Source organism: Eumetopias jubatus, unplaced genomic scaffold, assembly GCF_037043125.1.
Source record: "Eumetopias jubatus isolate StellerSeaLion01/CBP00866 unplaced genomic scaffold, mEumJub1_p1.0 scaffold_3, whole genome shotgun sequence".
In the NCBI taxonomy this organism is placed as follows: domain Eukaryota; kingdom Metazoa; phylum Chordata; class Mammalia; order Carnivora; family Otariidae; genus Eumetopias; species Eumetopias jubatus.
Window position 1 is genome coordinate 29,359,115 of NW_028274809.1, and position 66,930 is coordinate 29,426,044.

At 41.6% G+C, this 66,930-nt stretch overlaps 1 long non-coding RNA gene across 1 annotated transcript; it reads left to right on the top strand.

The window, feature by feature from the left end:
• The first annotated feature begins 12,007 nt into the window (after positions 1-12,007).
• LOC114216018 (uncharacterized) lies at positions 12,008-60,512 on the top strand. Its single transcript, XR_003610667.2, has 5 exons — positions 12,008-12,615; positions 12,716-12,918; positions 13,053-13,505; positions 57,263-57,387; positions 59,729-60,512. It is a non-coding gene; the product is annotated as an uncharacterized LOC114216018 (long non-coding RNA).
• Positions 60,513-66,930: the final 6,418 nt, after the last annotated feature.

Consider the following 66,930-nt stretch of genomic DNA (forward strand, 5'->3'; position numbering starts at 1 on the left):
TGGAATCATTTAAAGGTGAGAAAGGGTAGCCTTTTGCTCAGGTCCCCTAAGGTTGACTTTTCAGTGCTCTACCTCCTAACACCTGACCGTCCTGGAAAACAGACTTGAACTCAGATTAGCAGGTGATTTGTTCTAGGTGCATTTGGAATGGTGACCGAATGCCCTCCTCTGAGAGAGGGTTCAAATGACTTACTGGAAACACAAACTTTAATATTGATTCACACACAAGCAGGGTCAGAATTGCAGGGTACAAGTCATATCTTTTAAGGATCAAAAAGTCACATGCATGCTCCCAGATATCAGTGTTAGGTATTATAACCTTGACTTTTTGACACAGACAACATCTTGGGCCAAGCTGACATAGATTCATCTTAGCATCCAGCCATCCAGACCTTGCATACGTGTGAATCGAATACAAAGCAGCTGAAAAATTCCACAACAAGAAACACTTACAAAATCTTAAATGTAAGGTCCTGGGAGATGGGACTGTTAAACATAGTTTAAGGGTATGACTTGTCCCAGCTATGGGGATGGGGAGGCCACCAGGAAGGTCTTGTCAGCCAATGAGAAGTCCACATCAGAGAAGTAGTACTAGGAACCTAGCCTTCCAGCAGCACTCTATCCTAGAAAGACTGAAGAGCAAGGCAGGATCCTCACCCTGAGAAACCTCATTTTGGACAATGTTGAGAAAATGCCTCACATCTGTCCACAGAGAGATAGGTGGTAGCAGAAGAACCTACGTATATTACCGGTGATAGGAGGTCAAATGGGATTTAACATTCCTTCATGTACTTAACATTTGTAAGAATTTATTTGTGGGTAGGTTCTGGAGGGGGTGCTGGGATACGGTGTACATAAGATGGATGCCATCTTTGTTTTCATGGAACTTGGAGTTTTCAGAGACTCCATATGGATTCACCTGAGGTGTCATTATATTTCTGGGCCTGTGGAGAATTGTGGAATTTGAGGAATAACTGAACCTACGAGAACAGGGATTCAGCGAGGTGGGGACAGCTTGTATTAAGTCATCCAACTACCCAGTGCCAGAAGCCTGCTTGAACAGAGAGCCTAGAAAATAATTTTACAATCCATTTTATGTTTTGTAAACATATGGGTATATTATTGTCCTGAAGAGGGCACAGGGCGTTTGAATGTTTGCCAACTTCAATGGTTGTGGGAAGGTTCCTGTCCTCTATATCAGTTAGGAGCATTCAACACTCGACTAGAACCTCCTTTCTGTCTATTCTGCCCTCTTGATTTTGGTGACACCATATGTCCCTCCTTATTCTCCTCTTCCTTTGCTGGCTGTTTATTCTCAGTCTGTTCTGCTGGCACCTTCTCAGCTGCCCAGCCCATAAATGTGGGTATTTCCCAGGGCTCTATCCTTGGGCACACTTCTTTTCTAATCACTGTCCTCAGGTGACTTTGTCTGGTCCAAGACTTGTGGCATCTGCGTGCCAATGACCCCCAACCTACTCCTCCAGTGCTAACCCCTCCCCAGGACTTCAGGCCCATGTGGCCCTCCACACATGGGCCTCTCCCTGTCCTAATGGACAGATGTCCTAGACTCGAGTGGCTGAGACCTCAGTCCTGCCCCTCCCCCGCTGTCTTCCATCTTGGTTTATTCAGTGACTGAACAAAGACCTAGACATTACCCTAGATTCCTCTCTCTCTTTTAACTTCTGCATCCAACTCATCCCAAGTCCCGTTACTTCCTCCCCTAAACCCTATTTCTCTTAATCTCCATTACTATAACCCTGGCCAAGCTAAATTATTGCAGGAGCTTCTTAACTGTTTCTCTTCTTCCACTTTTGGCCCTTAATAACTATGTCTGTCAGCCAGAAGGGTTCATTTAAACATTGATCAGATTATGTTACTCTCTTGTTTTAAAAAGTGATGATAGCTTGCTTAGTGCATTTGGCATAAAATCCAAGTTCTTTTCCTGGCTTAAAAGCCCTACATGCCCTGTACCCCCTCCCCCCATGCTAAATGCTTCTTCAATAAGGAAGGCTTCCCTGGCCACGAAGCTAAAGTAACACCTGGTTACTCTATCGTATGCCCTTCTAGACAGCCTGCATATTACTTACTACTACCTGATGTTTTTATTATTTATTTATGCATTTACTTATTCGTGGTTTATCTTCACCCATTGGAATGCAAACTCTAAGAGAGTAGGAACATTGCATCCCCAGGACCTGGAACAATACCGTTCTATGGCAGAAGTTCAACCAATATCTGTGGAATAAATGAGTATGAATGCCTGAAGGGTCCTATTATACCATCTTGTCATGCTGTGGCCTCTGCCTGAATTGAGTAAGTGTATCAGTTGGCTCTTGCTGTGTTACAAGTCATCCCAAAAGTTAATGACTTACCACACAAGCAATTACTACTGCTTGCAAGCCTACAGGTCAGCTGGGCAGTGGTGCTAAGTAGGGCCGGGTTTGGTTGATCTTGATTCAGCTCATGCATATCTGCGGTCACTGGCAGGTTGGCTCAGGGCTGCTTGGTCAAGGAAGGCCTCACTCAGAAGTCTGGCAGTTGCTTGGCTGTCAGCGAGAGTGACAGGGGACCGGGCCATACGTCTCGTTCATCCGGGAGCGTGGCTTGTTCATGTGATAATCATGGGTCCAAGAGAAAGAGCAGAAGGGCTCAGGGCCTCTTGAGGCCGAGGCTTAGCACTGGCACACCATCACTTACACCAGATTCTGGGGTCAAAGTGAGTCACAAGGCTGGCCCGGATTTAGAGGGTGGGGAGATTAACTCCACTTATTGCTGGGAGGAAATGCAAAGTTACGTTGCAAAGGCATGGCTTCAGGGGAGGGTAAAGCATTGGGGGCATTTTTGCAATCAATCTACCACATTAAGGATGACAACAAAAGTGGCCACGGTAGAGCGCCACATTCGCCTTTCCAGACAAGTGCAGAAAGAGCACGTATAAGGCCCAGAAGCGCCTCTCCATCAGTCCATGGGCGGGGGGGGGGGGGGGGTCACGAGATCCTGCGTGTCCTCGGTTGCATAGCTGTGGTCACCGGAGTGGCAGGATTGGCCCCTGGGTGTGCCGCTGTCCACACAAATGTGCAGACTCCTCTGTCACCAATGGGAACTGCAGGACTCTGGTCCTTCCCGATTTTCCTTTACTGTCACGGGGCCAGCACCTAATTCCATACTGCGTGTGGGGCAGGGCCTAGGAAGGTGCTGATGCAGGAGGGCAACAAGCTCCTGGGCTACATATAGTACCAGATGGCTCCCAATTTGCACACATCTGGTGAAAAACAGTGTTAAATTGAAAAGTGCTTTTTTTTTTTTTTTTGGATAAGACTCAAATGACTCAGAATGAAAGAGCCTTGACACAGGCATCTTAAGGGAACTCCTTAAAAAGAGGAAACCAGTACGCTCAGTTTTGTCCATGCCTTCCGAGCATAGTATTATGTCTGCATCCTGAGACATTCAAGGATAAAGCAAAAAGAGAAAGTGTTTGTTCCAACAGATAAGTTCTTTCCCAAAAAACACACACGCTGTCCTGAGTATCGAAGTTATTCATGACACCTAGATGATCTGGAGCTTGCCACTGAATCCCAGAATTCAGAAGCTAACTCTAGGGGATTACAAACTTGTCCCAGGTCCCTTGCTTAGTGGACAAAAGCTCCCCTGTCCTGGCTCCCAGTCTGATTCTTCTCTTACCTTCCCAGCTGCCAGCTCAGGTTTAAGTTCTTTCTCTCCACTCAGATGCAGATGATTGTGTTTGATTTGAACATATTGATTCTGAGCAGGTGAGAGTGGACGTAGCCATTCAGCTGGACAAATATTTAGATCAGTGAAATGTCCTTTGGAATCACCAGAGCCAAATGTTTCCTTTTCCCAACCATTTCACTTGGCTACATACCTCCCCAGCATAAAAGATTCAAATTCTTTCTAAATTTCACCTATTAAGAAAATACTTCTAGGCTATAGCGACCTGATATCTCCACTGGGAGCCTTGTTCCTCTCCATACTCTGAACAAATCGAATATGAAACATATTGAAATGACTCAGCAGCAGGACTTGGGTCTCTGTGTCTACTTACTTGTTCAGTCCACCAATCTTCAGGGCCCTCTTGCAATCCGGCATACAAAAGAAAGAAAGAAAAAAAAAGTCAATGACTACCTTCTACTGTATTTGGAACTCTTCTTGCTTCCCACAGACACATTCCTAAAGGCACCAGTCATAGATGAAGAACTCCAAAGGGGTCAGAGTTGGATCCCACTAAGCTGTTTGGGACATGTGGGTGAAGCAGCAGAAACGCAGTGTTCTCAGAGCCTCTCCTTCGTGATTCATGGCTCTCCACCCTAAGCCGCGGGACATGCCCAAATTTACCACAGAAGGAAACAGACTGTGAGCTTGGGGGGGCAGGGAGGAAACCAGAGGCATGTCTGGGATGATTAGGGACATGAAAAGAACACTATGGGAAGCTTTGCTTGTCCTCCTCTCTGGCTAGAGGTGCATAAAGTACAATAGACGATATTGGAATGTGGCAGATGACAAGGCTCACGTTGGATGCAAGTGTCGAGTAAAGGCTTCCTGTCATTTTCACTGGAGGAGGGGAAGCTTTGGATGACAGAAGTGGCTTCCATAATGGAATAAAGGGGCCAGTGTGGGCATAGTGGTTATGAACCCCTTCCTATTTCTCTGTATGGAGAGAGCCCACTTCTCTGGAACAATGGAGGCAAGCACCATCAGGTGCTTGATGGTGCCCACGTTACTGACCTCTGATCACTAGGACAGAAACAGCAGGACTGGTTCTGGTAGATCAGATATCTCCTGACACCCTTAAAAAGGGACTAGAATATTTGGTACACTGGCATAATGAAAAGATCCCCAAGTTTACCAGCCAAAAAGCAAAAATAAGGTCCCATTATGTTTGGTATTCACATCTCCACCAAGTCCGTATTACAAGTTTGCAAAGCTTTCCTCCATCCTCTGCACCCTTTCACCAAAGTGTATTTCTACCAGTGCGTAGGGAGCATCTTCATGGGCCCACACATCAGCCCGAGCCTCTGAGCTGTGGTGTTGAGCAGAGCTACCACTCTCTCCCAGCCTTGATGACCTGGTTGGCCTCTACCCCCGCTCCCACCGCTACTCAACGGCACAGGGCTTGACACCTTGGCAGGCTTTGGCAACAAAGAAGAGAGCCCTTCTCCTCTCATGATATGTCCAGCAGCAGGGGATCCTACAGCAGGGTTGCTTTGGCCCCAGTCTATGATAGGGTTTAATAAGACCAGCCCTGTACTTCACATATTTACTCCTTTCTCTCCCTGGCATATGCGTGTGGGGCAGCTGGGATGGGAGCACCCAAATCCCTGCCACCAACCTGAGTCAGAACCATGACTTCCCTCAGGTTTTTAGGACATGCTGCTGAGTCTAGTTGACACTCCAGGTTCTTCCCATCATGGTGTGGCGTTTCTCAGGTGCCCTACCTTCCCTCCATGCAAACTGACTCAGGCTGCCTTCCCTACCCCTCTCCTTCCCACTCCATTTATATTTGGATCCCAATGGTACACAGAAATCACATGCTCCCTCCAGGTCCCCTCAGGCCCAGGGTAAATCAGTTGAAGTAAATAGCAGCAGGGATGAGGGTTTTGCCCAGCCTCCTCTGCCAGTCACAAGCAGACCTTGTTCCAGTGCAGTGGAGACTTTTGTCATTGCTGCCATTTCTTCCTGCTGCTTTGTCTGTGGCTTCCTGGTGTCTGAGTCATTGCACTCCCAGGGCCACCACACTTGGCTCAGTCAGGATACCAGCCACAAGGCACGTCCCATGGGGCAAGAGCTGTGTTGCCTATGGGATGCAACACAGGGGTCAGAAAGCCAGAGGAGGGGCAGCCAAGGGTCAAGCACTGGTGAGACCTTGTTCAAACAAGAATTAAAGAGGATGGCCTCAAAAGGGCTGCAGATCCAGGGGTCTAGAAGTGGTGTGGTGATCAAGCAAATGGTATTTGAGGGTGATTGTCCTAAACACCTACAATTGTCTACTACTTACCTGTGCAGGCCAGATTATGCTTGCTCTGCCGATGGGCCAGGCTGACTTTGAGGACCAGTCAGGCATCGCATGCCCCAGACAGGTATTAAGCAGTAGCTGAACCCCCTCCTTGGGTGTGGGGGATTGTTTATAAGCATAAAGAGAACCAAAGACTATAATTCCTTTGTAGTGTTGGGCTTAACATTGCAACTAACAATATTCTAATTGGATTGGAAATTGGGAATTTTCTATGCAGTTTGGGTTCTTTTGAATTTCAGCTGCATACGGTAGGGTAGAGCCCCCACCCCCCAGTAAGTGGGAGTATACGACAGGCTGGGTATTCTGTTATTGAAGCAAAAATGAGTTTACTCCAGTCTCATCCTCATTTTCACAGAGACAATTGCTTTATATTCTGCTTTCTTTTTCCAGTGTTACCCAGGGAGGTCTCTGATACCTCCTTAGAGTCACCCTCAACTTTTCTCGCACCTGTTGTGTGTGACATATAGTTGCTTAGAGGAATGTGATGGGGGTAATTCTTGTGTTTCAGGAGATGAGGAGTGGCTTGGGTGGCCTATGAATAATGAGCTGAAGGTCATTATCTCTGTTGCTAACTCTACAGCTGAGTAGCAGCATCACAACTAACCAAACAATCAATCATTCATTTACTCATTTAATTAGAACCTACTGTGTGACCATCATTTTCCTTGGCCTTGTGGACCATTAGACATGGTGCCTGTCCTTGAATTGCTTACACACCAGTTGGAGGCACAAAAGTCACACCCGTGAAACAATTAGCAGTCCCCTAATTGCTCAACCACTCAACAACCCTGAACAGAGAAAAGGGAGAGCTCAGGGTGGTTGGGAATGAGAGAGCATCTTCAGGAAGGAGATGGCAGGAGAGGTAGAAAGAACCTGAGTCTCAACAGTTCTTGTGTCTCTACGTCCAACAGGGAGAAGCTGAGATGCTACTGCACTTATTACAGGCCAGTGTTGGGTACCAGCGACACTGATGTGGTCACTAAGGGGTCCTGGGTGCCAACGCTGGGATTAGGAAGGGAAATCAAGGTGTCTAGGTACTTGTATGATTTTGAGAGTGAGCATCTCCTTAAATTTGGTACTCTAGGTGCCTCTAACTTCTCAACCCAGTCCTATCATTCGATGGGTCCTATCACTCAGATGCACATGCTCTCTCTCTGTTTTATTCCCTAGGCCCACCTTCTCTGTGTTTCTCTTTTTATTAGTGTTATCCTTCTCCCTCCTGGCTGTTTCTCTCCATCTTGTCTCTTCTATTCTTTTCCTTTCCCTTTCTGCTAGTCTGTCTCTAGTAGCCTTCCAGTGCCCTTCGGTGATGGGCTCCAAACATTTCCAGATTCTAAAGTAGGCTGGTATTCAGAGGTCATGGAGTGGGTGCAAGCAATGGCTGTGACCTGCATTAGCATTCTTATTTTTAATACTGTGATAACAATAATACTGTTACATATCAGAGCCCGTAAGTCTTTGGATCTGATTTCTAAGGAATCCTAACTTCTTTCTCTGTAAGAAAAACAGTGGTAGCACCAGGTGATTGCTTGAGACAATCTTGGAAGATCCCCATCTTTTAGTGTCCTGTAAAGGAGTAAGATGATTTAAGTTTCATGGAAAAATTAACTTTAATGAAAAGAGATTAATAAATTTGATATTTTTAGCCAACTAATGCTTCTAAACATCTTCCCTTTGGAACATAAGCTCTTTGTTTATTTACCTGTCTACTGACCCCTGTCTACTTTATCTCCAGCACCTAGAATAGGGCTTGGTACACATTAGATGCATGATGCATATTTGTCAAATAAATGAGTGTAGAGTTTTAGGAGTTGAAGATAGGTTGTAAAATGAGGGACAAGCTGAGGCAGAAATAATCTCAGGAATAAGGCAAAATTATTTTAAAAATTGGAGATGAGGTTTGAAATAGAAGTCATGCTATATAGCTCAATTTCTTAGACCTCTGAAGTAATAATTGGCCTATAAACTTGGTCTCATCACGTAACCACTGGAGGCCTTGTTGCCTTCCTCTGTAGAGGGAATGAGAAACAAAGTAGAAGATCTATCTTCTTAAAAAAAAAAAAAATCCTCCATTTCCTTTCCAATGTGTGGTCCCATTGGAAATGGCTCCATTTGGTTTTGATTTTGAATTTTTTGCCTTTTCTCCCAATTCTATCTCCATTTGGTGCCTGGACAACCCTTTGATCAGAGCCTCAGAGAAACACTGAATGGACAGCATCAGCCAAGGAAAGCGTTGCTTATGAACTTTGGGAATAGAAGTAAGTTTCTCATGCACATTTTCACAGTTTAAGCTTGTGTTTTCTCAGTTTTAATCTGTATTGCCATCGGTGACAAACACTGAATGCACAGGTTGTTCCTTTGGTTCCTGCATTCCTGCTTTCATGGGCATCATGCCTTGTTAAATAATGTCAACCCGCTGAGCAGGTACAGAGTAGGTGGCCTGAGAATCAAAGTCTGTATGGGCTACGAGGAAGAAGGTAGATTACAGCCCCAGCCCCACCCCCACCCTTCATTCTCTGGGCCCCTCTGGGTAAAGTGCCGGACATTTGCTTTGCATAGTCCAGGTATTCAATAGATGTTCATGCTTTTCTTTTCTTCAAGAAGGAGGAAGCTATCTTTAGATGCTAAAATCTGCTTTTGTATAAAGAGCTAGAATATCACATCTTAACAATCTTGAAGGTCTTTACTCTGCCCTTCTTGTTTTGCTCACTGTTATCCAACATTTTTCTTTTTCCACTTGGTCAGTTCCTTCCTCTCAATTTGGCAGTTGCATTGACTTACTTTTCTGAGCCAGAAGTGATGAGAGGGATGGTGGCAGTGAAGACACAGAGAGGGGTAGGTGGGAGGCTATTGTCTGACATGGAATAAAAATGAATGCAGCTGTGAGACTGCTTCTGTTGTGAGTGTGAACAGTGGTAGCACCAGGTGATTGCTTGAGACAATCTTGGAAGAGCCCCATCTTTTAGAATGGGGGTTGCAAATTGGCTGCCTGAGAGCCAAATGCAGCCACAAACATAATAGTTTGGCTAGCAGAGCATTTAGAGATGTTTTTGCTAGGTAAATCTTAGGAGATGACCCACTTCCTAATATCTTGTCCTGGATAAGTAACATGTTTATGCAAATTGCCTGTCCCCTATCTAGAGTTGACTTTAACAATCCATACTCTGATGTCAGTTGAAGCTCCTTTACGGAGGTTCTTCCACCAAAAGAAGACCTACACCAACTCATCACCAGCTCCCTTGTTCTTCATCTTGGCATTGCCCAGAGTCGTTTAAGCCATCATCACAAAGTTTGGTGACTATGTCCTCAGACAGTCACTGCAAAAATTAGCATCTTGATTGACTACTAGAAATTGTCTGACTCCATGTTTCAGAATCTCTTCTTCCACTTTTCCCTGCCATGCTAGATATGTGACAAGCCAAACTCTTTGTGTCAGTCTTCACTGCGTTGAGCTCTGTTGGAAGCCTTTGGGAGCTCGGTGTACAAAGGAGATAAGCCAGGGGCATGATGCTTGTTTAATGGTTCTCTCTGTAGTATCCTTGTATTCTTAGCTCCTTTTTTCTTGCCCATTTCCTTGGTCTTTTATCATAAATTCCCTGTGTTGTTTCTCTACCACTCTTGGCAGGATGGCCCACTGTATTCCTTTAATAGCTCAACTTTGTAAGAAAAAGGATGCCAGGGTATCATTTGATGGTTTTTCTCTGCTAGCTTTTGGACACTCACATTTACTGGATCATCACATTTTAATACCTTTGCATCTCATTCTTTCACCCCTCCCAGAAGCTGTTCTTTTTTTCTGGTCGTTAGTTCATTCCATTACAATGTTCCATATCTACTCTGGTGTCAGGGATGGGCCTCCCCAATATCACACAACCTCCTTTTAATTCCTGTGTGAGAATGTGGAACCCCAACCACTGGGAAGTTTTCTTGGAAAGCCATTTGATTCTCTCTTAAAGATATCACGAAGGGGATTTCTATGGTCACTGAGTAGGAGGGTAGGTTTCAAGACCACTTCAGTCTATTCCAGCTTTCAAAAATTTTTTATTTTAATGCAATAATTTTATTTGGGTAATATTCTTGGGACCTACATTGTCGAGGGAATAATAGAACAGGATTGAGCAGAGGGGGATGTTGAACTCCAATGCTGTTACAGCATTTTTCTGCCATTTTTTAAATAGGGCACTCTGAAGCTGGAACATATTTTCAGAGCTGTCTCAAATCAGGCAAGGGAGCCAGGTTTTTATCTCCCACATGGACCAGTAAATTGATGTAGGATGGCCTCAGGAAGGGGGCATGACCTTGGCCCTGTTCCAGCCTTTAGATTCCGAAAATGTGTTCAAGGATGTGTTTGGTCATTTGTACAAAGGGGTCTGCATGCATATATTCCCAAAGTGCACACCCAAAGCCCTCAGGATCTGGTGCCTCACTAAAGTTTTCTGTGATTATTGCCTTGAAAATATTGTCTGTTGATGACACTGTAAGCACACTTGTTAGTAATGGGGTATTTCTCTCAGCTAGAAGTGAGGGGACAAAGAGAAACACAGCATGCCAGCAGGTAAGACTGGACTCCAGAGAGGATGACAGGGGCTGGGGGTGGGGTATGAAGAAGGAGGCCTCACCTTACATACACCTCTCAGAATGGAACCTGCTCAATTTTTAATTTTCTGCCTTGGGCATGAAACATGCTTTGTTTTATCTCTAGCTTCTGCTAGAGGGGGTCTGAGTATTTTCTCAGCTTACCTTTTCCAGTGTCTCAGGCTGTTCACTCTGGGGTGCCTTGCTTGTGGTTTTAACCTTTTATCTTTCTTTGTGATGGTTGTTTTGAGTTTACAACTAATCAAATATTCCATGGGCACCCTGGGGTTTGACCGGTCAGTGAGGAGCCAGAGACAATTCAAAGCCGATTTCCCACTTTCCAGACTCACTGAGCGATTTTAGGAAAGGAGGGAGCTCCTAACACATGGAGTGTGAATTGTGTGCATACGCAACTTGAAACCCAGGCAACCTTCAGCTCAGGATTTCCTGTTAATCAGCTGGGTTTTCTGGCATAGCGATGAGCAAATGGCATTAATGAGGTAGGCACAGATGATGGCACAGGGGCTCGTACAGTTAGTAGGAGATAGGCCTAGCAATGGTAGAGAAACAATAAATGAGGGGGGTTATTTTATCCTCTCTCTTTCTTTTTTTTTTCTTCTTCTTCTTCTTTTTTTTTTTTTACAGTAGCAACTTTTTGGCTGATTAAAGTATTTTTCCTGCTTCCAAGAGGGAAGTGTCTTTTGTACTACACACTAGAATGTCAGTTCTCATTACTAAGCCCTAGCTGTTCAAATGCTGTCTGAATCTCCCCAAGGCCTCCTTGGGGAGGCTGTAGGCAGAAATTTCAAGGAGCTTATGCCAATTATTTTCTTTCTATCTACATATTGATGGCTGACCCATGGTAATCATGTGAGTCAGGTGTTATGAACACTGTTTCCTTTATTTCATTCATGGCTTTTAAGACAGATAAGATTTTTTTTCTTTTAAAGACTCTTTTCCCCTTAGCTTCTTGCAACTGCCATTTTGTTTTCTACAGCAAACCAGAGAGAGAGTGACCTGTGATTTTTTTTTTTTCCAATTATTTGGGCCCTTTTCACACTGATTACCAGAGTTAGTAAAGGATGTATAACATAAACATATTCTGAGGCCTCAGTGGTGAGAGCAGGTGTAGAGCTCTGGGCTTCATTGTTTAAAAAGTCTATAATTTAGGGTCCTTTTACTGTGAAGTTGCAGATATTAACCTGGCAACTCACAGGGGGAAGAAAAGCAATTAATTGAAGGATATGTAGTAGTCATTTATTAAGAGCCAAAGCTGAAGACCAAGTATCAGAAAGTATAGGCACCTGAGAATTTAGGTAGCAGAAAGTAAGGGACACTCTCTTTAGGGAAGTGCCTGTGTTTTGGGGTCACCTTGAGTTTGTGTCCTTGTTCTGTTCAAGATTAAAATTTCCAGAACAATCTGGGTTGACCCAGCTTGGGCCCATGCCAACCTCTTGGCTGGATAAGGGTGAAGGACCTTAACTGATAGTCCTTCTGAAATTGCTCACAACAAGGGAAATGTGCAGAGTGTAGCATGTTTGGACAGGCTAAATCAGCAGATGACCATCCCAAGCTGAGAGGTCCCAGATTGCCCTAGAAAGGGATGTCCAATGCCCCAGTCTTACACTGACTCTTGTCATTATTACAAAGCAGTAGGAGAGTCGGCTATGGTCTGAATGTTTGTGTCTATGCCCAAATTCATATGTTGAAACCCTAATACCCAAGGGGATGGGGTAAGCCCTTGGGGAAGTAATTAGGAGTAAATGAGGTCATGAGGATAGGGCCCTCATGATGGGATTAATGCCCTTATAAAATGAAGGTCAGAAATGAGCTCTCTCTCTCTCTCTCCCTTCACTGTATACACATCAAGGAAAGGCCATGGAGGACATAATGAGAAGGTGGCCATCTGAAAACCAGGAAGAGGGCTCTCAATGGACATTGAATCTGCTAGTGCCTTCATCTTGGATTCCCCAGCCTGCTTGGAAGAGTCCTTGAACTCTCCTAGAACTGTAAGATAAAGATATTTGTTGTTTAAGCCACCAGTCTATGGTATTTTGTTATAGCAGGCCAAACTAACTATGACAGAACCTCTTTCTCCTTTTCTCAAAGCAGCCAGATGGACTCCATGTTGCCTCCTCTGAAAGGAAGATGAACCACAGTCACCTTTCTGAATGGTAAACTGATCACTAAGAGCAATCAGGTTCAGCAGGTTCCATCCCAGCTGAGAGGAGAAGCTAGGGTACATGGTTGGCTCAGACCCTATCTTCCTGGGCTCTGAAGATTTTTCTTGAGTATCTGGAAATGCCAGAAGGGTGAGTGATGACTCTGCCAAACTCCTGCCTCCCAGTCATCCTCTTTAGCTGATCAGACAGGCTTCTATCAAGTCTTAGTAGGCCTCATGTGTATTATTTATTTGATTAAAAAAATTGTGTCATTTGCTTTTAAGGAGCCTCTGGGAACGAGCATAATTAAGCATAGATTAAAATGTCTGAAAGATTGAAAACCACCATAATGATATAGTGAAACGAATGCAAGAAGCTTAAAAACATCCCCACATTGTCATTCCATCAAAGCATCCCCATTTACAATGATACCCTAGAAACCCAGCCTCACTGGAAATGATCAAACTGGGATTTCAGCTCTTGAACACGGACAGTGATTCTAATAATTTGGGAAGATTAATTTGTAAAAGAGCTCATCTGTACCATCGATGGAAGCTAAAGGGCATCAGTTGGATTCAAAGGAGAAGGAAGAGAAGAAAGAAGAAAAGGAGGGGAAAAAAGCAGAAGGAGGAGGGGGAGAAGGACCCTTTCAGACACCATAACAAACACAGCAGGGGAGAAGCCGGGGATTGCACACCAATGTCCGAACACTTGCTATGACCCAGGCGATGTTTTAGGTGAGTAAGATGGGCACACTGTGGAATGCAGGGAGGTTTTTCTTTTTTTTAAAGATTTATCTATTTACTTGAGAGAGTGAGAATGAGAGAGAGAGAACATGAGGGGGAGCCTGATGCGGGACTCGACCCCGGGACCCCGGGACCACGACCTGAGCTGAAGGCAGCCGCCCAACCAACTGAGCCACCCAGGTGCCCATGCAGGGAGATTTGAAACAATTTAGATACTTACACAGCCTGAGACCTTCTAGGAAGTTATTGGGTGGCTGGCAGGGCTTTTCTTTGTCAAGGTGATTTTGAGTTGGGTGAAGAGAAGAAAGCAGCCCTGTGAATATCTGGGGAGGGGTATTCCCTGCAGAAGGAGGAGAGATCGCCAAGGCCAGGAACTCAGGCAGGAGGAGGGCCAGGTTATCCTTCCTGGAGCCTCTCGGGGAGGGGAGCAGGTGCGGTGCACGTCGGGATAGGGCAAGACTGACATGGAGAACAAGGAGGCACTCAGCATCCTTTCTGGAGGGCCGCTCTTACGTGCCTCTAACAGTCAGTAGCTTTGGGCTGTAGGTAATAGAAGACCTAACTAGGGGTAGATGAATTATATAAATTTAGAAGTTTTTTGCTTTTTTTTTTTTTAAATCAAACGATCGATCTGAAAATTGGCAGCTCCAGGGTCAGTACCCTGCAACTCAATGATTTCAACAAGTTCCTGGGACTTTCCTTTCCATGTTTTTTCCTTAGGATGTCAGGGGCAAATTTTCTCACAGCTGCAGGGTAGATCCTACAGCTGTAAGCAATGTGTCTTCACATAGCAGCAGACTACACAGGAAAGGGAATGTATCCTCTGACACCTGCCTAAACAGGGCTGATAAGATGTGCTCCCCTAGACTAGGAGGGACCAGAGGATGTGAGCTCAGGCATGGCTGTATCTGTGCCCAGCACAGAAGCTGTCCCCAAGGTGGCATTTGCAATAGGTTTGCCCAGATCGTCTTAGGAGAGAAAAAGCATGGAATAACTGAGGTAGGGAGGGTGTCCCAGGGGAGCCTGTTGTTGCAAGCTCATGTGGAGGAACGGGGCCACAGTGGTCTTGACTGGGCTTTGATGGGGCAGGAGGAGAGGGTTGCTGCAGTGCTGGAAAGGACATAGCAGTGTCTCCATCTCGGACTGGAAGATAGAGAGTGGGGGAGAGCTAGCAGAAGACGGTAGCGTTAGCAGGGTTGGAGGTGCAGAGTCAAGCTGGAGGTAACAGGTGCAGGCTTTGAGCAGACTCTGTGGGCGCGTATCCTAGCCTCTGCCCTGTACCTCACCATCTATGAAATAGGGGTGATAGTAGTGCATGTCTCGTAGGGTCTTAGGACAAGTAGGCATTTAGTACATAGGAAAGCACACAGAACAATCTTGGCATACAGCAATCGGTAAACAAAGGATGGCTATGATTTTATCGTTATTCTCTGCCACTCACCTCTTCCTGTGTCAGATTATCCTACGTTTACTTGCAGATGAGATTTGCTTTACAGATCACAAAGAATCTTCACATGTGCTACCTCCTCGATCACGCTACTCTCTCTATAGCACCTTGTGGCCATAAGCCTGAAAAGTCTTGTGGTGGGGTCAGAGCCACAGACAGTCCTCAAGAGCCTTTGAGAGAGGCTGCCCCTGCTCCTCGCAGGAGCCGTTCACCCAAGGGGGAGTTCTCTGGGCATGTGGAGGAGAGCAGTCGGGGACCCTGCCTCGGTTAGAGCCAGGAAATGCAGCAGCAGCTGTTTTTTTGCTGTTCATGAGGTCAGGAGTGTTCTTGGCATCACCTCAGCGGCATCTCGGTGTGCCTGGGAGGTGAGGGTGGGGGGTAGGGAGTGCAGGGGAGAGGTGTGAATGGAGAAGCATGACCTTTTGATTTCTTTCCTTACCCACAGGAGCATTTACTCCCTCCTGAATCTGGGCGTCTGTGGGAGAGCTGAACTCTGTTTTATGAGAGGATTTTTTTTCCTTCTTCTTTTTTTCTTTTCCCATCAACACTTGTCAGGGATTCAAGGCAAAAAGCCTGGCAGAGGCCTGGGTTTCTGCACCAGCTCAGGCAAAAGATGGGTCTAAACAGGGAACAGAGAGAGGCATTGTTCCAAACACTGCAGAGTGGGAAAAGTAGGTCAGGGAAGAAAATGCAGGTTTGACAGAGCTGGGAATTGAACTTGTCACCTCAGAGCTCATTGGTGTAGAAAATGAGCAGCCAGCAAGGGACCGGGGCGGGGGGGGGCGGGGAGGTAACTGCAGTCTGCTGCCAGGCTAGGGGCAGACACATGCTGTGAACAGCCACCTGCGTGATGGTCATCACCTCCTTCCAGGGCCAACGCCACCGTCCTCCCTCCTGCCCCACCCTCAAAACCCCTACCCTGGGAAACGCCCCCAAGTGATGATTCTAGATGGGAAGAGCAGCTGAGACTCTCTCTGCAGAGAGTGCCAGCCGGCAGCTTCCCAGCCACCAGCTGCATCTGCAGGACTGGGAATTGAGAAAACCTCCCCCCCACCCCCCCAGATGAGGCTCTAATTACAATCAGCATCACCTTCTAGGAAACTTCTGGGTGGATGGCTACCAGCAGAGAAAAGCTTTCTCCTCACTACCCTCTGGTTGGTACTGGACCCAGGGGTTCTGGCTGTAGCCTGGGAAGAGAAAAAGTACCTCAGTCAACTTGCCCAAATCTTGGTAATTCTCCTACTTTCTCCCAGAGTCAAGGTGTGGAGCTATTCCGGATGAAGGGTGCTTTCTCTCTGACTCTTACACCATTGCATTTGGAAACGTCTTGATTTCTTGCTCTGGACAGACCTTCTTCTTCTTCTTCTTCTTCTTCTTCTTTTTTTTTTCGAGAGAGCACACAACAAGAAGTGAGGTTGAAGAGGGGCAGAGGCAGAGGGAGAAGCAGACTCCCCGCTGAGCAGGGAACCCGATGTGGGGCTTGATCCCAGGACCTGAAGATTATGACCTGATCCAAAGGCAGACATTCAACCAACTGAGCCACTCAGGTGTCCCTAGACATAGCTTTTGCCTCATAAACACCTCCTCCTCCCTGCGGGTCTCAAACATCTTTCAGAAGCAGTAAGAGTGACTTTGAACCAGTCATTTCAGATCTGCCTGCCACACCGTTGGCACCAAGAAGTACAAGTTCCCTGGATATGCCAACATGCACTTCGATCTGAAGGAAACTTGTAGCTACAGATCACAAACATCTGTGGCCACCACTCATTCCCACAGCCTTTCTTTTGTAATTAATGACTTGTTTTCCACCTCTGTGAAATGGGGAGAGCAGTGGGAATCACACCACTTATTTAAAATGGGAAGACTATTAGGCAGGATCCAAAGACTCAGATTCCATTTCCGCCAGCTATTCATCTAGTGACTTTAGGCCATTTATTGAAATTCATCCCCTCGAATTTCTCAGGTATAGAATGGGAACAATAGAATTTATAACAGAGTTGTGAGGTTTCAACCAAACACAAATGAGGTTCACGTGTGAAAGCACCTTTCCCAGTCCTGGTGCCTAGAGGACACTTAATCCAATGTTTGTTTCCTTCTTTCCCCATTGTTGATAACACCGACAGAGTTTCTGGAGGATGTGTTTGAAGTTAGATATACTTAAGACTGGTTTAAAAAAATGAAACAGAGAATAGGATATGTCTTGCCATCCAGTCCTGTGCTGTCCAATAGAGTAGCCACTAGCCACATGTGTCCATTTAAATTTAAAATAATTAAATGAAAATGAAAAAACACAGGGTCCTCAGTCATGCTAGCCACAGTTCAAGTGTTCAACAGTCACATGGGGCTAGTGGCTATCATATTGGACAATGCAAATAAAGAACATTTCCATCATTGCAGAAAGTTCTGTTGGACAGTGTTGAAAGAATTCTTACAGAAATTACTTTATCATAATGGTTTTTACCCAAAGTACAAGCTTCTTAAGGCAAAACCCAGATGTATTTTTGTCTGAGAGTATACAATCTTCTTTCAGTGCCATATCCTCTAAGACACACAGTATTTATTTAAAAAAAATTTTTTTGGTCATGGTAAGGGTATTCTTTAATGCCCATCCCCTATTTCCCCCACTCCCCGACCCACCTCCCTTCTGGTAACCATCAGTCTGTTGTCTATAGTAAAGAGTCTGTTTCTTGCTGTTTCGTTCTCTTTCTTTTTTCCTTTGCTTATTTGTTTTGTTTCTTAAATTCCACATATGAGTGAAAGCATATGGTATTTGTCTTTCTCTGACTGACTTATTTTGCTTGGTAGCTCCATCCATGTTGTTGCAAATAGCAAGATTTCATTCTTTTTATGGCTGAATAATATTCCATTGTGTGTGTGTGTATATATATGTATATATATAACCTCTTCTTTATCCATTCATCAATCTATGGACACTCGGGCTGCTTCCATAGTTTGGCTGTTGTAAATTATGCTGCAATAAACATCAGGGTGCATGTATCCTTTTGAATTAGTGTTTTTGTGTTTTGGGGAACATATCCAGTAGTGCAATTACTGGACCGTAAGGTAGTTCTAGCTGGAACTTTCTGAGGAAACTCCAAGCTGTTTTCCAGAATGGCTGCACCAGCTTGCGTTCCCACCAACAGTCACGAGGGCTCCCTTCTCTCCACAACTTCACCAGCACCTGTGGTTTCTTGCGTTGTTGATTTTAGCCCTTCTGACAGGTGTGAGGTGACACCTCACCTTCGGTTTTGATTTGCATTTCCCTCTGATGAGTGCTGTTGAGCATTTTTTCACATGTCTGTTGGTCCTCTCCTCCCGCCAAGCTCATCAGAGGGAAAGGCCTATGAGGATGATTTAGGTCAAAGTGAAGCTTTCAGAGTGTCCTCCCCTGTGTGGCTTCCCCATATGGGAAGTGAGGGAGAAGAGACCGCCACATTTGTAATTGTACTGTGGGACAGAAGAGGAGACTTTAAAGCAGGTAAGAATCCCTCCTTCTTCGGCCTTCCAAGAGTTGAGTCAGGCAGGAGGGTTTTGGGGTCTGGGGAGAAAGAGGTTGTTGTTGCTGATGGTGGTAATGTGAGTAAGGAAGATGGAAAAAAACAATCTTAAAAAGAATAAGTGTTTGTGAAACTAGGAAGAGGGACATTTTCTAAAGCCCAAGATGCTTTGGCTTCTGGCTATCAGTGTTAGTGAAAAGCCTTTTTGGTGGTCATCTTCCACCCCAAGGACCCAAGTGCCCCAAGGACCTGTCACTTTAGGCTTCCATATGACATCCGTTCCTCAGGGCGCCGAGCACCGGTTATCCAACTGTTCTCACTTTCTGTGATCCAAATAGAGCAGAAGAAGTTTCCTGGAGGGACTAAAATGCACACCTGAGTGACTCTAGCCAGCTCCAGCCTGGAGAGAAGCAGAAGTTGGGGTGATGGGGTCAGGGAAGCATGAAATGAGTCAAGGTTAATTCAGCATGTGAGGGAAGTTTGAATTATTCATTTTCTGACCCAGTACCAGGTACTTTCTACTGCAGTTAAAGTCTCTTTTGGGGCACTCTAGTCACACAGGTTTCTCAGCCACCTTTTACAACCATGCCTTGTCCTCTAGTGTTCAGCAAAGGGATTGCCAACATAGGGTTCTGGTGCCAGTCGCAGTCTGGAAGCTGCCTTTCAGGGGCACAGAGATGTCGTCCGGCTAGAAGGAGGGGGGGCAGCCACTTAGCACTTCATTCCCATTTGGGCTAAGTGGTTGCGAAGGACAAGAAGGGAGATTAAAAGCAAGAAGTGAGAAAAGCATCTGAGGGCTCGGAGGAGGGTGGGAAGGAGGAGGAAGTTTCTTAGAAGATGTGTGATTTGGTTTCCTTACGTCATCGAAGCCCTTTTGTCTTTAAACATTTCCAGTGGGAAGTTGAGCTGAACAAGAAACACAGTCTAGACAAAGCTCTACTGACTTAAGCAAGCGGGGAACATCATGGAAAGAGGCAAGTGCTTATGCGGAGAAATCTGCGCCGCGGGCCTTGGCTAGCCAGTTCCTGCTCGGCAGGGGCTAGTTCTCACATCTCGCTGCTCTGTGAAGTACGCGTCACAGAATATGCCAAGCACTTTCTGGATCTCTGAGATGCTTTGGCTGGCATTTTATTTAACTTGTGACATTTTTGACTGTGCTTCTTCTGGTGGGCGTCAATACTGCCCCAGTCTGCGGTTGTCGCTGAATTTAAAATCCCGTTCAGTTATCCCTTTGTTCTAATGGTCACTTCAGGGCCACCCTTCCTGACCGGGCGGAAGGAGCTGAGTGTGGACAAGGCTAGCCCATGCAAGGCTAGAGGCCAACCTTTCAGGAGCAAACTGCACTGAGGAACTCCAGATTCTAACCTTTTATTTCTGGTTGAGCCTAACTCAGAAGCCATTTAAAGTAGATGTCACAGGCTCAAACGCCTACGGGGTCCATGGAGAAGGAAAGGAGTCAAAGAAATGAGTGAAGCGGGTCAGGAGGACAGTGGTGGGGAGTGGTGAGGCCCGTGGTCCCGTGCAGAGCACAAGGTGGGTATAGGAGGAAAGCCTGCCCTCAGCTTGAGCAGCTTGGTGTCAGACAGGAAGGCCAGCCCAGCATTTTTCAGACTTGCCAGTGTTTCGCGAAGTCTCCAGATTTTTAAATATTGGCCCAAAGTCAGGTCAGGCAAAAAACACTCCTGGGCCAGATTCTACCCAGTGGGCCACCAGGTTGCAAACCATGATTTGGACTCATCTGTGACAAGGCTGCTTCAAGTACACTGATTTGCACAAGTTTTGTGTTGCATGGCTCCCATGATCCTGAAATCCCCCCCTAAATGGCACTAGTATCAAATAAGGCCAAGGGATGGACACCACATTCCTTTTCATGTGAAGCTGTTTTGCTAAGTGGTTCTTTCCAGCCCTCAGCTGTAGAGCTCCTCACCCTGTTCCAAGCCTGGCCTGGTCTTTCTTGGGGATTGGAAATTATACTCTCGCTCCTCTTCCAGCTAATTGCTTTAATGCATCCTGAATGTATCTAGGCTGCCGCCCCTAACCACTGGGTCATCACTTATTCACAGGCCTGAAGTCCCTTCAGTGGCCTCCTGCTGGCCCTCACGCGGCAGGGGATTAATGTAGTCTGGTTGGTGAGTCAAAAAGAAAGATGACATCATTTTCATGTCAGGAATGAGGATGTGTGTCTGTGGATGTAAGGGTTATAGAGTGCAAAGAGAGGAAAACCAAGGCTACTTCTCTTATAAACTGGCACAGTGCTCCCCCCGCCCCCTTCTTTTGCTTTCAATCCAATCTGGCTTCTCCCAAGTGAGTTATTAATATGGGACACAGCCTGGCTTCCTCCCTTCTGTCTCCTCATATAAATCCAACTAATTAATTTACTTTAACAAGAGGAATCTTTCTCTATCTCTTCCAATCTTTGTTGTTCAGCTTAGATTCTCTTAATTCAAGGACAAGACACACAACTTTAATAATCACACATAGAACCTTATCTGTATCATCACATCCGCTGTCATAAACCAGGGGAAAAGGAATCTTAAATAAAGGGACTATCGAATGAGAAGACGGGTCAGCTCTCAGGTAAAGGCTGGAATTCACATTCGGTCTGGCCCAGTTAATGAAAGGAAAATGGAAAGAATCATGCATGTGCCGGAAATCTGACAATGTGAAGAGATGTATGAATGGTTTTGGAAAGCTCCGCTCCATTGAGTTCATTCAATACCATAGAACGGTGGCATAGGAAGGTCTCCTCCTGAACAATGAGTTAGATCTTGTGTCCCTTTCTGTGCATGAATGTAAAACCCCACCCAAATATGCTCTTTATTGCCAGTTTAGAAAATTACCTCCTCACCGCCCCCCCCCCCAAGCCCCTTAAACAACCAGGGCTGTGTTGGCTCCTGCATTGCCCCATTTTCTGTAACAGTGGCAGCACCCACAAGCCGAATAAGGTTGATTTCGCAGGGGAGATCCAGGTCAGAGGACAGAGGTAAGGACCAAGAGTAAACGGGAGCTCTCCTGTTCTCATCTGAGGCAGGAATGTGTGGGACCCATTTCCCATGTGAATGAGGACTGGTGGAACTTCCCAGATCGTTCCTTAGAGCTCCTTTAATTCTTTCCTTGGTGCTGCAAGTGATTTTCTTCCTTTGTGGGAAGTGTCAATGCTTGTTTTTCAAAAGCCAAAAAAAAAGTAAAAAAGAGGATTTGCAAAAACAAGCACCATGCTGCCCATTTGCACACTGGTGCAGAGAGAAGAGTCAGGAACTGCTAATGAATGTACCAGCTGTGTGTGGAAAATCAGCCAAGCTTGGGCTTTGGGTTTTCATTTCTCTGCGGAGATCCTTATTCTAGACTGCCCGTGAGAAACATGAGGATGGCTTCAACCACGACATGAATAAAGAACAAAGGTAACAAAGGTGAGGCTATCCTGGAATATTAGTTGAAAATGAACCCTTGTCTTGAGGAAAAGCAGCTATTATTCTGTTACCACTTTCTGATTTGGTAGCAATTTAAATACAGCAAAAACCCTTCTCCTCTTCTTAGGACCTGAGACTTTTTAATTCCACTTTCTTAGATTTGAGGACTGGAAAGTTTGGTTACTTTTCTAAAGGTATGTTTCCTGTTTTTCTCTCTTTCTCTGTCTCTCTCTTCTCTCTGTGTCTCTCTCTCTGTCTCTGTCTCTTTTCCTCCCTCTTTTCCCCATTCCCTATCCTCCCTCCCTAAGCCCTCCCTGCCTTCTTATCTCTCCTTCTCTTTTTTCTCTTCCTCCTTTTTTTCTCTATACTTATTGAGGTATAATTGACTAAATTATAATATATTTAAGGTGTACAACATGATGATTGGCTATACATAGACATTGTGAAGTGATTCCCACCATCAAGTTAATTAACACATCCATCACTTAACATATTTACCTTTCTTTTGCAGAGCACCCTTAAATTCTACTCTCTTAGCAATTTTCAATTATATGATAGTCTTATCAACTGTAGTCATCATGTTATACATTAGATCTTCAGACCTTATTCATCCTATAACTGAAAGTTGTGCCCTTTTACCAGCCTCTCCTTAGTTAGTTCCTTGCACCATACCAGCCCCCACCAGACCCTAGCAACCACAATTCTACTCTCCCTGTTTCTATGAGTTCAATTTTTATTATTATTTTTTATGTTCCACAGCTAAGTGATACCATGCAGTATTTGTTTTTCTCTGTCTGGCTTATTTCACTGAGCTTAATGCCCTCCAGTTTTATCCATGGCACAAATGGCAAAATTTCTTTTTTTTTAACTGCTGAAAAATATTCAACTATATATATATATATATATGTATGTCACATATTCTTTATCCATTCATAGGTCGGCTGACCCTTGGGCTGTTTCCCCACCTTGGCGATTGTGAATAATGCTGCAGCTGACATGGGAGCACAGAGATCTCTTTGAGACAGTGATTTTGTTTCCTTTGGAGATATACCCAGACATGAAATTGCTGGATCCTATGGTAGTTCTATTTTTAGTTTCTTGAGGAACGCCATACTGTTTTCCATTGTGGCCGCAGCAGTTTGCGTTCCCACCAGCAGTGTGCAAGCATTCTCTTTTCTCTGTGTTCTCGATTTGCCTTTCCCTGATGATGATAGTGATGTTACCCACATTTTCATGTACCTGTTGGCCATTTGCATGCCTTCTTTGGAAAAACATCTTTTCAGGTCCTTTGCCCATTTTTTAACTGGATTGTTAGTGGTTTTTGTTTTGTTCTGTTTTGCCATTGAATTATATGAGTTTCTTATATATTTTGGGTATTAACCCCTTATTGGATATGTGGTTTGCAAATATTTCCTCTCATTCCCTAGCTTACCTTTCCTTTTGTTGATGGCTTCTTTTGATGCGTGGAAGCTTTTTAGTTTGATATAGTCCCACATGTTTATTTTTGCTTTGGTTGCCTTTGTTTTGGTTTCAACCCCCCCAAAAATATTGCCAAGATCAATGTCATGGAGTTTACCAATTGTTTTCTTCTAGGAGTTCTATGGTTTAAGGTCCTACATTCAAGTCTTGAATCCATTTTGAGTTTATTTTTGTGTATGGTATAAGATAGGGGTTTAGTTTCATTTCTTCTTCCCTTTTTTTTTTAAAAGATTTTATTTATTTGTTTGAGAGAGAGAGAGAGAGTGCACGAGAGTGCAAAAGCTGGGGGAGAGGCAGATGGAGAGGGAAAGGCAGACTCCCTGCTGAGCAGGGAGCCCGATGTAGGGCTTGATCTCAGGAACCTGGGATCATGACCTGAGCTGAAAGCAGGTGCTTAACCAGCTAAGCCACCCAGGGGCCCCTTCTTCTTCCTTTTTAATGCTGCAAATGGCACTGGAATGGATCAAAATTGTACTATGTATGAACTTAGGGATGACTGCATTCTTGAGTATGTCCATAGTCATGTGCATAAGTGAAGTGAAAAATATGATTCATCCTTTATTCAGCTCTCCCGCACATTCAGTTCTGTAATAATGCTAGCCACTGTTTATTGAGCACTTAGTATGCACAAAGCACCATACTAAGAACTTTGCATATACTTTCTCATTTAGTGCAATTGTTACAACTGGGGAGAAGCGGAACATCTCTTTTGTGCATTCCAGTAATTCTTTATTAATGGATTTCTTCATAGATAGGATTATGCCACAGTGCCTAGCCTAAACCTACATGGTGACTGTTGCCAAGGACAAAGTTGTTTCAGTGCATAAATATTATTCTTATTCTAGAGGAGAGAGAGAAAATATATTTTTCAGAATAGTGAGTCCATGTCCATTTTGGGGAAGTTTGCTCACAAGGGACTTGGATGCCTCAAAGTATATGAACTTATATGCTCCCAAAGTTTTAGTCTTGGGCAAGGTACTCGGTCCATTGTGCTCTAATTTCCTCATTTGTAAAATGAGATTTAACAGGTATAGGTGAGGGGCTTAGAATAGTGCGTGGCATATTGTAAACATTCAATGAGTGTTAGCTATTATCATTGTTGTCATTATTAGTCACAGCAACATGCTGATGGAGATATTTTTATCTCCATTTTACAGATGGGGAAACTAAGGCAAAAGGATTTAACAACTCACCCAAGGTGATACAGCCAGTCAGTGTTTGGAGACAAGAATTCTCACCCTACGTCACTCTCATTGCAGAGCTTACAACTTGAATTTGATGTTGCCACTCATGATAGAAAGTAAGGTCTGGTCCTGGTGGTATAGAATATAGTTCCTTTCTCCTATAGGAAACATGAGCTGTGAAACAAGCACAAAATGTCCTCAAGAGTGGACACACGTCATACGAGAAGCATTTTAGGTCCCTCTGGTAGAGAGGGAGTGCTTAATTACCATGTGCCACTGCTGTTAACCTCTGCAAATAAGTCTAATTATCACAGATTAATGAACAGAGCTTAGGCACATCTAAAGGGGCTTTGCTGAGGGGTTTTCATTTCTGCATTTCATTATCTCCATAAACGCTGTTGTTCCCCATGCACATGGTTATGGAACTTTTATTATTTTTTTAGCTGCGCTCTGTGGAATATCAACAACAGTGCCTGAGAAATAGCTCGGGGCAGGGATTGCTTTCCAGGAAATCTTCAGGAAGCCTGCAAGTTGGGTGACTGCTGCTTGGCTGTTTACCGATGCATCATGCCACATTGGTTCATAGGGAATAAGGCTTAGACGGTTGCCAAGGAAACAGGCTGAGATTTTTGAAATATCTGAAACCACAGTGAAATTTCCAGGAAAAATCAATGTCTTAGTCAAGAGTCAGGTTAAGCCTTCTCTGCATCAGGGTGAGTAGCAACAATGCAAATACAGCTTGAAAGATTCGTTCCCGTCAGCACCATGACTTAAAGTCGCGCACCATGACTTAAAGTCGCACACCCGTGTTGTGATCCTCAGAGAATGTTTTTCTATGAATAGAAGTAACCATGTTGGCTCTACTCATGCTGTGAAGTGGCCATCCTGCTGGTCCTTAGAGCAGGGCTGAGCCTGGAAGCCATCTTTGAATGTCCCTGTGAGCTCAGAGAGTCCCTGGCGAGGACCTTGGAAATCCCAATGTCATATCGCGGCAAGAGAGCAAGCTGGCAGTTAGCCAAGGGCTTCAGCCCTGCAGAGGCTGAGACCTAAGGAAGATCTTGGGCACAATCCACCAGACACGTTTCATTAATAAATGATTAGATTTGCAAATCTTGTCAGTAGAGATTGCTATCACAGAATTAATGAAATAAATAATGAAACATTTCCAGTGTTTCTGGCTGGCTTTCAGAGCAGAGTAGATCTCTGCCTTTGTTGCAATTTATGGCTGCCTCTTTGATCAACTCCTGGGGAGTTCAAGGAATGATTTTCCTGCTTCCAACACCCGCTTTCGGCTTTTAGGTTTGCCTTTTTTTTTTTTTTTAACTTGACTTTTCATATCATTTTGTACTTCAAACACAAAGGTTCCCCAGGATAATTTCAGATAAAGAAACCCAACAGGGTGAATAATCTGCAGCGAAGAAAATCTGAATCGTACTTGAAGAAACAACCCATTTGACACTGGGTTAGGAAAGGGGTAGGGGAGGGATTTTGCTTACAAATGAACACAAAAAAGTTCACAGTTTTATTTGAATGTCTCCATTTTGCACAGTCTAAAGCCAAGAGCATTTCCTGATCCAGAAGCAAACTAAGATGCCACCCAGTATGGATTACCCAGCAGGCATACAAAGCATATGTTCGGGACATTAGCACTGCCAGGGTAGCTCACATTTCTTTTGTTAAAAAAACAAAACAAAACAGATTTTTCATATCCCCCCGAAAAAGTACCAAAATAGTCATGGAGAAATCAGATCCTTATTGGGTTTCTTTATGCTTGTTTTCTGACTTAGTGTCATTTTGATGTGAATTCCCATTCAGGATTAGGAGGAGATGGAGCCCCAACACCTATTCACTGTATGGGACCTTTAAAGGGTTTCCTGGGATGGGATTTCATCCTTGACTCACACAAGTCATAAAATGATACAGCCATTATGTCTACCTGTGACACTTTGGGTAATCTTTTCGAGGTTGATACTATATTATACTATTATTGATACTATAAATAGATTTTCAGTTCTCTTCCTCTGCAAACCCACCCAGCACACTGAAGGGCACATACACTCACTGCTCCTTGGAAATCACAGTGAGTCCAAAGGTTGGGGTCCTGATGGATTGCTTGCTCTTGGACTTATCTTCTTGAGAGCTGCCATTGTGCTCCTTTTTAGTTTACAAAGTTACAAAGGAACGAAGTTCAGATCCATCCTATTTTTAAAGATCCAACTTAAAATGTGCCTTTGAGTATCTTTATTTTTTCTAGTTTCATCCCATGGCATGGCAATTCCATAGGCAAAACCCACTGGACGTTTCCTGTCTATGTGGCTTAGATCATTTCTTCTGTAACCAGATACTTCTCTGTAGAGAAAACTTTGAAAAATTAGTGAGTTGTTCAGTTGAGGAAACAAAATTAATACTAAAATTATGAGGATCAGAACTAAACAAGCAATAAAAACTTCCCTTTGGGCTCATAGAGGGGGGTAAGGACCTGTCTATAGGGGCACAATTATTCTTATGCTATAGTTTTATGATACATCTTTTGACATATCTCCCACAGTTGGCCAGTTGTTTCATGGGACTATAAACACAGAGTTGGTCCCACTCTCCAAGATGAGAATTAGATTTTATTGTGATCAAATTATTTCTGCATTTCTTTGATTCTAAGATCACCATTTTTTCATAATTTCACATGATTTCTGAAATCAGGAGGCATATCAAAATCATCATCAGCCTGGCCACAGCTGTGATGTGGCTGTCACTACTAATAGGTGCCTGGGCATTAATATTTTCAGAATGGGTGCCAGCTATTGCAAAGGCAGGCCTGGAGATAATAAGAAGCATTGCATCACAGACACTCTTCAAGGCACAGAGCATGATGTTGGGCGGAAAAACATGGATGTTGATGACAGTGGGTCAGAAACAAAATAGAAACCACAGCTTGCAAAACTGTGGTGTGACTGGCCAAGCAGACAAATTATGCAAACCATGAGATGCACGGCAAACCAAGTTGGAAGTGTTTTAACGCCAGCTTGTTCTGACCCATTTGTGCCAGGATAAGATCACTGGCTTCCAGCACCTCACCTCATTACAAACTCTGACCTATTCCCTCTCACTACCTTCTCTCCCAAAGCACCCTACAACTATTGAGGACTTCCCTGACTCCCCTTTTGAAACCACTGCTGAGACTCTATCAAGGTGGTGCTTTCTCTTGCTCAGCAAGTTTAATAAACCCAGTTTTGTGTGATCAGCAGTGTTCCACGGTGGTCTTGGTACAGAGCTCTGATAATTCAAAAAAAGAGATTCAGTGGAATCAGGCTCTAAGGCTGAAAAGTTTTAGGAATCCATTTAAGTATTTATTTAACTTACATTTCCCTTTTAATGTATGTACAAGAGGGATATATGATAAAATACATATCTAATAAGTTTCAAAGAAGTTTTGAAATGGTATAAAATGAAAAACTGCAAGAAAGTATTGTAATTTATTGGCATCAAATTTTCTTTCTCAGTGGCACATAAAATAATGGTGTATTGTACAATGGATGGCATTTTGCATTTGATAAAATATGGTAATAATAGCTAGCTAACTTTTACTGGACATTTCTCATAAGCCATGCACTGTGCTAAGTGCTCTACCGGCACGAACTCATTTAATTCCCACAGTATTGCTAGCAAGTAGGTCATATGACTACCTTCATTTTCTAGATATATAAACTGAGGTATGGAGATGGTCCATGGCTGCCTTGAAATAGATAACTAATTGGTGGAGGAGTTAGGGCTCAGATCCAGGTAACGTGCCTCGGCTGAGCTAGGATAAGAGGGGAGAAATGGGGCACGCAGCACTATTTTCTTAAAAGTGGCAGAAAGCATTAATTAGAATGATAGTACTTGCACAAGGCATGTACTAAATTTTGGGATTTGGGCTTTTAACCGTAATACATTAACCAGTTCTTTGGTGCTTCTGGAAGCAAAATTGTTTCCCTTGGGTATTTCAGAAAAGGTGCATTCAGAACCTAAAATATTTGCCGGTTTATTTCTTCCAAAAAAGAGAGTTCCTTGGTGTTCAGAGCTATATATCAGGGTTAAAAAACAAGCAACCAAATAAAAACAAACCCAGCACTAGGGTCATCCATTTAAGTCACTACTTGACAGCTGTTCTGGGAATGGCTGTTGCCACGGGTTACTGCAGAGGACTCAGCATCTCAGCCTTGCCCATCACTTCCAGGCTGGGCTCCTGTCTCTCCGGAGAGATGCCCCTTCCCTCCTTTCCCCACCCCACCCCCACCAGTTCATAATAAAGATTGTTTTTTTCCTTTGAAAGAGAAATGAAATAATAATATGCTGAAAATTCCCTAGATGTTGCCTAGGGTATTCTCTGTCTTTGATGCTTTTGTTGCCCTGTTTTTCCTTGTAAATCACAGCATCAGCACTGTTTTTTCTATAAACCTCAACACAGGGTTCCAACCTGCTGCCTTCTGCAGGTGGAACCACAATCAGGCATTGTCCATCAGTGAATGTACAACCTAGATGTCACTCAATTACTATGTTCTTAATTGGATTCTTCAGATAGTTGGTCATGACAGTGTATTTTCAGGACTTTTGTTGTCTTTGTTCTTGTTTTGTTTTGTTTTTTTCTCTTTCAGACCCTCCCCTCTTATCCTGTCAATGCATTCACATATCCTTTGGACCAAGAGATTTGACCAAGATGCACTGATTTTTCCTTCTACCTCCTACTTCTTATTCCTTACACACTGAAGGGTTCAGAAATCCATCAAAATACCATTTCATCTCTATTTAGGAAGGGGGGAATTAAGGCAGCACATCTTACTTAGGTAGTGCTATTTACTGGAAATATGTTTGCAAAATACCAGTATTACATAGCATCTACTAGGCTAATTATATTCCATGTTAATGGTCACTAACGCCTTCAAAATCATGAAACATATTTGTCCTCTGTGACACTTAACAAAAAAAGATAATTTGTGGGAAGTACTTTGAGATTCTTGTAAGAGATTTGGGATATTAACATTCCTTTGTTTCAGGTATTGGATGATGTTTAAGAACCGTAGCTTCCACTGATGCTTTGAGTCAAATCAAGGCTCATTAAATATGCTGTTGGCTTCTCTGGCATTTTATAAAAAGGAATTTGCTACCCATTACACTTTTTTTCCTTTGCCTTTTCTTCCCATCACCTGCTCCCCAACCATTACTTTCTAGTCAACACATGCCTCTTTTCTATGGTTTGCTTATAGATTATTAAGAAAAAAGATGTAAACTCACAGGGAGGATTAAGGTAGACACAGCTGGTGTCAACGAAAACAGAGAGAGATGAAAGAGTATTGAGCCGGTCTGAATGGACAGCCCATGGGGCTTTCTTGTGACTCATCCTTGACCTTTACCCTCCCAAATCATGCCTGAGGCAAGTAAACAGCTTTTCAAAGCAGACTACCTTCTGGGACACTTCGTACATTTTCATTTTAATCTCTTTGCAAAGTGGGCAAAAATAAATGTCCCTATGAAGAGAAATACTACTGACAAAAGTTGAATTTGAAATGACATGGAATCACTCTGTTACCTATCACACAGAGGGTCCTAAACTGCTTGGTGGTTTATTCCAAATGAAAAGGAAAGGAAACAGTCTTCAATGAGTGTTTTAAACATCTCCGTATGATTCAAAATGGTTACAGGGGACTTTGAAAATATTGCCTGGAGGCATTATGGGTGATTTAAGTTTTTCTTTGTATTTTGCAGATTATCTATAATGAGTAGGCATTACTTCTGTAATCCACAAAAAGTCTTTCAACAGAAATGGAATTACAGTATAGATTTTTAAAATAAGAAAATACCACCCAGTGACTTATTTTTATAAATGACTGGAATAAAGAAAACTAATAATGTAGATAAAGTATCATATGCTGAAGATATATTTTCTGATATAAAAGGCAAGTTAAAGGTGGACTGAACTGTTTCTTAAGAACCAGGTAAATATTATCTCCCAGACCAAACAGCTACTCCCCCCTTGTGTATCACTCAGCAAAAAGAGAAAAGTGGAAATGTTTCTACCTATCATTGTCATTTGACACACTTAACTATGTGAAAGGAAACACAAGACCCCCAAATCATTTAACTTATGAGATCTCAGTCACTGCCTGATGCATGGTAATAAATGGGGCTTCTGGAACAGGGCATACCGGAGTGATGTGTGGACTGAGGTCTGCAATCATTGTTCCATCTCACTTCCAGTGATTTTTTTTTTTTTTTTTTGGTCTGACAGTACCACTTTCTTGAGGTCCCGATGCAAAAATTGAAAATGGGCAGAAGGTAGCTAGCTGATTCTCAGGGTCAATACACAGAGACGAGGAAATTGTCCTGTTCTGTTTTGGGAGAATGACTTCAAACAATCATGTATCCAGTGAAGTACATATTGGAAGGGAAAACATACCCAAACAAAACAATAAAACTCAACTTCAGGTAAAACAAACTGTTGAGACATCTAATAGAGAAATGTGTTCCAAGTGCTAGTTACACTAAATCCTAAACATCCAGCTTTTTACAGACTCACAAATCTAATTGCTTTATGGTTAGAGGAGCATTTAATACAGTGTGACCAGTTTAAAGTTAACATTTTGTATTCAGGATGATTAATGACACCATATTGTATTTCAATTACTACAAGATACTTCTCTGTAATAAACGATGGCAATAATATTCACATTAAGTCAATAAAAAGCATCTCCAAAGTGTGATGTATAAGTGCCATTATTATAGTATAAGTTGATCACATCATACAATGAATTATCAACAGTGTAACAGGAAATCTCTATACCAAAGCATATATTTTCATCTCAGTGCACAGGGATTTTGGCAGAGCACCCTTGTTAGTATTAATAGTAGTCAAATGAAAGTATTCACGCACAATAGCAAGGGAACTACTCCTTCTCCCCCCAGCTTTCTTATACTCCTTTCTCTACGAACTGCATTTTTGTGGGTTCAAGGATGAGAAACCAACTTCTCAGAGCATTCAAGTCCAAAGGGAAAAGATGTGGCAAGTGACTTCATGATTTCTGTTCTAGAAAGCCAATAGTTGGGGAAAACAAGTCCCGAACAACAGGTGTTTCTTTCCTAAAGGGTCTGTCCACTTCAGGAGAGAGTTTGGGCACCAGAAAACTTGGAGAAGCTTCTGAATGATAAATCATCTCGGGGGTCATGGGTTTTTAAATTGTTCTGAATGGTGCCTGGTTACAGAAGTGAGGTCACCGATGAGATGGCCTAGGGAGCTCAGGAAAGCAGGCACAGGAGAGAGGGTAAGGGAGGTGGGTGTTTTCTGACCTTTCTGTCTGCCCTCCTGTCCCTCCCCACATGGTTTCAGCCAGGTCGGTCATCAGGAATGACTGATGGGAGGTAACCTTAGGGTGGTGCGGGGAAGGGGCCAAGGCCACTGATCTGACTCCACAGCACCTCTAATTTGAAGCTGCGCCCTGTCTGGAAAGATGGCTGCAGGAGGGAGTGAGAATCAGATGAAGGAACAAGGCGCCAATGTGCGGGGATAGTGATGTTTGTTGGTAAAGCTGTCTCCTGCATGCTTGGATAGACCTGTAATTGTCTGGTTGCACTTCCATAATAGTCATGCACAAATACGATCTGCATACTAAAGAGAGGACAGCATGATCTCCTTGTCTTCTTGGACCATTTAAAAAAATTAGTTTTTTAGACAAAATTCTCTCTTGCAGACCTCATAATACCATAGATCTAGGTAATTGATATGGTGGCATTGAACAACTTTTTATTTTTATTTTTTATTTTTTTTAAAGATTCTATTTATTTATTTGTCAGAGACAGAGAGCACAAGCAGGGTGAGTGGCAGGCAGAGGGAGAAGCAGACTACCCACTGAACAAGGAGGCCGATGAGGGACTTGGATCCCAGGACTGTGGGATCATGACCTGAGCCGAAGGCAGATGCTCAACCTACTGAGCCACCCAGGCGCCCCTCAAACGACGTTTTAAGTAACTTTAGATATAGTCCCTAAAATTAGTCATTAGAAAAAAATGGAGTAACTGGTATGAATGGTTGGCATCAGAATAAGAGGCCCTGTTTACTCAAATATAACTCAAAGTCATCAAGGAAGAATTCCAAAATAGACACCATTGAGAGCAATGGCAATGCCCATAAAGCAGCAATATGAGATGAATACAGACTCCAGAATATAGTTAAATTAGATCTACATCAAATAAAAAATTTTCTTAGAAACCTGGGTTCACCGCATACAAATGGCTTTGCCATATGACTCCCTGTATAGTCAGAAAAAGCAGGAGTCCTATATTTAATCCTGTACCTACCTATAGCTGTGGTTTGCAAGTTGTAAGCAAGTTACAAGATAACTATAAGAATATCATTAACTTCTTGGGGCCTCAGATTCCTCATTTTGCAGGAGAGTTATTGCCCATTGTCCAAGATTCAATCTTCCAGGTATGTGGAGGTCCTCACATACTTTCTAATTTCACACTTTCTAAGTGTTCTCTTTGTCCATTGTCTCTTTTGTAATTCTGAAACCTCCCAAATTTGAAGAAACAAAATGTTTTATTTGTTTACAAATTGGTGTCAAAATTCATATGGTGGCAAAGCCAGACCTGAACTGACATGGGGTTATTTACTGGCTCCATTTAATCCCGTTTAGTGTGATCTGCTACAGAAATATTAATGTATTACAATTAATTTAATTGGCATATCTAAAATAAAAAATTCTGAGTTCCAGAATGCATTAGAGCTAAAGGGTTCAGACAGGGGACTCTAGGTTTGTATAATGATGATGAAGATGATAGTCCTAACAGTTTTGTTTCTCGTTAGCTAGCTTCTTTCTCCTGGTTATGATAATTGGTTCTTGATTTTTAGCATTTTTATCTCCCAAATACTTGGCTGTATTGTCCCTTTGCTGCCACTGTGACACAGTTTCTGAGAAGAACCTATCACCACTTTCTCTTGGTTCCTGGTACTGCTCTGTACATTCCTGGTTTTGATTTTGCTCACCCTCTGGTGCTCTGGGCCAACTGTCAGTGCCTTCTGGGAATGAGAAATTTGGCTTTATACTTGTCAAATGGATTAGGACAAAGATTTTGTTGTTCAATTTGGCTGGGAAAAACAGATGGCTTGCTCAGTAAGGATGGAAGAAGGACATGGAGGGTGAGGACAATTCATCTCCTTATAAAATAGAATCCATTCACACACTGGTACCTTATTTATTTCTTATTTGTTATGATTCATTGTATACAAAAAAGGCTCCATTCAAACAATATGCTTTGTGGTATGAATTCCATTATCAAGAACAGGAGTACTATGGGAGGCCCATGGATGTTGTCTAGAATGGGGTTCCCTCCTTCTGGTCCCTCAACATGTGAGGTGGGCTATGGTTCCTTGCTCTTTGTTCCATGAGATGAAGATTCTACATCTATTCATTGACATATGGTCATAGACCAAGAAACATTTTCTCTGTCTCCAGGGACCTGCCTTGGGCATCTGGAGGAAAAACCTTCCTCTGTCTTGAAGAAGGGCCTCTTCCTGAAATATTCACTGTTGGCTTCATCTCAGCTACTACCAAGCAAACATCGAGGATACTGAAATCTTCTCAGTCCTTTCTGGGTCCAAGTTTAAATGTTTAAAGGCATTTTCTTTCAAACTTTATCACCTTATATCCCATGTAAGTTGTATATATTTTGGATTGCTTTCAAAAGAAATTAGTTACTAAAAAGTCAAAAGGCTTTGTTCTAAGGCCAATTTCACCTGTAAGGTGGTCCCTCAATTTGGAACTGAAAGACATTCTCATTTAATTACACAAATAGGACAGAAATACACAAAAGAAGGAGTTCAAATTTGGCAATATATATTTTACAACATAAATGACATGGGAAATAGGTGTCAACTCTAGGGTTTGGTGGAGAAAGGAGACTTGTTTAGGTTGAAGTATCAAGAGACATTTATGAAGAATGCTGGAGTTAAAGTAGACCTTAACATTTGTGTACTTTGGGATGATGGAGATGGAATGGAGATAAAGGGGGAAAAGAATGATAGGATCTGTGAGCAGTAATGAAATGTATCAGAAGGTAACTCAAGGTCTGGTTGTAAAAGGCCCTGAACGAGAGAGTATTTGTCTTATATGCTGGGGATCTTGCTTCCATTTGGGAACAGAAGATGCTCCTGTTGCTGCTTTATTTTAGTAAGAGCAACTTGAATAGATGTATAGAGTGAAATAAAGAGGGAAGAAATTGGTTATGCAAAACAGTTAAAAAATAACATAAGCACTTGGCACGCATTATCTTGATCATTATAGCAACTCTGGAGGTAGTTACTTATTGTTATCTCTACTTTTCAGAGGAGGCTTGGAAATGTTAAGTAACTCGTCCAAGGTCACACAGCTAGCAAGTGGCTGGTCCAGAATTTGAACTTAGATTTGTTTGCCTCCAGAGGTGAATTCTTATCTACTTTCCCATAAACCAATGAGTGTGATAATTCAGTTGTTAAGTTATAATGACCTCTATTGAAGTGATAGCAGTGGGGATGGAAGTGAAGGTTGGAGGTGAGAGATAATGTAAAAGAAGTATCCACAGACCTAGTGACTATGGGTGAGTGACAAAGTGAGGATAGGCAGATATTTGGTTTCGTTGCTCTAAGCATGGATATTTAAGAAAATTATGGTAATATTGTTGGAGAAAGGAAGTTAGGAGGAAGCCTTGGCTGGGAGAGACAGATTATGAATTATTAACAAAGCTGCATTCAACACTGGCCTCCAGTTCTTTCTTTTCCTATCTTTCCCTCTATCTTATCCTCACGATCTCTCCTCTTTATTACCAGCATCAATGGAAGGCAGTAGGATGCTTGCTTTAGTCTTCTGCAGAGTCCTATAAGACAAGACTTATATAATACGTGAGAGGGTAGGGTGAGGGCAGGGGGAGGGGGAGGAATTAGTATTTAATGAGGATCCTCAACAGAATTTATTCTCATTCCTCAGGATTTATTGTAAGGAGATTTCACTGTAAAAATACTATTATACTTACTTTGCACTATTCTCTCAGTAATGGCACTAGGCCCACAGTGCAGTTATAGGACCAAATCACAGTAGGCATTTAAAATTCATGATCTTGCTGCTGCATGGCAGAACAATATAAATTGAAAGGCACAGCCTGGATACCATCTTGTGGTCTTTATAAGGGGAAAATTAGTGGCACTTTGATTCACGAAAGGCTTATGACAGGCCTGGGCCTGTGGTGGCGCTAATATAGCCATCACTGGAATGCCAAGAGGTGGCCTGCTGTGTTAACAGCTGTCATTTTGTGCCAAACTCACATAACTAAAGGGTTATGGGCCAATAAAAAAAAAAAAAAAAGATGCTGCTCTTCTCCTTTGGTTATTAAATGCAAGAATAAGCACTTTGGAAAGCAAGTTACCTCGTTTCCTGCTAAAATATGCCTGTCAAAGTGGCCAGTGTCTATGGTGAAAGACATTCTGTAAACGTGTCCCTGTCAGAGTTTCTTTGTCTAGCTGGTGAGCCTTGCTGAACTGTTTTGTCCTCAGAGCTGAGTCCTGGGCCCCTGGGGGGGAAACTGACTTAGGATAGAGTTACTTTAACATTTCAGTCAGGACGGTGGCTTGTATGGGGGCCAAAGTGACTCTGGGAGTCAGAGTACAGCAGGACCCCTGAGCTCTGGGGTCAGAGAGACCTGGTTCTGCCACTTGGCAACTCTTTCATTTGGTGCGAGTCACGTGGCTGGTTGCCCATATCTGTAGAACGAAGTTACCATCTATTTTGAAGTGTTGTTTGAAAGGTCAGAAATAACATATACTAGGTGCTTTAAAATAATAACAAACTTGACTTCTTACTCTGCCAGGCTCCATGCTAGGCAGTTCAATATGCATTATATCATTTGATTCTCAGAATTGCCCAAGGAGGTAAATCATAGTTTTATTTCTTATTTGACAGATAAGGAAACTGAGTCTTAGAGAAATAATTTGCTGAAGCGATTTCCCCAGCTAGTAAGTGGGAAAATAAGGATTTAAATCCTAATCTGTTGGCCTAAGGTTCTGTATTACTAAAGACTAAGTTGTAAGGGTTAGTCAATTGGCAGTCATGTTTGTGATTTAGATTCTGCCTCATGTTGTGTCATTCTACCATAAGGAATTATAGATGAGTATATCTCATCTGTTACCTGTTTTCCTATAGGTTTAATTGAATTTTTGTCACACTCTGAAATTGTAGCTCCATGAGCCTGAATATTTATTTATTTGTATAGTCATAGTTATTGGGAAGAGAAAGCGGTTGTGGGACTGGGTATCATGATTCCTCTTTCTTTTTGCCTTTCACTGACAAAAGTTTATTATGTGTCTTATCTCAACCATTAGAACTTCTGTATTGGGATTAGCCATCAGGAAAATGCAAATAATGGCCTCACCTAGGAAATGTTTCAAGGAATCAATTAAACCACAAAATAGTCCTGTTAATCTCCCTTCTGGGGCTATACTGGTGCCAACACAATGATCCTGAGGTGTTGAAGATCATTATACAACCAATGGTACACAAAACACAAGGCATCTTTAATATCCAACATGCCTTCATCAGAGAGAAAACTTAATTTTCCTTCTGTGTAAATAGTTCTAGGATGTTTTGCACTTTTCCCACCTTTGTTCCTAGTGATTATAGTGTTTGTAGAATGCATGGGTGACCTCTAAGAATTTACCTCTCCATGAAAATGCACGTCAGTGTTTTAATGCCTATAGTTCTGAATTAGCCTAACTTAGACTCTAGAGGTTTCTTCAAAGTAGGTGATCAGATGGCTGAAGTCAAGATGGCGTTCTATATCTATGAATACTTTCCAACATCCAAAGTGGTAGGATATTATAAAGGAATTTGGGTACTTATTCTGACTCCCATTGTAACACTCAATTTTGTCCTATGCCTTATGAGAGCTCTGTGGGGCAGACACTGTATTTCCCTATGTTATAGATGAGGAAACTGAATTTCAGAGAAATTGAGATCACCAATTTGACAGGCATGTGTCAAAACTGGACTTCAAATATAGTCTTGAAATTCCAAAGCACAAGCTACTGAATCTTATAACCTCTTCTGAAGGTTTTCATTTCAGCCTTGACTAAGTATTGGCTCTACTCACAGGCAGTGGGATGCTTCCTGGGAACAGGGTGTGATAATTATTGAGCAAAGTACTGAGGCTGAGAAGGGGCTCTGACTGCTTTGACTTAAGACTTGATTTTGCTGTATAGCTATGTAAACTTGGGCAAGTTACTTATTTTCATTGTGCTTCATTCTTATGAAGAAATAGCTCATAGGATTGGTGTAAAGATTAAATAAATTAATACTTAAATCATATATAAGGACAAAAGACACACTCTTTAGAAGTTAGTCATTATTATTCTACCAAAAGGTATTATCAATGTTTTGTTCCTTGCTATAACTATAGCATCTAGAGAAGCATCTGGCACATAGTAGATATTCAAGATCTTTAAATCATTATAAATGATTAAGTTAGTGAATGCATAAGGGAATTATAAGAGATTATATCCAGTCCTGGGAGCCAAGTAAGATATAGATGTTATTAGCTTAGTCCTCTAATCTGCATCATTTGGCAACAAAAATACAAAGAATAGGAGTGCCATGGTATTTAGGAGGTAGGAGTGACCAGTTATATCATCTACTCCACCTCACCGGAAATGAGGAACCTGAGGTTCCCAGAAGTGAGGTGACATTGTGTGAGGTTATTCAGTGAACTGACAAGGCTAGTATGAGAGTCTAGGTTATTTAAATTCTCAAGGACTTCAAGAGCCTGGTGGAACTATACCAGAGGTGCCCTGAACTCAGTTTTAAAAAAAAAAACCAAATATTTTTTTTTAAATTACCTTTTCATAGTTTTCCATGGAAGGAGGGAAACACAGTGGAGAAAGAAGAACCATCTCCTGTTTGAAGCTATCAGTTAATATGGAAGGGAATCTCCATAATGTTTGTGATATAAATCTGCATTCCAGCTCTGGCTCCTAGCTTTGGATTTGGGCATGGGTTGGTATCTCAACTCTGTAATTTGTAATCTTTGTGACCTTGGACAAGTCACTTAACCTCTATGAGCCTGAGCATACCTCATCTATGAGGTTAGTTATCATACAGACTTAAAAAGTTGTCATGAGAAGGATTAACTATGATGATGTGACTAGAGCACTTGGTACAGGGCCTGGCACAGAATAAGTTCTAATTAAGCGGTAGCCATAATTGTGGATCATGTTGATTTTTTTCTATGGAACATCTCACTTAACTATTTCTTGTGGGGTTACTACCCTAGTGTAGTTCCTGGATCGACTACTGGTCTAATACCTTTTTTTGTTTGTTTCCTCTTCATGCCCTACTGCATATAGCTCCTAGCTTTTTTAAATACGCTCCCAAACTGTCCTTTGGTCCTGATGTTTTATTTCTACATAAACTCTAGACCTTCTGATTTGCTTTTAAAAATCCTCATCATAAAGCCTCCCTTTGCCTCTCTTACCTCTTTTTACTACTTCTTTTTAAGTGTGCTTTTCCACTGGACAATCTCTGCTCTGTCCGTGGTCCTGACTTCTGAGGTTCCCCTTATTGGCTTCCCCCCTCTTTTAGGCTATCCAGGGCCTCCTTATGTTTCAAGGAAGGACTGCAGTGCCAGCTCTTCCAAGAAACCTTCTTTGATTATTCCAGTCTGCACTGTGTTACTATTCTGAGTTCTGACAGTGCTTTTGAAACCTATTACGATAGTGCCTGATTTTCACTGCAATGGGTGCCCATCAACTGTAACTGAAAGTAAATTGCTGTAAAGTTGTAAGTGCAATGTTATATTTGATGGTTGTATGTGATCAAGAAGCACACCAAATATATTATTTTAATACCAACCTGTCATATTGACATAATAATATGTCAATTATACAGAACCATAGTAAATATCTGCATGAATTTCTGTAAAGTAGTACAGATGAACACTTGATGTTAATTTGTTAAAAGGAGACCAAAGTATTTAAAAGGGTCCATTTTTCTTAATAAAATATTCATGTAAGGGGGCAAAAATGCACAAAAATGTTTTTGGTAGCATTGTTTAAGATATCAAAACATTGAAAACACTCTAAATATATGTCAGTAAGCCTTGATCCATCTATAGGCAGAATACCATGCACTTATTGAAAAGAACAAAATAGATACATTGACAAGGAATGATATCCTTGGCACATTAATTACAAACAGCAAGCTGTAGACTAGCACATATGACTAAATTTTGGTAAAATAATCACATATTTCAAATGTATTTTATCTTCCTCTATGGATAAAAAAATATCTAGATACACAAAATACCGTTAGAGGTGCTTATCTTTGAGAAGTTGGATATTGGAAATGGATTGGGGAGCTGGAAGAATAGTTACTATGTTTTTTAAGTATCCATACAAGAAATAAAAATCTAAGGTTTTTATGTCATAAGTTTAGACCAAAGCACAAACCAATTATAATAGGTATTAATATCTTATATAAAACGTTGCATTTGTTTTCTAATAATTCTAAGGGCATTTAAAAATATATAAAGTATATGATTAAAAGAATTGATTTTTTTCTCAGTATAAATCATCTCTGAGCAATAGGTGTTACTCATGTCACCTTCTTTTAACCTTGGAGCTGCCTTCAAAGTTGATATCACTCTTCTCAAAAACCAATATTCAGTGTCCTCAAATTTCAGGGACCCATTAAGTAGTTAGGGGAGATGATATCTTAAAAATATGTCACGTCCTCAGGGACCTTTGAACTGACCAATTAGGAAGGATGCTGGCTGCTATGCAGGACTGGGGCATCCTCGCAGAACACCAGCCCTGGCCATAGCTTTGTGAATTGGCAGAAGGTAGTCTCTTGGATCTTTTTTTCACTTTTGCCTTCTTGTGTTTGACCTCTCCTTTTTCCCACCCAACCCAGAATCAGGGGCCATTTTGAAGAAGATTATTCACAGGTAAGGTGGAAGTGACAGTGGTTATAGGCATGGTTTGGTCAAGATGATAGAAGGTATGGAGAGAAGTAGCAAGATGGAGGAGGTGTGGGAGACCTAAATTTCGTCTGGTCCCAGGAATTCAGCTAGATAGGGATCAAACCATTCTGAACATCTATGAACTCAACAGAAGATCAAAGAAAAGAATAGCAGCAACTCTATGAACAGAAAAGCGACCACTTTTCTGGAAGGTAGGACATGGGGAGAAGTGAATCCGAGGCGATATTCGGGAGGATAGACAGTGGGGGAGGGGGCCTCCGTCAGCTGCTACTGGCAAGTGCTAGAGCCGCGGAGCACAAAATCAGAACTTTTAGAAGTTGGCTCTGCTGAGGGACTAGCTCCAGTGGCTAAGCAGGGTGTGGAACCCTCGCGGGACAGTGTGGTCTCAGGATCCTCGGGGTCACAGAAAGACTGGGGGTGCCTGAGTGCGGCAGAGCTCCTAGGTTATCAGAGCAGGGAAGCTGGCTGCAGAGACGGAGCCGAGGAGTGGGCTCTCAGCTTGGGGGTGCCATAAACCCTGATCTGAGGAACAGTCGGACCACTGCTCTTCCAGCAGGGACCCAACAAGCAGCAGATCCGGGGAGACTCCCCTTCCTCCCCCAGGAGGAGCGGCGCGGGAGCGCACCGCAGGGATCTGCTGGGTTTGGAGACTCCACACGGATGGTGTGCCAGAGATAGAAACACTCGGTCGAGGCCAGGTGAGCACGGAGTGCGGCCGGAGACCAGGGAGACCGGAGTGATCGACTGATTTTCTCTGGGGGCTAACTGAGGAGTGGGGGTCCCGAGGTCTTGGCTCCTCTGGGGCGGAGATTGGGAGGCCGCCATTTTCACTCTCGTCCTCCAAAGCTGTACAGAAAGACTGCAGGGAACAAAAGCTCCGGAGAGCAAACCTGAGCAGATTACTTAGCCCAGACCTGGCAAGGGCGGGGCAATTCTGCCTCTGGCAAAGACATCTGAGAACCACGGCAACAGGCCCCTCCCCCAGAAGATCAGCAAGAACAGTCAGCCAAGACCAAGTTTACTGATCAATGAGAATGGCAGAACTTCAGCGCTAGGGGAATACAGCTCACAGAATTCATGGCTTTTTTACCATGATTCTTTAGTCTTCAAAGTTAATTTTTTTAACTTCTTATTTCTTTCTTTTTTTTTTTTGAATTTTTCTTTTTCCCTTTTCAACCAACATCTTATCAATCCTTTTTAAAAAAATACTTTTTATTTTTCATTTTTAGAGTCATATTCTATCCCTTCATAGTAGTTACCCTTATTTTTGGTATATATATATATATATATATATATATATATATATATATATATATAGTTGTTCTCTCTTTAAAATTTTGGGATACAGTTTCTTCTAAAAGACCAAAATATACCCTAAATCTCTATTGTATGACGTTTTTCCTAGACTCCTGCCTGATCACATTTTTTCCCTTTTTTTTTAAATCCTTGTCTTTCTTTTTTCAACTAACTTCTTATCTTATCAATTCCTTTTATAAAGTCTTTTATAATTTTCATCTTTACATCATATTTACCCTTATTTTTGTACATATATAAGTTTTTCTGTCTTTAAAATTTTGGGAGACACTTTCTTCTAACAGACCAAAGTACGCCCAAAATCTAGTGTATGGCACTGATCTATTCACCAGCCTGATAATATTTGATCATATTCTGTTTTTTTTTGTTTCTTTGTTTTATCTTTTTCTTTTTTTTTCTTCTTTTTTCTTTCTTTCCCTTTCTTTCCCCCTGCTTTCAGGTCTCAACTGATTTGTTTAGTATATATTTTTCTGGGGTCGTTGTTACCCCGTTAGCATTTTGTTCTCTCATTCATTTATTCTCCTCTGGACAAAATGACAAGATGGAATAAATCACATCAAAAAAAGAATAAGAGGCAGTACTGACTGTCAGGGACCTAATCAATAAAGACATTAGTAAGATGTCAGAACTGGAGTTCAGAATGACAATTTTAAAGATACTAGCTGGGCTTGAAAAGAGCATGGAAGATATTAGAGAAACCATTTCTGGAGAAACAAAAGAACTAAAATCTAACCAAGTCAAAATCAAAAGGGCTATTAATGAGGTGCAATCAAAAATGGAGGCTCTAACTGCTAGGATAAATGAGGCAGAAGAGAGAGTTAGTGATATAGAAGACCAAATGATGGAAAATAAAGAAGCTGAGAAAAAGAGAGATAAACAACTACTGGATCACAAGGGCAGAATTTGAGAGATAAATGATACCATAAGATGAAATAATATGAGAACTGGGATCCCAGAAGAAGAAGAAAGAGAGAGGGGCAGAAGGTATATTGGAGCAAATTATAGCAGAGAACTTCCCTAATTTGGGGAGGGAAACAGGCATCAAAATCCAGGAGGTGCAGAGAACCCCCCCAAAATCAATAAAAATAGGTCAACACCCCAACATCTAATAGTAAAACTTATGAGTCTCAGAGACAAGGAGAAAATCCTGAAAGCATCTCGGGATAAGAGATCTGTAACCTACAATGGTAGAAACATTAGATTGGCAACAGACCTATCTACAGAGACCTGGCAGGCCAGAAAGGACTGGCATGATATATTCAGAGCACTAAATGAGAAAAATATGCAGCCAAGAATACTATATTCAGCTAGGCTGTCATTGAAAATAGAAGGAGACATAAAAAGCTTCCAGGACAAACAAAAACCAAAGGAATTTGCAAACACAAAACCAGCCCTATAAGAAATATTGAAAGGGGTCCTCTAAGCAAAGAGAGAGCCTAAAAGTAACATAGACCAGAAAGGAATAGAGACAATATACAGTAACAGTCACCTTACAGGCAATACAATGGCACTAAATTTATATCTTTCAATAGTTACCCTGAATGTAAATTGGCTAAAGGCCCCAATCAAAAGACACAGGCTATCAGATTGGATAAAAAAAAACAAGATCCATCAATATGCTGTCTGCAAGAGACTCATTTTAGACCCAAAGACACCTCCAGATTGAAAGTGAGGGGGTGGAAAACAATTTACCATGCAAATGGATACCAAAAGAAAGCTGGGGTGGCAATCCTTATATCAGACAAATTAGATTTTAAACCAGACTATAGTAAGAGATGAGGAAGGACACTCTATCCTACTTAAAGGGTCTATCCACCAAGAAGATCTAACAATTGTAAATATCTATGCCTTTAACATGGGAGCAGCCGATTATATAAGGCAATTAATAACAAAAGCAAAGAAACACATTGACAACAATACAATCATAGTGGGGGACTTTAACACCTCCCTCACTGAAATGGACAGATCATCTAAGCAAAAGATCAACAAGGAAATAAAGACTCTAAATGACACATTGGACCAAATGGACTTCACAGATATATACAGAACATTCCATCCCAAAGCAACAGAATACACATTCTCCTCTAGTGCCCACAGAACATTCTCCAGAATAGATCACATCCTAGGTCACAAATCAGGTCTCAACCAGTACCAAAAGATTGGGATCATTCCCTGCATATTTTCAGACCACAATGCTTTGAAACTAGAACTCAATCACAAGAGGAAAGTCAGAAAGAACTCAACTACATGGAGGCTAAAGAGCATCCTACTAAAGAATGAATGGATCAACCAGGAAATTAAAGAAGAATTAAAAATATTCATGGAAACAATGAAAATGAAAACACAGCTGTTCAAAATCTTTGAGATGCAGCAAAGGCAGTCCTAAGATGAAAGTATATAGCAATACAAGACTTTCTCAAGAAACAAGAAAGGTCTCAAATACACAACCTAACCCTACACCTAAAGGAGCTGGAGAAAGAACAGCAAATAAAGCCTAAACCCAGCAGGAGAAGAGAAATAATAAAGATCAGAGCAGAAATCAATGAACTAGAAACCAAAAGAACAGTAGAACAGATCAACGAAACTAGGAGCTGGTTCTTTGAAAGAATTAACAAGATTGATAACCCCCTGGCCAGACTTATCAAAAAGAAAAGAGAAAGGACCCAAATAAATAAAATCATGAATGAAAGAGGAGAGTTCACAACCAACACCAAAGAAATACAAACAACTATAAGAACATATTATGAGCAACTATATGCCAGCAAATTAGATAATCTGGAAGAAATGGATGCATTCCTAGAGATGTATAAACTACCAAAACTGAACCAGGAAGAAATAGAAAACATGAACAGACCCATAACCACTAAGGAAATTGAAGCAGTAATCAAAAAATGTCCCAACAAACAAGAACCCAGGGCCAGATGGCTTCCCCGGGGAATTCTACCTAACATTTAAAGAAGAATTAATACCTATTCTTCTGAAACTGTTCCAAAAAATAGAAATGGAAGGAAAACTTCCAAACTCGTTTTATGAGGTCACCATTACCTTGATCCCCAAACCAGACAAAGACCCCATCAAAAAGGAGAATTACAGACCAATACCCTTGATGGACATGGATGCAAAAATTCTCACCAAAATACTAGCCAATAGGATCCAACAGTACATTAAAATGATTATTCACCACGACCAAGTGGGATTTATCCCTGGGCTGCAAGCTTGGCTCAACATTTGTAAATCAATCAATGTGATACAATACATTAATAAAAGAAAGAACAAGAACCATATGATCCTCTCAATAGATACAGAAAAAGCATTTGACAAAGTACAGCATCCTTTCTTGATCAAAACTCTTCAGAGTATAGGGATAGAGGGTACATACCTCAATATTATAAAAGCCATCTATGAAAAACCCACAGCGAATATCATTCTCAATGGGGAAAAACTGAGAGCTTTCCCCCTAAGGTCAGGGACACAGCAGGGGTGTCCACTATCACCACTGTTTTTCAACATAGTACTAGAAGTCCTAGCCTCAGCAATCAGACAACAAAAAGAAATAAAAGGCATTCGAATCGTCAAAGAAGTCAAACTCCCACTCTTTGCAGATGATATGATACTGTATGTGGAAAACCCAAAAGACTCCACCCAAAACTGCTAGAACTCATACAGGAATTCAGTCAAGTGGCAGGATATAAAATCAATGCACAGAAATCAGTGGCATTCCTATACACCAACAACAAGACAGAAGAGAGAGAAATTAAAGAGTCGATCCCATTTACAATTGCACCCAAAACCGTAAGATTCCTAGGAATAAATCTAACGAAAGAGGCAAAGGATCTGTACTCAGAAAACTATAAAATACTCATGAAAGAAATTGAGGAAGACACAAAGAAATGGAAAAATGTTCCATGCTCATGGATTGGAAGAACAAATATTGCGAGGATGTCAATGCTACCTAGAGCAATCTACACATTCAATGCAATCCCTATCAAAATACCATCCACTTTTTTCAAAGAAATGGAACAAATAATCCTGAAATTTGTATGGAACCAGAAAAGACCCTAAATAGCCAGAGGAATGTTGAAAAAGAAAAGGAAAGCTGGTGGCATCACAATTCCAGACTTCAAGCTCTACTACAAAGCTGTCATCATCAAGACAGTATGGTCCTGGCACAAAAACAGACACATAGATCAATGGAACAGAATAGAGAGCCCAGAAATGGGCCCTCAACTCTATGGTCAACTGATCTTCGACAGAACAGGAAAGAATGTCCAATGGAAAAAAGACAGTCTCCAACAAATGGTGTTGGGAAAATTGGACAGCCACATGCACAAAAATGAAAGTGGACCATTTCCTTACACCACACACAGAAATAGACACAAAATGGTTGAAAGACCTAAATGTGAGACAGGAGTCCATCCAAATCCTAAAGGAGAACACAGGCAGCAACCTCTTCGACCTTGGCCGCAGCAACTTCTTCCTAGAAACATCGCCAAAGGCAAGGGAAGCAAAGGCAAAAATGAACTATTGGGACTTCATCAAGATAAAAAGCTTTTGCACAGCAAAAGAAACAGTCCACAAAAGCAAAAGACAACCAACAGAATGGGAGAAAATATTTGCAAATGCCATATCAGATAAAGGGCTAGTATCCAAAATCTATAAAGAACTTCTTAAACTCAACACCCAAAGAACACATAATCCAATCAAGAAACGGGCAGAAGACATGAACAGACATTTTTCCAAAGAAGACATCCAAATGGCCAACAGACACATGAAAAAGTGCTCAACATCCCTTGGCATCAGGGAAATCCAAATCAAAACCTCAATGAGACACCACCTCACACCAGTCAGAATGGCTAAAATTAACAAGTCAGGAAACGACAGATGTTGGCAAGGATGCGGAGAAAGGGGAACCCTCCTACACTGTTGGTGGGAATGCAAGCTGGTGCGACCACTCTGGAAAACAGTATGGAGGTTCCTTAAAAAGTTGAAAATAGAGCTACCTTATGACCCAGCAATTGCACTACTGTGTATTTACCCCAAAGATACAAATGTAGGGATCCGAAGGGGTACGTGCACCCTGATGTTTATAGCAGCAATGCCCACAATAGCCAAACTGTGGAAAGAGCCAAGATGTCCATCGACAGATGAATGGATAAAGAAGATGTGGTATATATATACACTGGAATATTATGCAGCCATCAAAAGGAATGAGATCTTGCCATTTGCAATGACGTGGATGGAACTGGAGGGTATTATGCTAAGCGAAATAGATCAATCAGAGAAAGACATGTATCATATGACCTCACTGATATGAGGAATTCTTAATCTCAGGAAGCAAACTGAGGGTTGCTGGAGTGGTGGGGGGTGGGAAGGATGGGGTGGCTGGGTGATAGACCTTGGGGAGGGTATGTGCTATGGTGAGTGCTGTGAATTGTGTAAGACTGATGAATCCCAGACCTGTACCTCTGAAACAAATAATACATCATATGTTAAAAAAAAAAAAGAGGAAGATAGCAGGTAGGGAAAAATGAAGGGGGGGATATCAGAGGGGGAGATGAACCATTAAAGACTGTGGATTCTTAGAAACAAACGGAGGGTTCTAGAGGGGAGGGGGTGGGGGGATAGGTTAACCTGGTGATGGGTATTAAAGAGGGCACATACTGAATGGAGCACTGGGTGTTATACGCAAACAATGAATCATGGAACACTACATCAAAAACTAATGATGTAATGTATGGTGATTAACATAACATAATAAAAAAAGATGATAGAAGGTATGAAAGGGACAGTGACAACAGAAAGTGTGGGAGCTTTGGAGCAGACAGATCTGGGTTTGAGTCCTGGGTCACTCATTTTTTGGTTGTGTGGCCTGGGGCAAGACAGGTAATCTTTCCGACACGCTATTTCTTTATGTGTAAAATGATGACATTGATCTTTACTTTATAGAGCCCTTGTTAAGGGAAAATGTAGCAACTTGTGAAGTGTCTGGGGCCATACTTGGTATTTATAAATGTTAGTAATTCTCTCTCTCTTCTTTTCTCCCCAGTCCTCTTTCTCATATGCCCTTAATTTACTCTAAGAATGTAAGGTTCAGGTTTTTTCAGCATCTGCTGATAAATCCACTCTTTCTCCTGCTGTGTACTATCTGAGTTATTGCTCGGTGTCAGTTGTAATGACGAGTGAAGTACAGGTGTTTATTAGACAGCTTTGAATGGGTAATTATCAAACAGTCTAGAGCACAGACTACACCAACCTAGCAATTTAGCCATAAATACACATGAGTTCACAAGGGTCAGTTTCACCTCTTCTAACTCAATCAGAAGCTCCTTGAGGGCAGAAGTCAATTATTATCCTATATCTACAAAAATGCCTTGCACAATTAGCACATTTACCAATCATTTGTTGAGTGGCCGACTGGCACAGGGGTAACAGGGTCCCTTTCGTGTGGACAAAGCAGTTTTCAAACTGGTTAACAGGGCTTGATAAGAAATAAGGTCCAAATCTGACTGCAGGAGCTTAATTACACTTTATAAGGACACACATCTATACCTACATCATTGTAAATTGGAGAAAATCTTCCAACTATAGCTATTCTTCATTTTCTCATTGGCTTTGCAGCAGCTCATTAGTGAAATGTAGATGCCTTAGGGCAAGCTTCGATAGTCTTAGAGCACAGGCAGACATCCCGGAGCTCAGGAAAGTACCTGGACAGGCCCTGAAAGCATGAGGGAAAGCTTTGGAGAAGGCAATTGAGAAACCTCCCGGCGAGACATTGTCTGCAGATCACTGGCCCGATATCACATAAAGGCCCCATCTGAGCCATTACAGCCCATTGTGTCAATGTGTTTTCTGGGAGGCTGTCATCCATAGATCACAGTCGGCCGCGAAGGTAATGCCTCCATGGGAACTGTTACTATTTCCCAACAGTGAATTCTATTAGAGGTCCATGGGTTACTGCCACTGGAGTTCATATTAACTCGGTCAAAGGGATGGTGATTGATTCTGTGAAATTTTGTGAATACACACAAAATACATTTCATACTGTCATCTGGGTTTTGTATTGCACTTCCACGATTCCTGCTACATGGTAAATCCAATATCATCTCCTTCAATTGCTACAGAGAAAAAAACAAATTTCCCATGCCATTTTAAAGCTAAAATACCTGCCCATTTCTTTTCTTCTCCAGTCAGAAAAGATTTAGACCTGACTATAAACCACTGACTTATCTTCTGACTTAACAACTTGATCTGATGGTGAGGGCATTTAGAGAATGTCCACTGTGTGTCAAGAAATAGCAGTGGGTACTACAGGATTATGTCAGAAAATGAGTACAGCAAGTTTATGCCCCCAGGGAATTTACAATATAGTTAGAAGCAAGCATGAGCAGGGGGAGGGGCAGAGGGGGGAGGGAGAGAATCTCAAGCAGACTCTGCTTTGAGTATAGAGCCAGATGTGGGGCTTGACGTCATGACCCCAATATCATGACCTAAGCCAAAACTGAGTCAGAAGCTTAGCTCACTGAGCCACCCAGGCGCCCTGCATTCTGACATATTCTATGTTCAGTGCCTTGACAGCCTGAGACCTTATGTGTACGTATAGGTACTTGGTGGTCCTCTGACCCCACATCTGGACTCCAAGAGAAGTAGGTACTCTCAGAGAATCCTGGGTTACTTTGGTCAGTGGCACTGTGAACGGAAGGGCCCTAAGGTCTCATATATTATGGAAATTCTTTTGGTTGTGTGACTCTCCTCTCTGAAGGTCTTCAAAAACAGCAATAATGGTGGGTACTTCATTAGATTGAGGTCTCCATTTGGAAGATGGAGTGATGATCTGGATGGATAAACTCCTACAATGTTCCTTGAGTTTGTGCCTCCTTCTAATTCTCAAACTCCCCTGGTTGTTTGGGTTCTCTTTGCCATAGATAGATAGATAGATAGATAGATAGATAGATAGATAGATAGATAGATGATAGATAGATAGGTGGTAAGTAGGTGATAGGTAGGTGATAAGTGAAAGGTAGGTAGGTAGATAGATAGATAGCAACAACTCTTAGATAATTCTAATTTTCATCGCTCCCTAGCCTAACCCATTCTAAAGCCAACTGGAATGCAGCTGTCTTTAAGTTCAGAAACCACCATGTTATCTCTCCGATCAAGAATTCCCTATTGCTTACCTTAATGGGTCCAAGTTCTTCTCTCTGTCTCCAAGGTCCTTCACAAACTCCCTCTCAGTGCAATTAAACCCCTCTCTCTATCCCTCTCTTTAATCACCAACATTTTTCCTTCCTTTGTACTCTCTGCTGCCTCCTGAGGAAAGTTGGTTCCTTGCCTTCTGTTGTTTTCTGTGAGGTAACCCACTGCTCAAAAGCCCCATCCACTTCTCCCTTCCAAGCCACACCCTTTGAGGCACAGGATTTGTAGCTTATATATTGAGTGTGGTTTAAAGACCCACCTGGTAGACACCTTAGTTCCATGGCACAATTGTTGCAGAGCCTGGCCGGGCAGACCTATGCAAGACTGAGGAATGCCTTTGCAGGATTCCCAGACTTGGCAAGCAGAGAGCCCAATGTGCAAACACCCCCTTTGCAGGGAGCCAGCATTGGCCAAATGTAGGCATTGGTTCTGCAGGGCTGAGAAGGAGTAGGGGATGCCTGCCTCAGGCAAGATCAAAAGCTGAGAATCATGAACAGAGGAACAATTAAAGCTCAAAAATTACAGGGAAAGCTGAGGTTCAAGTTCCAGACAGACAAAATCCCAACAACCAGCTCTGAGGTCAGAGGGTAGGGCTACACAGCTGAGAGTTTGGAGATAAAAGGAAGTCAGCCACAAAGAGTCCCCAGGAGCTTATGGCAACCTTCAGAGGTGGTAGGGCCAGGGGAGCGGGGTGTTGGCAGGTATGTGGTATGGATGAACCCACCTCCTCCCTCCCAAGGGCAATGGCAAGGAACACAGTGATGGGAGGCTCTTTCTCATTTGCTTAGCCTCTGGGGCCTGGAGTGCTTCCTTGACATAGACAGCATTTTTGTCCAGGCAGGTAAGCATTTATAATAGGCAGCATTACATCTACCTGTATATACCTAAGGGAGCTTAGTTCTATGAGAGTAAGGGCAGATCTGTTTTGTTCACCAAGTCCATGTAGCCTAGCAGGCTGTTTGGCACCATTTCTAGGTAGTATATAGCTGCTGAGTGGGTAAGGTTGTTAAGAAAATTAAAATAAATAATATATGGAAAGATGCAATCGGCTGAATGTTTGTATCCCCTCAAAATTCATACATTGAAGCCCTAACCCCTACAATGTGATGGTATTTGGAGATGGGGCCTATGGGAGGTAATTAGGTTTGGATGAAGTGGCATGGGGCTAGAGCTCCCACAAGGGGATTAGTGCCCTTATAAAGGGAAGAAGAAACCAGATCTCCCCTCTGCCGTGTCTTTCTCCCTCCCTGCCCCTCCCCGTCACGTGAGGATACAGTAAGAAGGCAGCTATCTACAAACCAGGAAGCAAGCTCTCACCAGATACCAGATCTGCTATCATTGTTATAGCAGCATGAACTAAGTCCAGAGGGCTTAGCCAAAAGTGAATCATATATTGAAGGGCTGGTTTAATGATACTAATTAATTGGTGAACAGATCTAACTTGAATTCCTGCATCCATATCTCAACATGTGGTAACACTTCTGCTATAACATGATATGCGTATTTCTGAAAAAACAAACAAACAAACAAACAAAAACCCCTTGTGTTCTGCAAAAGGCCCTACCAAAAACAGCAGCACTTTTGGGAAAAATAATATTGAGGACCAACTAACACAGACAACATTGTAAACAGAGTATCAATAAAAAAAATCATTTCAATTAAATACTGGTATTTTTAAAAATCAAAGCCATGCCGATTTCTTAATAAATATATCTTATGGTATTATATATAAGACTTGAAAATGCAGGAGCTTGATAAAAGAGGTGTTAAAGGATGGAGACAAGGCCCAGATACGAAAAGATTGGGGAAAACTGTAAATCATCACTTCTCAGACAGAACGGGACACAACAATGCTGCATTCCTCTGTGACTTGCTGCATTGAGCTAGGCTAATGTGCTTTGGTTCCAGCTGCCATTTTGCTATATGACACAAAGCATTAATGTGCTGGCAGAAAACTCTGTGTGAACCAACGTGTCATTTATGTTAACACAGTTCCCTTATTTTCCAATCATAGATTAGCTCTTTTACATTCTGGAAACATGTTTAGAAGTGAAACAGACTAGATTTCACATTCTGAATAAAGATGATCTGGAGAATTATTCCTCTTGAATATTCCAAGTTTTCCATTTGAAGAAGGTTCATGGTAACTTACAGAAGCCTTCTGTGTGGCTTACACAGTATTTTTTAAGAATTTTGAATTGGTGTGTTCAAGATTCAAATATTCAGAGGTTTTTAATAAAAATGTGGATTTGCTGCTCCTTATTCCCATGTGGCAATAATTTGGTGGCCTGGGTAGTGGCTGACTTCATTTAGAGAGTGGTTGTATTCATTGATGTCACCTACATGATCCTGTAGGCATTGGGATTGGCAAGACTGGTTCTATTTTTCATTCGCCAGGGCTCTGCTCTTATGTATGTGTATTCATAAGTTGGATATTTGTAGTTTAGGGAATGCCTGCATTTTATTTATATCCACAGTCCTTTTGTGGACTTCTCATTACCCTAAAATGCATACTCTTCAATTTAAAAGTGACCCAGATCCATACTAAACAGGTCACAGGTAAGTGAGATAAATGAATCTCAGAAATAGGATAAGAAATAATGAGTTTTATGGGCAAATCAAACATTACCCTCCTAATTATCACAGCTAGAAGCTTAAGGAAGATCTGTTGATCACCTTTGAATAGTGAGTATTTTAGTGCATTCTTCTAAATTTAATTTGATTTGATTGCTGTGGTTCTTGTGGAAAGACAAGTATATATAATGTCAATGTAATTTTATTAGCTGCCTCCCACATAATTGCTTTAAAATAAGATAATTTTTCATTGCTACACCTTGAGATTCTATTATTATTATTATAAACATAAACAGAATGTAAAACCTTTAATTTTTGTGTGACAACTATCTATTATTTTTACTGTTGATCTTATTATTGAGATGAAATCAATACACATTTATATATTAGGTCTTTATTTTTTCAAACTAGATGATGAATATTTCTTTATATTGATCTAGAAAATAAAACTGGTACCAGGCTACTCTTCAATATAATTCTTACATTTAGAATGTTTTACTTTGCAATTTGGCATTTCTTTACATCTGATTCCCATGGTATGTAATCACTCCCCCATGTACACTACAATGAAATGAATAATTAAGAGCTTTCTTCCTGTGTTTGACCAGGGAAGGGTTTGTATTATGTATAAGCTTTATTTAAAACATCTCAGATTCCTTGACTTGAATTTAATGGATATGTGTTCACTGCCTCAAATTCACCCTGTCCTGTTCCAACAATGATTGACAGCCTTGATTTAAGATCAGCAAGTTAAAGGCACATTGTTCAAAAGATGGCTGCCATTCCCTATCAGGATATGAATGGTTTACCGATGATATACAATCCACAATCTTAGAGCTTTTCAAACAAAGAGTGGGAATAGAGACATCATAGAAATATAAATGTATTAAAATATTAATGTAATAGGTTTTCTTCTCTTTATGATTTTACTTGGTTAAAAGATTATTGACACCATTCATGAGCAGTCAGTCACCTAGCATGAGACAATTAAATGAACTATAACTGAACTTTTACAAGCCATTGTTAATTTCATATCCTACCAGACCTGGAAGCTCAACTTATTGTTCCTTTTGGTGTTATTGCTAATTAATTGTGTTTTCAGGGTCAGAAATAGTCAATGAGTTTCTTTTTCCTGTCCTTCCACCACTCAAGTGTTATATAGATTTTTTTGGACTTTAGTAGTTGATTTTCTAGTCAGTCAAAGACCTTGTCATTTTCTACCTCCCTGTCTTTCTGATATCATGGTGTATTTTCATGGAAAAGTAAAGTGATGTCAGAAATAGAAGATTAGGCCTACGTCCCAGAAAAGAATCGCTCTTACCTCCTATGCATCATCTACTGTATCTACTGCTGTTGCTGTCTCAGACCATTTTACAAGTGTTTCTTTTTTAGCTTTTATCTCTGAGTTCTTAAGTCAATACAAAACTACTTTACACAAATTCCCCTTCCCCCAAATAGGTGCTTATTTTTCATTTTCCAAAGCTCCAAATCATCATGGTTCCTCACAAGAATTTCCACTCTCACCTTTGGTAACTTTATTCGTGATTATTGAGTAAGTTACTGAATAGATACATGAATTGCCTCTATTTTTACCTGCAAAAACATTTTAAAAATTCATCTTCAAGGATTTTCCAGTTAGAAAGGAAGCCTGTAAGTGTGCACAGCATGCTGTCCCACTACCGCCAGTCTTCATGGCCCTGGGGACACAACAGATATTGTCAATGACCATGAAGTAACAGTGAGCCCCCAGCTTCTGACACGCTACCTTCTTTGGAAAGACCACTTGGATTGGGGGTTATGAGAGCTGTCCTGACCTTTATAGTATAAATATTTAGTCCCCCATCTCTCCCTACAAATGGTTTGAGACTACTTACAACAATATTGCAACAATAATAAAGCCATACATGGAAGTAATAAGCCAGGATAAAGGAAAGGAGAACCAGAAATATGCCAAGCCTAGAGTCACCAGAGTTGCTGTTGAGCTGGTAGCCAGGACATGGTTACAGTCCAGGGTCTGCCTCTAGCATACTGGTGATCTTGAGCAAGATGATGGGTCTCTCTAGGCTGTGACTTCTTCAGCTGGAAAGTATAAGGATTATATTATTAAGTGATTTCTGAAATATCATCCATCTTAAAATTCCAGGTTTCTAAGATTTGGGGCTTTCATGAACCATTCAGCTGAATATAAAGAAAAAAAATACTGTTTTAGGGCTTGAGGGAGTATCTAACAGTTATCTTGGAAATGGGGCTACTGTTGATTATGACATAACAGTGCACTGAATGCAGAAAAGAGCAGCCTATCTCCGATGAGGGGGTGGGGGAAGGACCTCATGTTTTTATTTCCATAGGGATGGTATTTGCAGTTAATTCTCAAAGTACAGGATCTTCTGCAGTCGTGTTCTCTGCAAAGTCTCCTTTCAACTTTGGACACAACCAATTTTTCAGGTTTATTCATTCATCCACTTAGAGGTGAATCTGACTTATTTCTTTTAAAGGAAAATTACTTTATAGTTTTTATGCAATATATATTTCTATAGCACAAAGATATTTTAAGTGATACAGAAGAGTAAAGGCAGAAACAAAACAAACAAAGCAGAAAAGAAAAACCAAACTAAATCCTGCAATCCAGAAATCAAAATCACTGATTGCTCAGGTAAAGCTACTTTGAGAGAAGTGGTAAACGCAAATGTTTTTCTACTACCTGGTCATATTATACTTACTATTTTAAACACTTAGAATTGATTTTAATTTAATTCAAATTTACAACAAATAAATATAAACTGAAGTGAAACAAAAGGAATTACCGAGTTTAAGATAAATGCTTGCTCCCCATCTGTCGTGGGAAGATGACTTTTAACCCAGTTTGTCCCTCGCGTTTATGTTCACTTACAAGGAGGTACAGAGACCAAAACATTTAACGCTGAGCTCATTCTCATAACTTTATCATTTTCTTGTACTGTGGTAGTTAAGTGCAACATATGTCTATACCTTAGAGCATAATTCCAGTTAAACTTGAGTATTTGGACCAATGGTTCCGTGGGGATAGATATTGCCTAGTCAAAAGAAAAGAAAAAGTCCCTATGTTTGTGTTTAATGGTTAATCTGCAGGGAGTTTCTAGAGAGATGATTCCGTGGCCCTGAGTATAAGTAGTGCATGGCATGCGCTCCTTCGTACACACTAAAGTACTTACTTTTTTTAAACTGGAGAGAGGCAGGTTGACCAAATAGATGTGTGGAAGGGAGTCCAAGGATCTGACCCCCGCTCCCACACAGCAGTCAATAATCCAGTGGTTTCCAAAGCAGAGAGAAGACAGGCTGATCCAGGACAAGAGAACAAATTTTAAACTCGTCCTTTGCAAATCTTTATTTTTGGTGTATGCTTTACAATGTACCTAATGTATGACTGCAGTAGTACAAGTATATCGCTTACAAAGAAATGAATCAAAAGACGTACTTTGGGGGTGCATGCTTAAAATTGTCTTAGAGATAGGAGTGCCCAGTCATGACTCTGAGACCCTGCATTCAATGGAAGTGGAGCCAGCCTCTGTCTCTCCATTTATAGACTGCAGCTCCTCTCCCCCCTCTTTCTGCCACCTCCCTTCTAGAGAAGTTGCGAGGTCCAGAGATAACTCTGTTGCCCTAAAGAGCAAAAATTCCATAAATATTCTGCATTAACTGGGGTAATTTGATTCAGATTAAAAAATTGTTTTATAGAACTTATTTTAGTTTGCATGTTAATGGTCTCCACTTCCTATGTTTAATTCATGTTTGTGGGCATTCTCCCAAATATATATTCTGAATTAAATTAAGAAACCAAAAAAAGAAAAATGTCTGGAAGAAGCTTTTGACTATACCTGACAGATTCATATTAAATCCCTGTGTCTTAATATATGACTGAAAGGGAATAACGTAAGTGGACTCGGAATTTCTCCCATGTAGCTGATTTACAAGAGTACCTCGGCTGCTAAGGATCTGCCTCTTGTTGGCCATTAGAACACTTACTGGAATATTTATTAGTTATTAACATGGGAAGTGTGTTTGCATGTGTGTATGCACATGCTGAAAGAAACGTAGCTCTCTAGTTGCTTATTATTTGGGCTAGTTTAGATAATAATATGTTGTACTGGCTTAAAAAAATAACTAGATCCAAGAGGGAATGGAGCTGAGACTCAGGAGTAGAGGGTGGTAGGCTGAAGGGGGCAAGAGCAGAGAGAGCCTCACTGCCTAAGATAGCTTGTATTTCTGGGATTCAGAGATGCAATCCCCTATAAATCCAGGCTGCAGCGCCATTCGTGCCTAACCCTGTGGCTGGACCAGTCTGCCAGGACTGCCATACAAAGCACCACAGACTGGGTGGCTTAAACATCAGAAATTTATTTTCCCGCAGTTCTGGAGCCTGGAGGCCTGAGATCGAGGTGTCAGTAAGGTTGCTTTCTTCCGAGGCCTCTCTCCTAAGCTTGTAGATGGCTACCTTCTTCCTATGTCTGCACATTGTCTTTACTCTGTATGTACCTGTGTCCTAATCTCCTCTTCTGATAAGGACATATATAAGGACATACCAGTCATAGGTGAAGAAGTTCCACCCTAGTGACTTCATTTTATCTCTCATTTTACCTCTTTAAAGCTCCTATCTCTAAATACAGTCATTCAGAGACACTGGGAGTTAAGACTTCAACATATGAACTTCAACACACAAATAGTGGCATTCCCTAAGGTGATGGCTGGCTCATCATGCCAACAGCATTCCAGGTAAGTTACAGGTAAATGCACACTGGGCAGTATCTGTCTTTGGCTTGGACTATCTTTATTCACTATTGTGGAATGCTTTATTGTGTAGCTTTTAAATAAAGTTTGTTGCTTTCCAAGCCAGAAGTGGCTGCATTCCAGATATGAATGAAATGTTTCCTGTGCTTTTTCTGTAATGAGAGATGGTGAGAAAAGAAAATTGGGGACATTAGTACTGGCAATTACTTTTATAAGGTATTCAGGAGTGCAAGTTTTAATCTTATTTGTAGGTTTCATTTTCATGGGAAGAATGTGATTTATAAATCAACATAAATTTGGTTTATTTTCTCCTGATTCAATTCCACTTGAAGGGACCTGAATTTGAATTTTTCAGAATATAGAGAAGAGGGTCAAAACGCAATTAGTTTGCTAAGCTGCCACACAGGATTCTCTTGTTAACATCTGCAGTGTTTTCCTTGGCTGACCAAGCACTTTTCTCCCTGGAAAGTAAACAGCAAACAGATATTTATGAAATGGGTCAGAGCAGATATATTTGGTCAGGTGCAGGATAAGTAGATCATAGATCGACTAAAATAGTTCTAAACAAAATAGAACAAAATACATCTCTAAGCCACACAGATCCAACCTGAAGGCTTTCAAAGGCAAAATAAACAAACAAAACATCTAATATATTCATGATTAGTTCATATTTCTATTAAAGGTATGTTTCCTAAAGCTTTATTCTGATAACTATAGATGAGCAGAGCACCAACCAACCAACCAAAAACCATAAGCCTGACAGAATTTTTGCAAACTATGGTATCTCATGATGTCATAGACCAGAGAGGTTGTCTAGAGATTCTGGAGTCCTCGAAATTATAGAGAATGGAATGATTGCTGCCTCAAGAGATAGGAGAATATAAGAGGTTATAACCAAGTCTGATATTCCAGATAATGATGAATATTCTTTTAATTACCAGGAAAGAATATGAGGAACTATGTGGACAGAATGTATAGAAAACTAAAATACTCAACTTGTAAAGCAAAATGAACAAAATTTATCACCTCCACCAAAAATGAAATAAGATAATTCAGACAATAAGAAATTTAACTAATCTATTAGATATCAACTTCCAAAGACTTTTGGATTTTTCCCATTCTATTTCAAGTATATCAGTCCCTCAGCAAACCCAATATCATTAAAACTGTCAATGGGTGCAAAGAAGGGCCATATGCACCCCAATGTTCATAGCAGCAATGTCCACAATAGCCAAACTGTGGAAGGAGCTGAGATGCACTTCAACAGATGAATGGATAAAGAAGATGTGGTCCATATATACAATGGAATATTACTCAGCCATCAGAAAGGAGGAATACCCAACTTTTACATCTACATGGATGGGACTGGAGGAGATTATGCTAAGTGAAATAAGTCAAGCAGAGAAAGTCAAGTATCCTATGGTTTCACTTACTTGTGGAACATAAGGAATAGAATGGAGGACATTAGGAGAAGGAAGGGAAAAATGAAGAGGGTGAAATCAGAGGGGGAGATGAACCATGAGAGACTATGGACTCTGAGAAACAAACTAAGGGTTTTAGAGGGGTGGGGGGTGGGGGGATGGGTTAGCCTGGTAATGGGTATTAAGGAGGGCATGTATTGCATAGAGCACTGGGTATTATACACAAACAATGAATCATGGAACACTACATCAAAAACTAATGATGTATTGTATGGTGACTAATATAACATAATAAAATAAAAAAATACTGTCAATGGGATCATAGAATTCTATATTTCACTGGGAAGTTAGAGATATTCCTTCCTTGAAACTCACTTGGTTTTGACGATATTGTTCTATTTTGGCTTTTTCCACCTTTCTAGTTAATTTTTCTTAGTCTTCTGTGAAACCTCTTCATTCTCTGTCCATCCTCAGATATTGGTGGTTTTGTCCTTTGTGTTTTTCTCATTACATCTGGGTGATATTCACTCCCATGTCTTCAGCTGCCATCTTTGTGCTGATGACACCCAGGGCACATCTCTCTTCTGCATTACAATTCACAAATTCACCTCTCTGCTGTCTATCTCCACCCACCTTGATACTATATAAATATTTTATGTTCACACCTGAACATCCCAGACTGAAGACTTCACTGTCCCCAGTTGTGATAGCCAGCTGGCAGGATGACAACTCCCTCCATGATCCCTGCCTCTTGGTTTTTATGCCCTGTTGCATCTCTTCCCACATTAGATAGGACTGACCTGTGTAACCAAGACAACATTGTGGAAAGGATAAAGTGTGCATTTCAAGGCTTACTTATAAAATTGTGACTTCTTTATTGTTCTCTCTTGGATCATTTGCTCCAGGGGAAGCCTGCTGCTATGTCATGAGGACACTCAACAACCCTATGGAGAGGACCATGTGGCATGGAAGATGCCTCCCCCTACCAACAACCATCACTAACTTACTCTGAGTGAGCCAAACTGGTAGCAAATCTCCAGCCCCAGTCATGCCTTCAGACGACTGCAGCCCCAGCCAACATCTTGACAGACATCTCATGAGAGACCCTGAATCAGAACCATCTAGCTAAGCCATTCTTGAACATTGCACCATAGGAAGAGTGTGAAATAATAAATGTTACTGTTGTTTTGGACCACTAAGTTTGGTGGTCATGCAGCAAATGTATAATCGATACTACAACAAAACCTAAAACTCCTCCTGTGTTTCCTTCCTCGGGCATGTACACCACAATCTAATTTCAACAAGTCATGCAAGGAATAATGAAGATCTGGCTTAAGGTAGTGGTAATAGATGTGGCAAGAGCTGAATGGACTACGGAGACATTAAGGAAGCATTTGACAGACTTGGTGCATGAAGTGGGGAGTAAGAGAGCGACAGGAGTTTAGGATGAGAGGCTTGTTCACTTGGTTTTATGTTTTGCTGAGCTCAGTTCCAAAAGGAATGGAAGAAACATTCAGTCAAATAACTTTAATGAGTTAGGACTTCTTTCATCAATCAGTTTGTACAACTTCTTCACAGGAATCAGATTTTAAATATTGTGATTGAAGAGAGAAAATGGCAAGAGGAGGTTACCGTTATGGTAGATCAACAATAATCTTTTATACTTTCATATTTCTGTTTATACTCTTGAAGTTTCCTTTATATGCATTAGCTCATTTGCTGTTTACAACAATATTATGTATTAGCTCAGCCAGTGTTTATGCAAATATAAGCAGTGAGAAAAAAAATGAGATAATGTGCCAGTTAGTGCATTTTTTATTGAAATTGTGACAGAAGACACAACTCAAATGGGCTTAAGCGAATAAAAGGATTTGATTACTAAATTTGTAAGAATAGGTAGAGCCTCAGATCAGTGAGATTCAGTCCTCAACGAAGCCACTAGCTGCCATTTTTTTTTGGCTCTGCTTTATTTCTTCCTTTGGGCTGGCTCCTTCTTAGATTCTGTATGGTGTGTCTTGGTGGCTTAGGCTCCCAATACTCAGATCAACAGAGCTAGAACAAGTCTCTTCAGGTCACTTTGGGTAAAGTCCTGAGATTCGCTTTGATTGGCTGTTTACCCCTGAATCATCCACATAAGCCAGGGAAATATGAAATGCTGATGGGCCAGGCTTAGTGCACACGATTCACTCCTAGAGCTGAGAAAGGATTGACTCCATCCTGAAGCTCAGAGGAAAACCAGAGTGGGGTTACCAAAGCAGGCAACTCAGAATGCTAGACCAGAAAGCAATAACTGTCCAATAGTGAAAGCAGGGAACATGTACCCAGCGCATGGTCATTACTAGCAAAAATATTGTTAGGTCTCAGTGTGAAAATTGAAGCAAAGAATATGTGCCTAAGTAAAACTAGAACCCAGAGAGACTGTGTGTTGAATTGATTTGTGCCACTTCTACCCAGGCACTGTTAAGGTGAGTGGTTAGCTGTCTTCCACATTGCACATAGTGGATGGCTGCCCTCAAGTCTCCAGCCCCCTCCACCTTCTCATTTCATGGCTGGGCTGAGTCATCCCATATTCTAAATGCTGACAGTGGAGGTCATGGCCATGCCCATATATTATCTCTGAGCCTCCTGTGACTGCAAAGATCCCTGAGACTTGCAGAAGAGAACCAAAGTTGGAGGTGGGGAGGGAGTTGGTTCCAATGAATCAAGCAGCAAACTGGAGAGAAGGGACACCTCTACCCAAGGCAGTAAATTGGAACGGATGAACGAGCAACAGACATAATGTACATCCTTCATTAGCATGTAGACCACTTCCATCTTGGAGTCCTGGGGAAGGGAAACTTTGCCTCTAACCCCAGAGCAGGGAGCACAGTGTCAAGTGGGGACATTGCAGCAGAGTTGTGGCAAAAACTCTGAAGTCCTGTGGGAAAGTATGTTTCCAAGGAGGGGCCAAAGTGATTCCTCCTAAGCAAAGTGCTAAGAAAATGTGAGTAAGAGGTAGATGAAGCAGTCAGGGCATGTCACTTAGTCATAGCATCATAAGAATTCTACTCAGCGTCCTTAAAATGTTGGCCAGTAAATTCCCTGACTCAGGTGGGTCAGCTTTGAAACCATTTAAATACGCAGTCTTGTGTACTATGTTTAAAGGCATTTGGAAAGAAGATCCCTGGTTTGGAAATGGATTCTTATGATGAAGCACTCTTTCCATTGAAAATTCTTTCTTCCATATTACTATACTCCGTTTTCTGTCTTTAAAGAGAGCTAAGTAGTTTGAATCTGGGAAGCGAGTTGAAGGACCAGTTCCTCATGACTGTTTGACCTCACATTTTGTCATCTTGCTTTTCAGTGCCATAATTTTTACATCTATAAATCAGAAATAAGTAACCTCCTTTATAGGAACATAATGAAGATGAAAAGATACAATATTAAAAAATATATTGAGCCAGAAATACGAAAAGCTCTATTTAAACAAGCTTATTATTATAACCTAAATTACTACTAACAATGATAGTTGTCATAATATGTCTATTTGCAGAAAAAAAGAGAATAGAGTAATTTCTGGTTTGGGTAAAGATGTATACTTGAGTTAAGGAAAGATGAGTAGTGACATTTGGCTATCACTTGATTTTCCATTTGTTATAAGAAAACAATTGAGAATTTCTATCTTTGAGAGAGAAAGAGAGAGAGTCTGTGTGTGTGTGTGAACTGTACAAAGAATAAACAATATTTTGCATTTGAGGCCAAAACTGGAAATCAGTATGACTCCAAGTTTTGTTCATTAATTTTGATACCTTTCTACAATAGACCCCAGATATGTTACAATTAATCTTTTACTTTCTAATTTGGGGGCATTTTCTGGGTGCAGATGGTCATAAATTTTGAAAGGGATACTGCCCACTTCTTGTAAGAATTATTGGTGATTTCTAGGTGGGAGCATGCAGTCATGTATCATACCCATGAGCTTTAGAATTTTCCCAGCAGACATGCTCAATAGAAGTCTGGCAGCTTTTGTAGTTGCCAGCAATTTCACGGTTACTGTCCGAAGCAGAAAGGGCACATCATCAAATTCTTCCTTCTAATGCAATCTTGTCTTCCTGGAATTTGTAATATTTTTCTAATATGAATAGGGAATATTTTTTTGAGAGTGCACAGTCATGTTAAAGTAAATACCCTGGAGAAATACTTTCAATTAAAATTCAGAAGGTTTAAAAATCCAGGCTAGAAAGGATTTCCCTGACCTACAAAACCTAATAAGATTTTTCCTTTCCATTTTCTCCCTCCTTGTCCCCTCTAAGTGTGTGGAGCCGTCCTGCTTTCTTACCTGGTGGCCCCATTTAGCTCTGTCCTCTAGACATTTAAGTCAGAAAATGGCTTTAAAGAATGTTTTGAGAAAACTTGACATACTGATCTACTCTCAAACTCAATGAATTTTTTTTAAGCTGGAAAAGAGAAAGAAACTGCAAAAGCAAAACAATAATAATATCTTTTAGTTAAGTAAGAGAAATCTGACCTGGAGATGAAGAAGTAGAATTTGTGGTGATTGAGGGAATTAAAACAAGAATAACTGAGAAAGCAGGGATTTTTCAGGCCCGAAGGGAGGGCAGGATGCAAGCAGCAGGTGTGGGAGTAGAACAAGGTAGACCCCTGTTAGTGTGGCCCTGTCTTCTGTGGGGCCAGGGGCCAGTCATTGAATCTCTCTTGGTCTCAGCTACAAAGTGGGTTCTGGATGGTGCCTACATTGCAGAATTTCTTAGTATTACAGATAGCATATGTACAGTATCTTTAGAGTTTCAGTACATAGGTACTTGCTCGTTTGAATTATCACTGTAAAAAATTAAATGCCTGGATATGAGGGAGAAAGATTCTCTCTTTTTTTTCTGTGAATGTGTTCTTAGGAGTATAGCGATTCCACTGAAAGTAATAAAACATAAGAGTGTTCGTTGAAGATAATTCTTAATTGAAGGCAGGAGAAATGCCCAGGGTGACCATTAAGAGGCGCTGGCTGTGTTTCGCGTAGTGCTGAAAGTGAGCACCTCCTTAAATTTTGCTTGTGAGATGCCTCTCCTGCCTTACCTGAGCCCCTGTCCTGTACAGAGGACATCCTGCCTGGCTCATTGGCGACTGCTTGTTTCTCCCTGGCACTTGCCTTCCTACTTCAATATCTGGAGTCATGACCGCCACTTGTTGTCAGACTCCTTTGGCTCCCCAAAGAATCCCAAAAGAGATCATTACAGGGCACAGCATGTGAAAGGGAACAGAAGTGCATTTAAGACTGTAAATTGTAACTGTAGAGATGATCTCATGTGCAGTCGTCAAAGAAGTACATGGAGGGAATTACTAAAATTTCCACTGTTGAGGGTAACAAGTCATGACTTCATTTCCTCACAACAGAACCTTGGTATAAATACTAAGAAGAGCAAGCAGGATCTTTTTTTATTGGCTTGTCGAGAACAACATTGGGGAATGGAAGATACCAGTCACCTTCAAGACCTAGCAACAAAGGGGAGTTTGAAGGACATTGGTGGACAGCCTCCAACTTACTTATTTTTCGTAGACATTGTATTCAGAATGTCTATCAAGGTATGGTACTTTCATTATTCAGTTCCTTCAACCCTTTCTCAATCTAAATCATTTGTAAACATAGCCTGATAATAACTAGTTCTTTTACTCTGGATTACTGTATAATTTGATAAAATCCTATAAAGCCCGTTATTTGAGAATGGCAAAATATATTAGGAATGTGTCATGGGAAACCTCACTGCAACGACTTTTAGCAAAGGTGATAATTTTCCTCATGTAACAGACATGAAGAGTCAGGCAGTTCCTCATGTCAGTTCAACTCCTTAGCTCTCTTGGTCTTTCTCTCCTAATCCCAATAAGGCTGAGTAGCTCCAGCTATGGAGGCAGAATATAAAGCAGAAAGGAAGGACAGTGGGAGGCCATCACACCGTGGCTGTCCTCTTTTGTGAGGAAAGCAAAAGCACCCCCCAAAACACATACTCCTCCCATATTATGGGTTGAATTGTGTCTCCCCACCCCTCTAAGAATATGTTGGAGTATTAACCCCCAGGACCTCAGAATGTGATGTTATTTGGAGATGGGATCTTTACAGAGGTAAAGTTAAAATGGGGCCACTGGTGTGGGTCCTACCCCAATATGAAAAGGCAAAATTTGGACACAGAAATGTGCAGACAGGAGAACACCTTGTGAATGGGGCACGCTCATCTACAAGTCGAGGAGAGATGCTGGGAGCAGATCTTTCCTTCATAGCGCTTGGAAGGAACAGACCTTGCACACACCTTGATTTCAGACTTCTAGCCTCCTGAGCTGTAAGACAATACATTTCTGTTGTTTAAGCCATAGTTTATGGCACATTGTTATGGCAGCCCTAGCAAACTCATACAGCCCACGAAACCTCCATTTACATCTCACTTGCCAGAATTGTGCCTTTGGCCATCCCCTAACTACAAGGAGCATGTATGCAGGTAGTCAAACATATTCTAATGGAGGCATTAGGTTTCTGGTAGCAAATTTTAAAAGGAGTTGGCTGGATAACCGAGAGCATTTGCCACAGGGAAGAGAGTGTTTGTGCTTGGTAAGTGGTGCTAGGATGGGTAGCTCTCCCTCCAACACTGCTCAGATGTTTGGAGCAATACTTTGGAGATATAATTGTGCAGTGGAAAAAAAGCAAGTAGTCTGGATACCAGCAGTGATGTTGCCACTACTCGCTATATGGTTTCAGAAAAGTTGCTTGAACCTCTAAGCCTCAGCTTTCTTATCTGACAAATGGGAATAATAAGCTCTGCTCTGAACATTTTAAGACTAGCTATGTCATTGAACTGCTGTGAGGACCAAGTACAGTAGCAGAGATGAAAATGTATTTGAATGTACGTTTGTCTATTCAGATGTGAAAAGATGATTAAAGAGGAGATATTTCAGCTTCTGCATCTTGGAAATGAAGGAAAGGTGGAACGAAATAGACTTCTCTTAGAAGTTAGGGGAAGTGAAAGGGGAACATGAGTTCCTCTGAATCTACATCTTACCAACAAGAAGGCACCAAGCTGACAAAGTGGAAGCGCCACCGCAGGAGACAAGCCCATGCTCTCAGAATAAATAGGAGCAAGGTAGGTGGGTGTGGCCAGAGGGAAATGGCTGTAGGCTTTAGGAAGCCATTTATAACGAGTTCAAAAAAGAGAGGACATGAGCCCTTGGCCTATAACAATACTCCTCAAACTTTGTGTGTACACAGATCGCATGGGCATTTTGTTAAAATGCATATTGCAATTCAGTAGGTCTGGGGTGTGGCTTGCCAATGTGCAATTCCAACAAGCCTCAGCTATGTAAGTGCTGCTGGGCCAAGGACCACACTTATTATTTTTTTAAAAGATTTTATTTATTTATTTATTTGAGAGAGAGAGCAGGGGGAAGAGCAGAGGGAGAAGGACAAGCAGACGCCACGCTGACTGCAGAGCCTGACGTGGAGCCCAACTCAGGGCTCAGTCTCACAACCCTGAGATCATGACCTGAGCAGAAATCAAGAGTTAGATGCTTAACTAACCGAGCCACCCAGGCAGCCCCAGGACCACACTTTTAGAAGTAAGGTCTGCATCACTGAAAGGGAAGCTGAACCCAAGAGGAGTAGGGTACTTTCAAAACTGAAACTCTAACAGTATATTGATGAATGACTCTACTGAGGAAATCATGTAAAGAATCTAAAGATTCTGCCCTGACTTTCTTGGGGATATCTTCAATAAGCCTAGCTTCTAAAAGAATGTGTAGAAGTTGGAAAGAGAGACATATAACCAGGGCAATTACAAACAAGTAGTGTAGACTTATCTAGGAGGCATTAGAACAGAGTGAGATATGTTATTTAAAAATTAATTAAATTTATAAAGCAATGTTAGGAGTACCCAGGAGGTAGACCCATAGCTAAGAGTCCTTTTTTTCTTAGTAACATGGATATTCTTATAACAATCTATTTGGGAACGCACCAAAATCCCCTCCTGGGTCAGATGATATTTTTATTCTTTTTTTTGATGATCTATTATTTATTTTAGAGAGAGCAGCAGAGGAGGGCCAGAGGGAGAGGGAGAAAGAGTCTCAAGCAGAG